The sequence below is a fragment of the Phyllobates terribilis genome, unplaced genomic scaffold (assembly GCF_046119375.1).
Source record: "Phyllobates terribilis strain yellow unplaced genomic scaffold, ASM4611937v1 Scaffold_5__5_contigs__length_657084704, whole genome shotgun sequence".
NCBI classification, from domain to species: domain Eukaryota; kingdom Metazoa; phylum Chordata; class Amphibia; order Anura; family Dendrobatidae; genus Phyllobates; species Phyllobates terribilis.
The window spans coordinates 100598105-100670193 of NW_027362765.1; the positions used below are offsets into that span (position 1 = coordinate 100598105).

General features: G+C 44.9%; 3 non-coding genes and 2 pseudogenes across 3 annotated transcripts; all 5 read right to left on the reverse strand.

Annotated features, from left to right (window-relative positions):
* Nucleotides 1-6234: 6234 nt before the first annotated feature.
* On the reverse strand, nt 6235-6432 carry LOC141150640 (U2 spliceosomal RNA). The gene has a single exon (XR_012246785.1). It is a non-coding gene; the product is annotated as a U2 spliceosomal RNA (small nuclear RNA).
* A 2536-nt stretch (nt 6433-8968) lies between these two features.
* LOC141150838 (U2 spliceosomal RNA) lies at nt 8969-9144 on the reverse strand (annotated as a pseudogene).
* Nucleotides 9145-17543: 8399 nt separating this feature from the next.
* On the reverse strand, nt 17544-17731 carry LOC141150777 (U2 spliceosomal RNA). Its single transcript, XR_012246893.1, has one exon. It is a non-coding gene; the product is annotated as a U2 spliceosomal RNA (small nuclear RNA).
* A 13699-nt stretch (nt 17732-31430) lies between these two features.
* LOC141150801 (U2 spliceosomal RNA) lies at nt 31431-31626 on the reverse strand. Its single transcript, XR_012246912.1, has one exon. It is a non-coding gene; the product is annotated as a U2 spliceosomal RNA (small nuclear RNA).
* A 6233-nt stretch (nt 31627-37859) lies between these two features.
* On the reverse strand, nt 37860-38036 carry LOC141150297 (U2 spliceosomal RNA; annotated as a pseudogene).
* Between the last annotated feature and the right edge of the window lie 34053 nt (nt 38037-72089).

A 72089-nucleotide genomic window follows, 5' to 3' on the forward strand; every position in this document is an offset into this window, starting at 1 on the left:
GCTTCCTCCACTGCCTCGACGCACTGAGCTGCTTTGTAAAGCACTAGCAGCACTGCTCTCGGTTGGAATGGAGAACATGATGGAATGCACCAGTGCGTCTTGGTACTCCCGCATTTTACGCTCCCGGTTCAACGGTGTTATGAGGCTTGTAAGTTGTCCCGGTAGCGAGGATCTAGGAGGGTGGACACCCAATAATCAGCCGTGTTGAGAATGTGGGCGATGCGGCGGTCGTTTCTCAGGCACTGCAGCATGAAATCAACCATGTGCTGCAGACTGCCAACTGGCCAAGAAACGCTGTCCCCTGCTTGAAGCGTGATCTCTGCCTGCTCTGCATCACCCCACCCTCGCTCTAGATACTGACTACTAGAGCATTGTGTACCTCCCTCCTCTGGACAGATGTCTTGCTCATCCATTGACTCCTCCTCATCCTCCTCACAAAGTGTCCCCTGCCTAGGCCTTTGTGAGGAACCACGTTGCGCAGACTGTAGAGAAGCAGATGGCATTTGTGACTCCTCATCCTCCACCTCTTCCAAAACCTTGTCCCTTAGTGCTTGCAGTGTTTTTTCAAGCAGGCAGATAAGGGGGATAGTCATGCTGACTAGTGCATCATCTGCACTCGCCATCCGCGTGGAATAATCGAAGGCACGCAAAACGTGGCAAATGTCCTTCATAGAGGCCCACTCGGTGGTGAAGTGTGAACGGCGCGCACTGCGACTTCTTTGCGCCTGCTGCAGCTGGTACTCCATTACTGCTGCCTGCTGCTCACACAACCTCTCCAACATATGTAACGTTGAATTCCACCTGGTGGGTAGGTCACATATGATGCGATGTTCCGGAAGACGTAATCGGCGCTGCAGAGCTGCAATGCGTGATCTTGCATTGCTGGAACACCGCAAGTGAGCGCACTCTATGCGGACCTTGTGAAGCAGTGCATCAAGATCCGGATAGTCCCTCAAAAAACTCTGCACGACCAAGTTGAGCACATGTGCCAGACATGGGATGTGAGTGAGGTTGCCTAGGCCCAGAGCTGCCACCAGATTTCGGCCATTGTCACACACTACCATGCCTGGCTGGAGATTCACTGGCACAAACCACACGTCGCTCTGCTGCTTGATGGCATTCCAGAGCTCCTGCGCTGTGTGGCTTCGATTCCCCAAAGAAATTAATTTTAATACGGCCTGTTGACGTTTGGCCACGGCTGTGTTCATATTGGTCACCATAACAGGTAACCGTTCACGGGTCGATGTGGAGGTAGACCGTGACGGCTCCTGCAGCGCTGATTCAGAGGAACTGGAGTATGAGGAGTCAATGTGTACAGACTGGATTCCTGCAATCCTTGGAGTTGGCAGAACACGTACAGCGCCACTCTCAAGATCTGTACCCGGCTCCACAACATTTACCCAATGGGCAGTGAGGGAAAGGTATCGTCCCTGTCCATGCTTACTGGTCCACGCATCGGTGGTCAGGTGGACCTTGCTACTGACGGCGTTTTGTAGCGCATGTTTAATTTTTCCCTCCACATGATGTTGCAGGGCAGGGACGGCTTGCCTGCTGAAATAAAATCGGCTGGGCACGTTGTATTGTGGGACTGCCAATGCCATAAAGTTACGGAATGTGTCAGTCTCCACCAGCCTGAATGATAGCATTTCAAGGGTCAGTAGTTTAGCAGTGCCAGCATTCAGAGCCTGTGCTCGGGGGTGGTTTGCCGAGTATGGGCGCCTTTTCTCCCATGCCTGTGCTAATGATGGCTGTAGACTGGCCTGGGAGTGTGAGGATGACTGGGAAAGTGGTGCTGTGGGTGGAATTACACTGTGTCTCTGTACAACAGTGCCAGAGATTCTTCCATGGCGATCCTGTGAGGAAGCCGAACCAGCTGTGTGTGAGCTAGAGGAAGAGGCTACAACACGAGCTGAAGAGGTGGTAGGTGGCGCTGTAGGTTGGCCTAGGTCTTCAGTGTGTTTTTGTAACTCCACCACGTGCTTGGTCCGCACATGTTTCCACATATTTGTGGTATTGAGGTTGCTGACACTTTTCCCTCTTTTCACCTTCTGATTACACAGCTTGCATTTGACAAAGCAAATGTCATCTGCAACTGTGTCAAAAAAGGACCAGGCACTGCAAGTCTTGGGAGCGCCCGCTTTGAATTTTGGAAGAGCCATGCTCCTAATGGGTGCCGAAGTGGAGGCTACAGGCAACCAAGTCTGCCCCCTCCCTCTCCCTCCTTTTTGGGCTGTTCGGGGAATCTCTTCCTCAGAGCTGCTCCCATCACCTTCTTGTCCCTCACGCCATGATGGGTCAAGGACCTCATCATCTACACCACCCTCTTCAAACAACTGCTTCTCCTGGGTAGTCTCGACAGCACAGTACGCACCAGAAAGTGGCACCTGAGTCTCATCATCAGATGCGTACTGAGGTGTGCTGCTGACCATAGGCACTGGCCCGCCCGCCTCTTCAGATTCAGAGAGACAAAACAGTTGCGCATCACTGCATACTACCTCTTCTTCAAATTCTCGAATTCTGCTTGGCTGGTCCCCTCTTTCCAAGCCAAGAGATTCAGAGAGCAGAAGTAGAGATGGCTCCTGTCCAGGGCTCTCTGACTGCCTGGGCAATTTGGCAGGTGGTGAAGAGACAGATAGGTGCTCTTCAGTGCTCAGGACCTGAGAGGATCTGGAACTAATTGAAGTCGATGCGTTAGCTGCCATCCATCTGACAACGGCTTCAATTTGGTCCTCCCGCAGCAGTGGGGTACGGCTAGCTCCTACAAAGCTGCGCATAAAGGACTGTTCCCTGGTAAAACTGGGGGATGCTGAGTCACTGGTGCCCGCAGCAGGCACAGAATCCCCACGTCCTCTCCCTGCAGGCACAGAATCCTCACGTCCTCTCCCTGCAGAAACTCCACGCCCACGACCACATGCCTTACTCCCTGCCTTCTTCATCTTGGTAGACTGATAAAGATAGGCAGAAAAGTACTAAGGGCTTAGTGTGCTTATTCCTGAACAGCTGCTAACAGGTATAAGAAACACTAATTTTATAAAGTGTGGACTAGACTTTAATATGAGCTAATGTGGCCTACACAACTGTAAAGTGGAGTGTTTGGTGAACTTTATTTAGTTTTTTTTTGTCACAAAAAGACACTGGATGTGCCTAAAGATGTAATAACGATAGTATCACAAACTTTTTGTAGCTATTACAATGTAGGAAGGTAACCTACAATGCAATAGATGAGGCTGCAAAAAATAGGCTAATACTAATCTGGCTGGGGCTGCAGGGCCCAATGCTGCAGAAAGGCTCCTCTAACTACTCCTATATAGTGTGTTTGGAACCAATTTAGCTGAATACGGATGGAACCACCACACTAATAGGAGAAATCAGGAAAAATTATGAATTGGCAAAAAAGGACAATGTATGAGGCAGTGACACACACTGAGTGCACTACAACCAGACGTGGTTGAAGCACACACTACAGGGTGAGCTGCACTCACACACCAGACCTTGCAGACAGCGGTGAACAGTACAGATGCAGAGCACTGTGCACTAGCGCTGAAAGACCAAAAAAATTTCTCTTATCTACTCCTATATAGTGTGTTTGGAACAAATTTAGCTGAATACGGATGGAACCACCACACTAATAGGAGATATCAGGAAAAATTATGAATTGGCAAAAAAGGACAATGTATGAGGCAGTGACACAAACTGAGTGCACTATAACCAGACGTGGCTGAAGCACACACTACAGGGTGAGCTGCACTCACACACAGAGACCTTGCAGAAAGCGGTGAACAGCACAGAGAACTGTGCACTAGCACTGCAAGGCACAGTGATTTATAAAGTAGCTTGGGTAAAGCAGAATAGACCAAATAGGTAGCTAAAACTGTCCCTCAGAACAACAGCATCCTATCCCTAACTGAATTCACAGCAGAGTGAGCTCAAAATGGCGGCGACGGCTTTTATAGTGCATCATGACATCATTTCAGCAGCCAATCACAGCCATGCCATTAGTTAAGATGCCTACATGCCTAACAGGATGTGCCCACACTTCCTAGGATCCTCATTGGCTGAATAAAATGAAAATGGCTCATTGCATTATGGGAACTTCCGATTCCGGTATACGATATTGCAAAAGTATCGGAATTCCGATACCGCGAATATCGGCCGATACCCGATATTTCAGTATCGGAATGCTCAACACTAGTCACCACTTTTCCAACTTTATAGGTCTCAAAAACACTTTCTCTATTTGACTTCACACTAGCCACCACTTTTGTATAATACTTCTCAAATTCCACACCACTTTGCTTCATCTCCAAAACACCTTTCTTGACCTTCTCCTTCTCTTTCTCCCTTCTTTGTTCCTTCTGAACATCTACTGTTTTCTCTTCTTCATCCGTCTAAGTTCTTCCCATTTTTTCCTTATTATACTTACTCTTTGGACACTCTTTAAATCTGTGCCCAATCTCCATACACAAATTACACTTCATCCTCTCTTCTGGACATGATCTAGACATATGACCTTCTTCAATACATTTCCTACACCTTTCTTCAGTACATTCTTCACACTTGTGACCATATATTTCAAACTTTAAAAAATAGCTTACCACTTACTTTTCCAATGGGATGGATTCTTTTTGTCCAATTTTAAACCTCTCAGGAGGATAGGAGAACTTCCCAACCTCCAACTCCTTAAACTCAAAAAAAATTCCCACTTTCCTGTCCATAATCCGAACTCATTCATTATTTTCCCTTTTGACGTCACAGATTTGGCAAAGCCACTCAAAAACATCAGGCTGTCCTCCTCTGGAACAAGCGGTGAGGACATCTTGACTGTCACCATCTTCTCACAATGAAATATGTGAGGCTGAATCTTAATATAATTAAACTTATCATCCTTCACACTTTGAAAAAAATCCATATACGTTTCCAAAATACTCCTTGTCTCAAAAAAAACATCATAAACCCCTTTTTGGGAATAATCCATAACCGCCACAATGTCTTCCTTTTTTACCTTAAAAAGGCCAAAAACGATCTCCTTCATTACAAACTAGAAATCCATTGTCTTCTGACAATCCTTTCGAACATAAAATCCGCAAAGCGCTCTCTACTTGGGCATATACCGGAATTTCTAACTTAGGCCATAACTCCGCCTTTGTAGCCATGGTTCACCAACAGAATCAGCTATAACCCGAATTGGTTTCGGTCTAGTGTGGCATCCTCGCATCCTGAAAACTCCCTTTGTGGAGATGGCACCAGGACTCCCGTTAAGAAGACATGTTGTCAACCTCTAGATTCCTTACATGACTCCACTTTTCTGCTTGTTGCTGCTGCAATCCACGTGTTTTATATCTGCATAACTCCACCTATTTGAACATACCACCCTCACCTCCCTGCTGTTCCCAAGGGCATCAACACCAGGGGGAGGGAGGAGAACCAATTAACGAAAAAAACGAGCAGCTGTCTCCCCTTAGCACTAGTGTTGCTGATTACTTACCTGCTGCTGTTGGTTGTTCAGCAGACTGAACATGGCTGCTCCTACACAGCCAGATAAAAGTCAGGGGCCCATAGTGACACGCGTAGCGTGCCATTGGCACATTCCATCTACTGCATGGAGACCACCTGGCTGACTCAACAACAATAGGAAGCTCACAGAGACAGACATAGGGAACACGTTAAAAGAATGCCACAGACCAAACTTTTTTTGATATTTTTTATAATCCTCAGGCATAAAATTAAAGAAGTCAATGCTCCACCAGAGGGAGACAACATTTCAGAAAATAACTTGTAGCAGGCCAAAAAAATAATTTTAAGCGCATGGTAATCAGCAACACCTACCTGTTGGGCCAGGTGAATTAAAACCGCTGCAGTTGATAACAAGGGCATTTGCTAACTAGATGGTGTGTGTGCAACAATATACCAAAGGACAGATATATTGTTGCTGCTTATCACACCACCTGTAGGTAGGAAAAAAGGGATAGATAGATAGATAGTATTACATTACATTACAGTACAATGTATTACATTACATTGGTAAAAGCAATGCACTTATAGTAAATGTAACAGAGTTGCACAAGTTGAACCGAAAAGAGTTTGTCATCTGGCTTCTGGAACTTTTAACGTGAAAAAGCAAATGAGGGGAAAAAAGAGCAAAGCCAAAAAATCACCCCAAAACACCGACAAACAAGCAAAAGAAACAAGATGCATTGAATTAAATTCTTTCTGATATTGGAAACTGCATTAGGAAGGGGGTGCACCGGTCCTGGAGGTACTGCAATACCAGGTCAATGCGTGGAGTGGACAGAGCAAGCTCTTTTTCCATCTCCCTTTTCTAAAAATCCATTTAATATATGGTCCCCAGATAGGGGACGTATCAGATATTAAACTGATAAGAACAGATCAGGTTTCATCACAATATCAAACACTCAATAACATAAAACGTATTATTAAGGCTGATAATCATAATATCGAAACCAAAAAAACGTAAAAAAGCAAATACAACATAAAAATTCACATTACAATAAAACACCACACCAAAAACGAATCACCGATAAGCAGTCCAAAGAGAATTGGCCTCCACCAACTCCCTAGCTTTTACATTTCTTCACCTCTGCCTTCATCTTTCACTTTCTCCACAGTTCCATCTGAATCACCCCCCCCAATCACTAAAACAAATCATATCTTCTATATTTGATGCTACCTCTTCCTGATCAGTTGTACTTGCCTTCGCCACACTCTTTTCCGCAACCACTTTCACTTTCTGTGCATTGTTTGTTTCTTCCACCTCAGGGACCTTACCACTCTTCTTCTGCACAACCTCTACTACGTCATGCGATTTTCTCTTAGTCTCCTTCCCATCCTTCCCGGCCTCTTTACCCACGTCAGGTTTCTTCTCACTCTCTGTCTCAGATTTCTTCCTTTTGGGACAGTTCTTAAATTTATGAGCCGGATCACCACACAAATTGCACCTTTTAGGCTGGGGACAGTCTTTAGAAGCGTGATTCCTACTCTTGCAGAAACCACAAACATCTCCCGGGCATGTCTCCTTCTTGTGCCCATATCGCCAACAAATTCAGCAAAAAACAGGCATTCCATCAAAAAAAAAATCACTGTTTACGTTCCCCAATTTAAACCTTGCTGGGGGCGCAGTCATGGCACCATGACTATCCTCTTTAAGCTGAACTAAGAATCTCCACTTACAAGTCCAAAACCCTAATTCACTCAGGATTTTCCCTTTCGATATCACCGAATCACAAAAACGCAACAAAAAAAGTCACAATATCCTCCTCCTCAACAAAGGGGGAGTATATCTTAACCACTACCCATTTTTCCTTTGGAGGGAAGTGCGGGATAACCTTTATCCCCTCTATCCTTTTGTACTTAATATTCCTCATTTTCTTATAAAATGCATACCAGCGATTTTTATCCTGAAAAACTGTCAGACACTCCTCTTGGGGTAATCCATGATAGCAACAACATCTTCCTTTTTTACCTCAAAACGGTTCAAGATAATCTCCCGCATCATATACCGGAAGTCCTTAACCTCACGAAAGTCCTGTCGTACCAATAGACGAATAGTATTCTGGACCTTGGCAAACTGTGTAACTTGATCCATATCTCCATCATGCGATAAAGCAGCCATCCTCCTCTCCAGCAAAAAACACTCCTTCAACAAAAAGGAACCCTTCAACACCGAGGTGTCAGGTAGGTGATCGCCTCTCATTGTTTGGGGACTAATTCGCCTGCCCACAGCAGCAAGGGAGTGAAGTCCCTCGCAAACAGGACAATCCCCCAAGGCCAACAGGACGGGTACCCCAGAAACCTCCAGCCAAAACCAAGGCAGCAACTGTCAGATCACTGCACTTGATCTTAGCCAAAAGGCTGAGAAGTGATAACCCGAATTGGTTTCGGCCTAGTGTGGCATCATCGCATCCTGAAAACTCCCTTTGTGGAGATGGGCACCAGGACTCCCATTAAGAAGACATGTTGTCAACCTCTAGATCCCTTACATGCTTCCACTTTTCTGCTTGTTGCTGCTGCAATCCACTCGTTTTAGATCTGCATAACTCCACCTATTCTAACACACCACCCTCACCTCCCTGCTGTTCCCATGCTTCTCAACACCAGGTGGAGGGAGGAGAACCAATTAACGAAAAAAACTAGCAGCTATCTCCCCTTAGCACTAGTGTTGCTGATTACTTACCTGCTGCTGGTTGTTCATCAGACTGAACATAGCTGCTCCTACACAGCCAGATAAAAGTCAGGGGCCCATAGTAACACGCGCAGTGTTTCATTGGCACATTCCATCTACTGCAAGCAGACCACCTGGCTGACTGAACACCAATAGGAAGCTCACAGAGACAGACATAGGCAGCACTTTAAAAGAACGCCACAGACCAAACTTATTTGATATTTTTTATAATCCACAGACAGAAAATTAAAGAAGTTAATGCTCCACCAGAGGGAGACAACATTTCAGAAAAAACATTGTAGCAAACCAAAAAACTAATTTTAAGCGCATGGTAATCAGCAACACCTACCTCTTGGGTCAGGTGAATTAAAAGAGCTGCATTTGATAACAACGGCATTAGCTAACTAGATGATGTATGTGCAACAATATACTGAAAGGTCAATTATATTGTGCAGCTTATCTCACCACCTGTAGGTAGGAAAAAACACCTAAATCCTTGTCTGATCTGACTGTTTTTCCAAAAGGAAGCAAAGAAGGGATAGAAAGATAGATAGATAGATAGCATTACATTGGTAAAAGCAATGCACATATAGTAAATGTAACAATGTAACAGAGTTGCACAAGTTCAACCGAAACGAGTTTGTCATCTGGCTTCTGCAACTTTTAATGTGAAAAATCTTAAATGAGGGGATAAAAAGCAAAGCCAAAAAATCCCCCAAAAAAACCGACAAACAAGCAAAATAAAACGCATTGAATTCAATTCTTTCTGATGTTAGAAACTGCATTAGGAAGGGGTGCACCGGTCCTGGAGGTACTGCAATACCAGGTCAATGCGTGGAGTGGACAGAGCAAGCTCTTTTTCCATCTCCCTGTTCTAAAAATCCATTTAATATATGGTCCCCAGATAGGGGACGTATCAGATATTAAACTGATGAACAGATTTTTTTTTTTTTTTTTTTAAACATTCAGGTTGTTTTGTAAACAACAGTATGAAAGTCCGCCAAAACCCTCAACTTAGTTGCTTAACTATAACTCATCATCATGGTTAATCTTTAGTCTTTTTATAAATTTATAATGTTTCCAAAAACAGAATTAGTAAATTTTGTACTATATTGCTCTCATGAAGGTGCATAAAATTACTGGTACTTTACCAGATAGTGCCATTTCAGGACCTTCCAAATGCCTTCAGCATTCAATCCACCACCTCTACTCTTGTCCCATTTGTATATAAGGTACAACCTAGATAGAATTAACCGTATACAGTCATTTACGGGAAAAGTTTTAGTTTTGAAAAATCACAGGTTTCTCACATCCCAAAGGCTTTCCATGACGCACACCATTATTAACCACAAAATTCTTTAATTCACCTTACCACATGCACCAATACCTAACATAGCCACTCTCCAGTTGATATAACTCACACCTGCTAATTCCTTACACAAACCACCCACACCTTTCCACACACTATACACATACTCACAATCCCACATCACATGTCTCACAGTCTCCCTCGTACCACACCCTTCTCTTGGACATACAGGTGCATCTCACTAAATTAGAATATCATCAAAAAGTTAATTTATTTCAGTTCTTCAATACAAAAAGTGAAACTCATATTATATAGAGTCATTACAAACAGAGTTATCTATTTCAAGTGTTTATTTCTATTAATGATTATGGCTTACAGCCAATGAAAACACAAAAGTCATTATCTCAATAAATTAGAATAATTAACAAAAAACACCTGCAAAGGCTTCCTGCGTGTTTAAAAAGGTCCTTTAGTTCTGTTATGGTTAATTTTTTATATCTAGATTCATTATTTAATTTAGGAAAAAAATTATATTTTTGATATGTCTGAAGTCTCTGCTTAAGACTTACATTGTGGAATGTCTGACTAAGATACTGGTTTCCTGTGAATTCCCTGATAAGAAGGTTTTACGTTGGGCCAAGGGAAGTGTGTTATTATTGATTGTCTATTTCGGTTTACTGTTCAGTTGTATGTAAGAAATGTAGTTCCGCTTTTTGTCTAGCTAATATATGTGTTTGTCGCCACACCTGAAGACTCTACCTGCTGACAAGGCTATGTCGCATGTATTCTCTCTCTCTGCCTTCATCAATGAAGTATTTTAATTTGAATCTCACTGGCAATGTGAAGACCCTTTGCTGTCTATTCCAAAGTTCTCCTTAATAACAAAGAGGTTCTCCATAACAGTTTGTTTCAGTAGGCTCCACAATCATGGGGAAGACTGCTGACTTTACTGATGTCCAGAAGCCAGTCATTGACACACTAAGTAAATTCAAAGTAAATTTTGCATTTCATTTGGAAATCAAGGTCCCAGAGTCTGGAGGAAGAGTGGAGAGGCACACAATCCAACCTGCTTGAGGTCTAGTGTGAACTTTCCACAATCAGTGATGGTTTGGGGAGCCATGTCATCTGCTGGTGTAGGTCCACTGTGTTTTATCAAGATCAAAGTCAGCGCAGCCGTCCACCAGGAAATTTTAGAGCTCTTCATGCTTCCCTCTGCTGAAAAGCTTTTTGGAGATGGAAATTTCATTCTCCAGCAGGACTTGGCACCTGTCCACACTGCCAAAAGTACCAATACCTGGTTTAAAAACAATTTTATCACTGTGCTTGATTGGACAGCAAACTCGCCTAACCTTAACCGCACAGAGAATCTATGGGGGATTGTCAAGAGGAAGATGAGAGACACCAGACCCAACAATGCAGACGAGCTGAAGGCTGCTATCAAAGCAACCTGGGCTTCCATAACACCTCAGCAGTGCCACAGGCTGATCGCCTCCATGCCATGCCGCATTGATGCAGTAATTGATGTAAAAGGAGCCCCGACCAAGTATTGAGTGCATTTACTGAACATACATTTCAGTAGGCCAACATTTTGGATTTTTCAAACTGGTGTTGTAAAGTATTCTAATTTACTGAGATAATGACTTTTGTGTTTTCACAGAAATAAACACTTGAAATAGATCACTCTGTTTGTAAGGACTTTATAGAATATATGAGTTTCACTTTTTGTATTGAAGAACTGAAATAAATAAACTTTTTGTTGATATTCTAATTTAGTGAGATGCACCTGTACATTCGTTCTGATCAAATCTCTTCTCTTTTGCACATCTCTCACAGGCATTATATCATGTAAAGCCATCCATACCACATCCTTCTGTTTATTCGACATATCACATGTACCCAACTTTTCCCATGCATCCGCTACTTCACTAAATCTTAAATCATTAATATTACATTCAATCTCATTCGCTCTCATTTTTTTCATCACCGCTTTTGGTTTCTTAAACTTACACATAGACACAGCCAACAAATCATTCTTTCTAATAAACCTCTCAATCACCTCATACCACACAGGACATTTAAAAGCCACTGGCACACTTCCATCTCTTTTCACTCATCACAACCCATGCAACATCCATCCAGCCATATATTGCATCATATACGCACCTTTGTTCTTTTTTTCCATTAGTACCCTTTAGATACTCATTCAGCAATACATCCAATACTTCAATCGGCCCTTCCATACATGTCACACCATCCATCCTAATCTTACTATCACCAAAGCATTTAAAACAACATTTATCCCAGTTTACCCTAAAAACAGACGAACCACAAAAAAAATCCAATAATAACTTCACTCTACTCATAGACGCAATACTCTCACTCACAATCACCACATCATCCATATATCCCAGCACCTTGACATTCATTCCTTTACTCCCAGGTATTAGCATTCCTCTTATCGCTTTCTCTCTCCTAATCATACATAACAAAGGTTCAATCACACTAACAAACAAAACAGGGGAAAGAGGGCACCCCTGTCTGACACCTGATTTAATCAGGAATTTATCACACAACCATCCATTCACTAAAACTTCACTCGTCCCGTCATCATACAAACATCTCACACCATCCAGGAACTTCTTGGGGAAACCCATTTTTTCTAGCATTTCAAACATAAACACATGCGACACTCTATCAAACGCCTTCTCAAAATCTAAAGCCAACAACATACACTTCTGCTTTCTATCTCTACAGTCTCCCAGCACATCTCTCAACAATAACAGATTATCACTTATACATCTCCCAGGCACAGCACACACTTGATCATCTTTCACAACCTTCCCAATCACTTCACGCATACGGTTTGCTAAAATCTTGCTATGCACCTTGTAGTCGGAATTTAGAAGCGTTATTGGCCTCCAATTCCCCAGTTTTTTCTTTTCACCTTTTTAATAGATTAACACAACCACACCTTCTTTCATAGATTCACACAGTTCTCCATTCTCCCACATATACTTACATACTTCCGTCAGATCCGCACCCATGCACTCCGACGCTTCCACATACAACTCTACAGGTATACCATCTTTTCCCGGTGTTTTGTTTTTCTGAGCACTAAACACCACCTTTCTCACTTCTTCCAGAATCCTCACACAGGTTCTCACATTCATCATTATCCAATTTATCTTCCAAGCTACCTAACACTTCACCCATCAAACCAGAATCAATCCATTTATCCCCATACAGTCTACTATAGAAACCATTCACCTCCTCAATCACACCCTCTCCAGTTATACTCGCGTCACTCTCATCCAACAATTCATCCATATCCGTTTTTTTCCCTTTCATTTTTTTTAAAAAGTATCTGGTACATTTATCATTTTTTTCCAGGTGTTCTATTTTGGTTCTGTACATTATTTCTTTCCCCTTTTTCTCAATCACACGTTTTAACTCATTCTTCACTTCCACTAACAAATCACTCACATCAATCCCAGACATACTGCATTTTTTCAACCATTCAATCCTCATATTTAATTCTTTGAATTTATTTCTATATATGGCGGCTTTCTTGTAGTCCCATTTTCTGAAAATTTTTGGATTTCTTGTTTCACCCAATCCCACCATTCTAACACACATGCAAACCTGTTTTTATAGTATCCCCACCTTTCATACTTCTTTTTAAACTCACTCATCACTCTTTCATCCTCTAGCAACCTCACATTCAGCTTCCATACACCCTTCCGATGCACAAAGCTCCCTTTCTGTCTGAACATACCCCTCAAACACTCGTGGTCCGAGAAGGGGACCGCACACTGCTTAAAACTAATGCACTCCAGATTTTTGGAGAAAAGCATCCTGTCAATACGTGATTCGATCCCCCCTCTGTCCGCCCTATATGTAGGTGGTGGATTGTCCGACCTTAAAGTAGCGGCATCTGAAAAAGAAAAATCCGAAATTAAATGGGATAATTTTTTTCCGGTTACATCACCGTTCTCATCTGTAACACAATTAAAATCTCCAACAAAAATGGTAGGAATCTTTCCTGGCTAAAATAACTGAACCTTTTCCAAGAGAGCATGACGCTCCTCTTTTCCGGTAGGACTATAGATGTTAACCACTCTTACCCGCCACCCCCTATATTTTACTATGGCAATAATGCCCCTCCCCACATGTAGCACTCTGCGTTTCCCAGCAGGATCCCCACACCATCGTTTTTATTTACATTAGAACCAGACCATATGTGCTGTCCATGAGGCCAGTCCTGATCGTTCGGAACTTCCGATAGTCCGCACTCTTGCAAGCAGTAAATGTCTGCTCCCAATGATCTTATATGCCTGAGCACAGTACACCTGCGTCCTTGAGATTTAATTTGCCTTACGTTTAAGGATAAGGCAAATTGCCCACGATGCAGAAATGCTCTGGGTTTCTCCTGAGCGTGTCTACATCTCCCTGGCAGATAAAACGCATGCGGATTTTACATGCATTTTTCCTGCCAGGTAGAAGCGTAAGTAAAGCGTTCTTCACATGCATTTCTGCATGCGGGTTATCAAGCGCTTTTCCAAGCGATTTTAGCATCAATTGGAAAAGTGCTTGACAAGTTGGTCACTCTATATAAATCCATGCAACCGGCATGGATTTTATATAGTGTGACCAAGTTAGTTAAAAAAAAGAATAAAAATGGTAAAAACTAAAAAAAAAAAGATTATATTTACTTTATGATGGCCCCTGGTCTCCTTCTCCGGTCTCCCCGGCGGCTTGAGGTGGTCTAAAAGGACCTTCCATGACGTCATTTAGTCATGTGACAGGTCACGCGACCGCCGACGTCAGCGGTCGCGTGACCCATCACATGACTAAATGACGTCATGGCAGGTGCTATTAGACCATCACGAGCTGCCGGGGAGCAAGTATGCATCGCTATGGAGACTGGGGGCCATCAGAAGGTGAGTATAATGTTTTCTTTTTTATTTTAAATTCTTTTTTTTTTACAGGTACTATGGTACCCGGGTCTGGAGGAGGGTCTCCTCTTCTCGAGACTCGGTTACCATCCACACATTGAATCGCTTAATATCCTCATGTGCACATGTAGTCATGCGGATATTAAGCGATTCAATGCAAGTCAATGGTGGCAATTACACTGGTTGTCCACAAAATTAATGGACATGCTGCATATTTTTCAGCAATGATAATCTGCAGCTGAAATTTACGCAGCATGTGCATAGCACATGCGGATCATCATTGGGGACCATGGGGCACGTATTGCCAAGCGTTTTTTAAGTGAACGTTTTCGCTGCGGAAATTCCGCGGCAAAAACGCTTGAAAAACGCATAGTGGGCACGCAGCCTAAGACATTAACTGTAGCTTTGGAAGCCATATAAGAATTTTTTTATGGAGATTTATACATGTTCCCCATTTCTGTGTCAGTCTTGTCCTTCTGGGGGCTGGCAGCCGGACTGGTAACAGGTGAGGGCAGGAACCCCCTCTAAAAAATTACAATCGGGAGAAAATCAAGTCTGGATAAGTCCGCTCACTCATGGAACTTTCACTGCCCTCATCTGCATAATGATAAGCAAGGCGGGGTTTCTTCACAGCATTCCCCCTGGTCTCTTCAGAGGACCTTGCTGCTATTGTGAAATCCTCCTGCTCCGTTATTTTGCACTTAGTGCCACTGGCACTGACACTCTGCTCATCCTCTTCATCTGCCTGCAGCTTGTCCCAGGAGACATGGGGCGTTCTGCTCAGTGCCTCCTCCACATCTCCTTCACCACAGGCAGACACAAGTACTGGGAGCTGCTCGCTGAGCTCCATGTCTAGCTCCGCCCCCTCCGACGTCACTGGCTCCATAGCTCCGCCTCCCACTCTCACTGCAGATACAGAGGCTGCTGCTGGAGCGCTCTGAGTCACAGGGACGGCAGCACTCACAGGTGTGAGATCCAGCAGCTGATTGCCTGAGGGCAGCTGATTACCTGCAGCTGAGGAGGCAAGTAACTCTTCGCTGACAATGGAGTCAGCTCCATGAGGTCGGCTCTGCTGCAGTTCATTGCTACCAGGGATTACAGGGCTGGCAGAGGCAACCTGGGCATACAGACTGGCTCCACCAGTGCGTGCCCTGCAATCCCTGTACATATGTCCAAACTCCCCACAGCCATTACATACAACAGGGTTGGGGCAGTCCTTTGCACAGTGCCCAGGTAGATTACACCTTCTGCAGAGCATTGCTTCGGGGCAGTTCTCCTGCATGTGGCCATAGGAGTTACATTTGCGGCAGTAAAAGGGGGCTTCAGGGAAAAATAAGTATCCATTATTTCTGCCAATGCTGAAGTTTAAAGGGGGATTGTGGATACCCCCAGGGCCCTGAGGGTCTATCCCAAAATGGACAAAGAATTTGTGCTTCCCATTCCAGAGTCCAGACTCCATGCTAATTGCCCTGTGGGCATACTGTACATAGGCACAATGTCTTTTAAGGAAGTCCACTATTTCCCCCAGGGGGACAAAGGGATTGTGAAGGAAAACCACTAAGGGTATGTCCCCTCTGGAATAAAGGACTGTGAAAGTAAGTCCTGAAAGCAAGTCATTCTCGGCATTATCCCTGAGGGCTCTGTACAGGTTCTGACATGCTCCAACAGTAGAAAAAATAAGCACATACCGTCCGTCTCTCCTGAATTCCTGCAGGCATACGGTCTCCTCCTTCTTCACCTTCAATATGTCATAAAGCACCATATTAACCAGGTATCCCAGCAAAAAATGCATCCTCTTCTCCTGCGCGACCTCGATCCTGAAACCATTACGGACCCGGGCATCCCCGGTCCCTGCGAAGTGGACTACTACTCCCATCCTTTCCTGGTTCGCCTTCTCTCTCCACCACTTTCAGTACAGCATACCTGTACTAGCTTTTAAATGACCAGACCAGGCATACTGCACTTGATCTTAGCCAAAAGGTCGAGAATCGATAACTCGAATTGGTTTCGGCCTAGTGTGGCACCCTCGCATCCTGACAACTCCATTTGTGGAGATGGGCACCAGGACTCCCGTTAAGAAAACATGTTGTCAACCTGTAGATCCCTTACATGCCTCCACTTTTCAGATTGCTGCTGCTGCAATCCACGCGTTTTAGATCTGCATAACTCCTGCACACCACCCTCACTCCCTGCTGTTCCCACGCACCTCAACACCAGGGGGAGGGAGGGCGGTGAACCAATTAATGAAAAAAATGAGCAGCTGTCTCTCTTTAGCACTAGTGTTGCTGATTACTTACCTGCTGCTGGTTGTTCAGCAAACAGAACATGGCTGCTGTACACAATCAGATAAGGGTCAGAGCCTATTGTGACATGTGCAGTGTTCCATTGCCACACTCCATCTACTGTGGCAGGACACCTGGCTGGCTGAACACCAATAGGAAGCTCACACAGACCGCCATAGGCAGCACTTTAAAAGAACGCCACAGACCAAACTTTTTTGGATAATTTTTATAATCCACAGACAGAAAATTAAACAAGTCAATGCTCCACCAGAGGGAGACAACATCTCAGAAAATAAATTGTAGCAAGCCAAAAAACGAATTTTAAGAGCATGGTAATCAGCAACACCTACCTGTTGGGCCAGGTGAATTATAACAGCTGCAGTTGATAACAAGGGCATTTGCTAACTATATGGTGTGTGTACAACAATATACCAAAGGACAAATATATTGTTGCAACTTATCACACCACCTGTAGGTAGGAAAAAACACCAAAATCCTTGTCTGATCTGACTGCTTGTCCAAAAGGAAGGAAATAAGAGATAGATAGATAGCATTACATTACATTGCATTGCAATACAATACAATACAATACAATACATTACATTGGTAAAAGCAATGCACATATAGTAAATGTAACAGAGTTGCACAAGTTCAACCGAAACGAGTTTGTCATCTGGCTTCTGCAACTTTTAACATGAAAAAGCAAATGAGGGGAAAAAAGAGCAAAGCCAAAAAATTACCCCCAAAAAATGACAAGCATGCAAAATAAACAAGATGCATTAAATTCAATTCTTTCTGATTTTGGAAACTGCATTAGGAAGGGGTGCACCGGTCCTGGAAATACTGCAATACCAGATCAATGCGTGGAGTGGACAGAGCAAGCTCTTTTTCCATCTCCCTGTTCTAAAAATCCATTTAATATATGGTCCCCAGATAGGGGACGTATCAGATATTAAACTGATAAGAACAGATTTTTTTTTTTGCTTTTCATTCCTGGAAACCCCAGGTACCATTTATTTATTCATATAAACCAACAAAACAAACATGACAAACATCAATTTACATTTTCACAGATTGCCATAAATGTAAACACCATTTGCTCAATAACTCAACATTTCTTTGCCTATCCACAAGAACATATAAATACATATCATTCAATATCAACTAAAACATCATTTACAGACAAAACTTCATCTTTAAACAAGATGTTCCTCGCTTTCCAAATAGCCAATTTAACAGAATTAATAATTTTCCATGCCATCATTTTCCCACCCAAACTGGAACCTTCCAATAGACCAAACAAAATCACCTCATAATTCAAGTCCGTTATATTTGATATCTGGCGTATAAGGGGAAACATCTTCCTCCAAATTTCTTTTGAAAAAGGACAGGTCCCAAGTGCACCTTGCTTCATCTGACAATATGTCACAAGGTAATTACAATATCTCATTGCGGGTCTAAGTCTTGGATTAGGACCAGGACACAGAGATAGGACTAGCCGGCACCTACTTTATTCACGATGAATTTGTGATATGTATCTAATTGTTATATCTCAGGCTAGTAATACGCTTATTAGTGCACTCTAAGGTCCAGCACAACTATCAGGATATCTTATTAATTGTTAATCTGCCTGGGACCCTGTGTCTCCCCCTTTCCTTCACTATGGTGGATCCTCCACAATCTTTTCCATAGTGTTGTTGCAGCATTTCTCACCCCATTTTATATGATCTCTTTCTGTTCTGTATATTTATATAATATTGAATAAAATTTATTATTGTTTCATAAAACCGTTCCCCCGTTTTTTTTTATTTCCTGTCTGCTTCTAATGATATGCTATGATGATTTATAATTTTTAGTCAAGATACACATAACAGGGAATGCCTTTTTGGTATTCTATTGCGTTTGGGACTGATTTCACTTTATTAAGTGTCATGGTTATAGGTTTATAGGTCCGTAATAAGTGTCTAACAGATTCATCATCTTGGCAGGTTCCTCTAGGGCATTTTGCAGATCGAACCAAGCCTCTGTGATGTTGAAAAGATCGGCACGGTAGGCAATCATGTACACAATTCCAAGCAAAATCCTTCTGCTTATTAAAAAGAAAAGGACAATTTATCATTTGCCAGATTTGTTTACATTTATTATCACTGTATCCCTGTATATCACATATACTTTCTTCCATTTTAAATTGACACAATAAAGCTCTACTATCCCTTAAAACTAACAATGAAAACTTATCTAACCCAAAATTAACAATGCTTTTCTCTAAGATAACATAATTTTTTGGAAAATTAAAATTATAAGGATGCTGCAAGGATATCTTAAATCATCCATACTTCCGAAAAAGAAACCCTAAATTAAAACGGATAATTTAAGACCAATCATGCTCTTTAAAAGCTGCATGTAAACAAAAGCAAAAAAATTTAACACATAAAAATCTCTTAAAATTAGGAAAATCTTCACCACCTACTTCTTTACTCTTGCATACTTTTTCTCTCCTTAATTTTTCCATTTTAGAAGACCAAAAGTAAAACAGGCCTTATTAATTTTAATCAACATTCTCTCTTTTGGGGGAAAAACTTAACTCAAATATAGCAGCATTGGCAAAATTACCATTTTAATTATTAAAACCTTACCTTCCATTGTAAGTTTTCTTAATCTCCACATACACAATTTTTGATTCATTTTCTGAGCTACAATATCCCAACTATTTAATCCGTCATTCTTAAAATTAAATCTTATTCCTAAAATATCGATCATTTCCACTACAGGTATTGCTGTATCCTCCAAATCAAACTCCCCCACTTTTAAAATATTACATTTATTACAATTTACTTTAAAACCCGAAGCTTCACAAAAATAACATATCTCCCTTAAAACCCGCCTAAGTGAAAGTGCATCCGTACAAAATATTGCAATATCATCCATATAGCTTATAACTTTAGAATATATTCCTCCTCCACCTGGCAATGCAACTCCCCTTACCTGCTTATTTTTCCGAATTGCACAATGTAATGGCTCCAAAGCACATACAAATAACATTGGGGAAAGATGACATCCTTGTTTAACCCCAGAATTCAAAGATATTTCTTTTGTTTTAAACCCATTAATTAAAACTCTACTAGTGCAATGAAGATAAAACGCCTGTAAGGACAATAAAAACTCTTCAGGTAGACCCATCTTCTTGAGAACCTTAAAAAGAAATGTATGTGAAATTCTGTCAAAAGTTTTCTCAAAATCAACTGTAAGGATTGCTAATTTAAGTTTCCTTTCTTTTGTATAATTAATCACGTCTCTAACCAGATTCAAATTATCCCAGCTACTTCGGCCAGGAATCCCACATACTTGATTCCTATGTACAATCTGACTTACCACACCTTTTAATCTATTAGCACTAGTGATGAGCGAGTACCGTAATATTCTTAATCGCTATACTCGTAACGAGTACTTTGTATTAATTGCGTATTCGTTCCGAATAGCGAGTACAATGTAAGTCAATGGGAAATGCGAGTAATTTTCTGCTGGACCCTACAAAGGGGTCTGTGGGCCTGCGGAAAAGCCTGAAATGGATGGGAAAGTGATGAAACAGAATGGGAAGAGCCTGGAGAATGGGCCTGCATGCATTTCTGACTCGCATATGGTTTCTGGGAATAAGTTTGTCGCAGTGTTACGCCACTTTTACAGACACACAATAACAACTACCAAGCCTAGCCTAAATTGCATTTAACAGGCCAAAAAATGCAATATCAAGTATATCACTTGTGCAAGTCAAAGGACAAAGGATATATGGTGCCCCCCTCCAGGATGGGTTGGAAAAGCTTCTCCAAATGGCTCAGAGATTTTGATTGTACATATTCCACCAATTACATAAGAAGAGAAGACTTATTGATACTGTACTACTTGGTCCAGTGCAGAATGTGCAGCATCGTATTTCCAAAAATTACTCCTGGGGCTGTGTCATAGGTGCAGGGAGATTCCATGACAAGGGCCTCCCTTGTCAAACATTATGTACGATAGAGTACTGTAGTAATTGTGGCCCTCAATTAAAGTTTTCAGAGGGCCATCAGTCAGTCATCAACAGTTAGGGGATACATATTCAATAGAAATTTACACTATCTCAGTCACATTGTGGTACAACCCGTAACAAGGGTCTCCAATGACAAATATTAGTTTGGTAGGACCACTGTACATTTCAGATTTGTCCACTGCACAGTGTGCATAGGGTTTCTAAAAATCAGCCCTCTGGGCTGAGTCATGGTTGAAGCAGGAAGGGCCTCCAATCACAAATAGTAGTTAGGCTGGAGTAGGAATACTGTCCTGGTTTGTCCACTGCACAATCTGCATAAGGTTTCTAAAAATTAGCCCTCTGGGCTGAGTTATGGTTGAAGCAGGAAGCCATCATCACAAGGGCCTCCAATCACAAATAGTAGTTAGGCTGGAGTAGAAATACTGTCCTGGACTGGTTTGTCCACTGCACAATGTGCATAGGGTTTCTAAAAATTAGCCCTCTGGGCTGAGTCATGGTTGAAGCAGGAAGCCATCATCACAAGGGCCTCCAATCACAAATAGTAGTTAGGCTGGAGTAGGAATACTGTCCTGGTTTGTCCACTGCACAATGTGCATAGGGCTTCTAAAAATTAGCCCTCTGGGCTGAGTCATGGTTGACGAAGGAAGGAAACTTTTTTTATGGGAGGGGGTGATGTTAACACCTGTAGCATGAATCTGCATTTTTGGTGAATTTAGGTTGGCTTGGTGTCATCTGTAGGGATTACAAACTGTGGAGATATCCAGTCCTTGTTGAATTTAGTTAGAGTAAGTCTGTCTGCATTTTCCGTGGAGAGGCGTGTGCGCTTATCAGTGATGATTGCCCCAGTGGATCTGAAAACACGTGTTCAGCTTAGACACAAAATAATTAAAGGGAACTGAAGCATCAGAAAGGATGCACGTATGGTCACTTAAGCACCCCTTGACCATGTTCTGCAACTTATCCCTCCTTGGCATTGTTACAGGCACAGATAGCACTTGCTGTTGTGCTGGTTTATTGAAAATTGCCCAATTTGTGCACATTTTCCCCCCCAGTCTGTTGGAGCTGGTGTTCGTGTCGCTCCCCATTATCCCTTGGTGTTGAAAAGAGCCGATACCTCTGCCACCAGCATTGTCCAAGGGTGATGTTTTCATCAACTGATCTACCACAGTCCTCTTGAACGATTCCATTGTAAAACTCTTTGATGACTCCAAAAGGAGATAATTAAATTTCTCCTTGTACCGTGGATCGAGAAAGGTGGCCTACCAGTATAGGTTGTTGGATAAAATGTGTATCACGCGAAGGTCTTGCCACAGACGCTTACACTGAACTGTGCCATGTGGGCCAAGCTGCAAAAAGGCAAATGTTCTGTGTCCCCAACAGTAGAAACATTACATATCCTCTCCTCATGCTGACTGGCCTCCTTCTCCTTCACCTCCTTCTCTCCAGGCCATCCAGGCTATCCAGGCTGGGAAGACATGTTGGGTGTCCCCTCTGTAGCATTACGAGTCCCCTCGGTAGCACAGAAAAACAAGTCTTCTCCCTCCTCATCATCCTCACCATCACCCAATGTTGCCTGAGAATATTGGCTAGGCTGGGTAGTATCACCCATTGGGAAATCTGGCTCCATACCAACATGCTGGGCACTCAAAGCTTCCTCTTTGAGATTCTGCAGTGATTGCTTCAAGAGATACAGCAGAGGGATGGTTACTCTGATAATAGCCTGATCACCGCTCACGAGGTTGGTGCAGTACTCAAAGTTCTCAAGAACCTCAAAAATGTCAGCGATCCACACCCACCCGACAGTTATGTGTGGTGGCTGACTTTCAGTCTGACAGGCATGCTAAAGCTGGTATTCAGCTACTGCCCTCTGCTGTTCACTAATCCTCGCCAACATATGATAGGTGGAGTTCCACCACTTGGGCAGGTCACAAATGAGTCAGTGACTTGGCAAATTCAAGCGCTTTTGCAGTGCTATAAGAGCTGCAAAAGCGGTATAGGAATGGTGGAAATGGGCGCTATTACGACGCAACTTCTCAAGTAGGTATGGCAAGTCACGGTAAGTTTTCAGAAATTTCTGAACAACTAGGTTCAGCATGTGAGCCATTCATGGCACGTGTAGCAGCTTTCCGACCTTTAAAGCCGCCACCAGGTTACGCCCATTATCGCAGATGACCAGACTGGGTTGGAGGTGCCACGGGGAGAGCCACTGATCGGTCTGTTGTTTTTAAGCTTGCCACAGCTTTGCTGCAGTGTGTGCTTTCTGACCTAAACAGATCAGCTTCAGCAGAGCGTGTTGCCGCTTTGCCAATGCGCTGCTGCACAGGTCCCAGCTTGGCAGTGATGGGGAGGGTAATTCAGCAGAGGATGAGGAGCAGGAGGAGGGGAGAGAGGAAGTGAAATATGAAGAAATGTATCATCCCTGTCCACAACAACTTGTCCAGGTGTCTGTTGTTTGGTGGACCTTCCCTGTTACGGCGTTGGTGAGAGCACGGTTCAGATTACACAGATTACGTGCTTGTGTAATACAGGGACGGCACAATGGGCAAAATAGTGGCGGCTGGGAACACTACACTGTGTTCCAAATTATTATGCAAATAATATTTTCTCAGATTTTCCCAAATTACCTATATGAATTGCAGTCATTGTAATTTTCCAGTCAAATAACTATTAGAGTACAATTGAAAGGTTTTTGTACAAACTGCCTATAACAGTATATTTTAAAAAAAAATAAACTCAAACTGCACTCAAAATGCATGTTCCAAATTATTATGCACAGCAGAGTTTTCAACCTTTTCATTTTAATAAAGAACAAAAAAAATGTCATTTTTGAAATTATAAGCATTAGCAGGTTATTACAGACTGAAATCAAACAGTTTTCAACTCAAAACTTTATTCTAGGTGATGTTACATTTGCACATAGGACGGCTTGTTCGAAAGGAGCTTCTGATCTCTCTCGTCCATTGAATTTGTCAGGTTTTGGATGGTTTCTGCTTCAATTGTTTTGCATGAGGACAGAATACCCTCCCAGAGCTGTTGCTTAGATGTGAACTGCCTCCCGCCATCATAGACACTCCTTTTGATGATGCTCCAGAGGTTCTCAATGGGGTTGAGGTCAGGGGAGCATGGGGGCCACACCATAAGTTTGTCCCCTTTTATGCCCATAGCAGCCAGAGATGCCGATGTGTTATGTGCAGCATGAGACGGGGCATTATCATGCATGAAAATGATCTTGCTGCTTAATGCACGGTTCTTCTTCTTGAACCATGGAAGGAAGTGCTGTTTGAGAAACTCAACATACATTATGGAGTTCATCTTTACCCCTTCAGGGATCCTAAAAGGGCCTACAATCTCTCTCCCCATGATTCCAACCCAAAACATTACTCCACCTCCTCCTTGTTAGCACCTAGCCGTGTTTGCATGGGGTGTCCATCAACCAGCCATCCTCCACTCCATCCATCTGGACCATCAAGATCATTTCATGCATGATAATGCCCCTTCAAGATTGGATGGGCCAGCCTTCTGTGCATCCACAGTAGACTGTGTGGTCGTGGAAGATTTGTTGCTGCTTGACAAATGCGTAGAGGCTTTGTCTGCTATCCAAGACAGAATCTGCTCTTGATCTTCTGGCTTCCACACACTTTTACGTTCCAGACCGGGAATTTTTTCCAGGAACATAGTGGATGCATCAAGCTTCTTCTGACCTGACACAGACTGAGTGCCTTCTTGCACACCACGGACACCACCACGTCCACGTCCCCTAACAACAGGCTTTTTTGACATTTTGAGTTTGTTGACAGATTTTCAGATGTTGATGACACAAGCCAAGCTAGCTGCCAAAATAGTGGTTAAAATAGGCTGGTGCGTGCTTTGTAGCAGGCAGCAGGAAATGTTTGGACTACTGCTTTGTGCAGGGCTATCAAAGGTTTTTTAAATGGACTAATACGGACAGAAGGCAGGCTGACACCCCAAAATAGTGGTTAAAATGGGCTGGTGCGTGCTTTATAGCAGGCAGTAGGAAATGTTTGGACTACTGCTTTGCGCAGGGCAATCAAAGATTTATTATGTAGACTAATATAGACAGAAGGCAGGCTGACACCCCAAAATAGTGGTTAAAATGGCCTGGTGCTTGTTTGTAGCAGGCAGTAGGAAATGTTTGGTCTACTGCTTTGTGCAGGGCAATCAAAGATTTTTTAAGAGGACTAATACAGACACAAGGCAGGCTGACACCCCAAAATAGTGGTTAAAATGGGCTGGTGCGTGCTTTGTAGCAGGCAGTAGGAAATGTTAATTCTGTGTGTGCAGGAAACATATTGCTTTGCTCTGACAAGAGCTGTTTTAAGATGGACACAGGAAGAATACTTTATCCTCTCCCTACCTAATACACAAGCTATCCCCTGTACTCTGACTTTGTTGTGAGTCTGCGGCTCCTTTAAGCACAGAACTAGTATACACTGCAGGTAGCCCTTACAAGGGCTTTTGTTTTATCAAGAGGCTTAAACACTCTCCCTAGCAACTCAGTGATCTCTCCCTATTCTTATAGAACGAAGGCTGCAGATGCCATGTGCACAAAATGGCGGCAGCTGGGATTAAATAGACCCTATGACGCTGGGCGGCCAGCCAATCACAGTAATGCCACAACCAAGATGTCTGCGGCATTACTGTGATTGGTTAAGATGCCCAGCATGTTTAGTGGCTACAAAGAAGGCGCCAAAACTGCAGGGCGGGACATCCGAATATAGCGAGGCGAGTACACAAATACTGGCAGAATAGCGAGTAACCTGAATACCGTACTGTTCGTGCGAATAGTAACAAATACACTCGCTCATCACTAATTAGCACTTATCTTAGTCATGATTTTAAAGTAATGGGCCTCCAATTTCTAAGGTCCTTTTTGTCTCCCTTCTTATGAATTAGGGAGACCTCTCCTTTCCTCCAAGACCCAGGTAAAACTTAGGACATAAAAACCTCAGAAAAAAGCTGCAATAAATAATTTCTCAATGTATTATAAAAAGTTACATAAAATTCCTCTGGAATCCCATCAGGTCCTGGCACCTTCCCCTTTCTAAAACTCTTTATTGTACAGTACAGACCAAAAGTTTGGACACACCTTTTTATTGATAGATTTTTCTGTATTTTCTTGACTATGAAAATTGTACATTTACACTGAAGGCATCGAAACTATAAATTAACACATGTGGAATTATATACTTAACAAAAAAAGTGTGAAACAACTGAAAATATGTCTTATATTCTAGGTTCTTCAAAGTAGCCACCTTTTGCTTTGATGACTGCTTTGCACACTCTTGGCATTCTCTTGATGAGCTTCAAGAGGTAGTCACCGGAAATGGTCTTCCAACAATCTTGAAGGAGTTCCCAGAGATGCTTAGCACTTGTTGGCCCTTTTGCCTTCACTCTGCGGTCCAGCTCACCCCAAACCATCTCGATTGGGTTCAGGTCTGGTGACTGTGGAGGCCAGGTCATCTGGCATAGCACCCCATCACTCTCCTTCTTGGTCAAACAGCCCTTACACAGCCTGAAGGTGTGTTTGGGGTCATTGTCCTGTTGAAAAATAAATGATGATCCAACTAAACGCAAACCGGATGGAATAGCATGCCGCTGCAAGATGCTGTGGTAGCCATGCTCGTTCAGTATGCCTTCAATTTTGAATAAATCCCCAACAGCGTCACCAGCAAAGCACCCCCACACCATCACACCTCCTCCTCCATGCTTCACGGTGGGAACCAGGCATGTAGAGTCCATCCGTTCACCTTTTCTGCGTCGCACAAAGACACGGTGGTTGGAACCAAAGATCTCAAATTTGGACTCATCAGACCAAAGCACAGATTTCCACTGGTCTAATGTCCATTCCTTGCATTCTTTAGCCCAAACAAATCTCTTCTGCTTCTTGCCTGTCCTTAGCAGTGGTTTCCTAGCAGCTATTTTACCATGAAGGCCTGCTGCACAAAGTCTCCTCTTAACAGTTGTTGAAGAGATGTGTCTGCTGCTAGAACTGTGTGTGGCATTGACCTGGTCTCTAATCTGAGCTGCTGTTAACCTGCAATTTCTGAGGCTGGTGACTCGGATAAACTTATCCTCAGAAGCAGAGGTGACTCTTGGTCTTCCTTTCCTGGGGCTGTCCTCATGTGAGGCAGTTTCTTTGTAGCGCTTGATGGTTTTTGCAACTGCACTTGGGGACACTTTCAAAGTTTTCCCAATTTTTCGGACTGACTGACCTTCATTTCTTAAAGTAATGATGGCCACTCGTTTTTCTTTACTTATCTGCTTTTTTCTTGCCATAATACAAATTCTAACAGTCTATTCAGTAGGGCTTTCAGCTGTGTATCAACCAGACTTATGCACAACACAACTGATGGTCCCAACCCCATTTATAAGGCAAGAAATCCCACTTATTAAACCTGACAGGGCACACCTATGAAGTGAAAACCATTTCCAGTGACTTCCTCTTGAAGCTCATCAAGAGAATGCCAAGAGTGTGCAAAGCAGTCATCAAAGCAAAAGGTGTCTACTTTGAAGAACCTAGAATATAAGACATATTTTCAGTTGTTTCACACTTTTTTGTTAAGTATATAATTCCACATGTGTTAATTCATAGTTTTGATGCCTTCAGTGTGAATGTACAATTTTCATAGTCATGAAAATACAGAAAAATCTTTAAATGAGAAGGTGTGTCCAAACTTTTGGTCTGTACTGTATATAAAATTTCTTCTTCAGAAAGATCCTGCTTCAAAGCCTGCTGGGAATCAAAACTCAAACTATTAGGAATAGCATTTAAAACATCCTTTGTAAAATGTAAATCAATTCGCTTATCACTAAACAAGTCTGCATAAAATGCATATACTTTGATCTAAAATCTTATCAATCTTCTTTTCCCCCTCCATTTCATCAATGCAAACATGATTACTAGTTCTCTTCTTAAAAAAATACCTTGTACACTTTTCATTATTTTCAATATGTTTAACCCTTGCATTAAAAATAAATTCCTTACCTTTCTGCTCTAAAACAACTCTTATCCTTTACCTCCTCAATATTCTTATTTACCTCAATACCAACACTCCGTAATTTATATAAAACTTGCAACCTACAATTCAATAAATCAAAAAGAACCCTCCTTTCTTTAGCTTTTTGAACACCCATTGAAATAAAGTTTTTAATTTTCCTCTTCATCTCTCCCCACCATACAATCATTGGAAACCTATGGACTCTTATTATTATTCGTACATTTAGTATATTACTCCCTAAATCTCCTCACAACCTCCTGATCATCCAAAGAAGAAGTATTCAACTTCCATGAAGCCCTTGCCCGACCTAATCCACTTACAACCGAACCCTTAAAGTAAAAGTTTATGATCAGAAAAAACATTAGAACACAAACAACATTCCCTTAGATTGAAAGTCTCAGATAAAATGGAGTCTACCCTGGAGCAGGTATTCTTGTTATTCCATGTCATACCATTCTCTTCTGGTGACCCTGCATTACATTTCTTATAAATATCTAACAAATTAAAATCTAAAATTAAGTTCTTCAGCAGGACAGAAGATTTATCATAACCACAGGGACCAGCTTGAGATAGATGTCTTTCTCCTTTAAGGATACAGTTAAAGTCTCCTGCAAGTATTAACGGCAAGGCATCATTAATATACAGAGGTAAAACCTCTAACATCTCATTCCTTGTTTTTCTGTCCATAGCACCATAAAAGTTTATTAAATGAAACAATACCCCATTAATAGCAGCTTTCACAAACAAAATTCGTCCAGGGATAATCTCCTGCATACAGTCTATCCTAGCATTACCTTTAAAGAGTATACCAACCCCGGCTGATTTGACTTCGTTAGACCCTTACCATACCGAAGGGTCATAAGTCCAATCCATAGCAAATTCAGAATAGTCCATGTGATGGGGAATTCCACACTCTTGGAGGAAGAAAACTGAAGCAGAAAACAATGATAAGTAATTAAATAACATCACTTTCCTTGCCCTGGTTTTGATCCCCCTTACATTAAGGGAGTCTCCTTCCAAGACTTGAGACATAACAAACTCATAAGTCACTATCTGAACTGTTATCCAAACCAGCCAGGCTCATAGAGCGGCTGTCGATGCCCTCTTCCTCCACAATATCCCTGGGGAACTGTCAAAGGCCCCAATCTCCATGGAGACACCTTCAGGCACATCAATTGGAAGATTAGATACATACGCCTCTGGAGGCGAGGCTAACGATCCGGAAATATCAGGATCCTCCGGTCTCTCCACCGATGGACCCACAATGCTTATCTGAGTTTCTTTAGACCTTGAAGTCAGGGACACCATTACTGCCACCACCTCCGCTCCTTTCCTTCCTCCTATCTGAACCTGGGAAGAAACTTTCCTCTGGGGTTTCCCTGTGCTCCCAGAATATCTCCGAACTTTCTTTTGGGTTACCTCCATCCAGGTTTCATCTGAACTCTCATCCGAATCCAGGCGGGCTGGTCTGGCGTTTTTTGGTTTCCCTGCTTCAGGGGGTACTCCCATCTGCCCACCGCTGGCCCTGCTCCCGGCCTGTGTAGAGTTCTGAATACCTGTTTCCTTGGAACTTCCCTTTCTCCCATTCCAGCGGTAGTCCCAGTATATATCTCTTGGCGAATGTCCGTCTGTGGTCTAAAATCTCTAGATTTCTTAAGAGGACAAGAAGCAGTTAAATGACCTGTGCAGTAACAGAGGAGACATTTCCTCTCCGTACTGCATTTGGTACAGTCATGATTAGAACTCCCATACTTATGACAAGTAGCTTTGCACTCAGATTTCTCATGTCCGTATTACTTACAGAACCGACAGAACTCAGGCATCCTGGAAAAAACAAGTCCCCGTTTACCTTCCCGATTTTGAATCTTCCCGGGGCAAAAGCATTCCTTCAGGGCTCTCGGGATCCAGAATCAGCATAACGGTAAAATGTCACTTCACAGTCCAAATTTTCCACTCATTATAGACCTTCCCCTCACATTTGACATCATTGAAAAAGGAGGAAAGAAAAATACAAATATCATCTTCAGACACATAAGGGGAGTACATTTTTACTGTAACAAGTTTTCTGTCATCCGGAACATGTTAAGTAATCATAACTCCCTTCTGGAGTAAAGTACCTTCCAAGTCCTTGGATTTCTTCACAAAATCCTTAAAGATTCCAGCAGAAGAAAAGGTAACATCATAAATGCCTCTTTTTGGTTAGTCCTTAAGGCCCAGGATTTCATGTACCTGAATTCTGAAGACTTTGAACAGGACTTCCTCCACAACAAACTTGAGATGGCGCTTCTCCTCGACTCCCCCGACCAGGGTATTCCGGACCGTATTCTTTAGCCTGGCATAGGCTGGAATGGAATTAGGACCTTCATACATCTTTCACAACAGCTGTCTCCAATGGCCGCAAGGCCAAAGAGACTAGGGGGATCGCACATCAATGTGAGAGATTATCCTCCTCTCCTATAGCAGCATGAAATTTAAGCCCAATGAAGGGCGATGTCCCGAGGCCGAAGAGGTGGGGTCTCAACACACTTCCTGCAAGCAGAAACCTTTCAAGCCAAACCAATCTCTTGATCTAGCCAAAAGGCCGAGAAGCGATAACCCAAATTGGTTTTGGCCTAGTGTGGCACTCTCGTATCCTGAAATCTCCCTTTTTGGAGATGGGCACCAGGACTCCCGTTAGGAAGACATGTTGTCAAACTCTAGACCCCTTACATGCCTCCAGTTTTCTGCTTTTTGCTGCTGTAATCCACACGTTTTAGTTCTGCATAACTCCACCTATTTTAACACACCACCTTCACCCCCCTGCTGTTCCCACACGCCTCAACACCAGGGGGAGGGAGGAGACGCTATTAACGAAAAAAAATGAGCAGCTGTCTCCCCTTAGCACTAGTGTTGCCGATTAATTACCTGCTGTTGCTGTTGTTCAGCAGACTGAACATGGCTGCTCCTACACAGCCAGATAAAGGTCAAGGGCCTATTGTGAAATGCGCAGTGTTCCATTGCCACATTCCATCTACTGCAAGCCGACCACCTGGCTGACTGAACACCAAGAGGAAGCTCACAGAGACTGCCATAGGCAGCATTTTAAAAGAACGCCACAGACGGAAAAGTAAAGAAGTCAATTCTCCACAAGAGGGAGACAACATTTCAGAAAAGACATTGTAGTAGGGCAAAAAACTAATTTTAAGCGCATGGTAATCAGCAACACCTACCTCTTGGGTCAGGTGAATTAAAAGAGCTGCAGTTGATAACAACGGCATTAGCTAACTAGATGGTGTGTGTGCAACAATATACCAAAGGACAAATATATTGTTGCAGCTTATCACACCACCTGTAGGTAGGAAAAAACTCCAAAGTCCTTGTCTGATCTGACTGTTTGTCCAAAAGGAAGGAAATAAGGGATAGATAGATAACATTGCATTGCATTACAATACAATACATTACATTGGTAAAAGCAATGCAAATATAGTAAATGTAACAGAGTTGCACAAGTTCAACCAAAACGAGTTTGTCATCTGGCTTCTGCAACTTTTAATGTTAAAAAGCAAATGAGGGGAAAAAAGAGCAAAGGCAAAAAATCACCCCAAAAAAACTGACAAACAAGCAAAATAAACAAGATGCATTGAATTCAATTCTTTCTGATTTTGGAAACTGCATTAAAGAAGGAGTGCACCGTTCCCGGAAATACTGCAATACCAGGTCAATGCGTGGAGTGGACAGAGCAAGCTCTTTTTCCATCTCCCTGTTCTAAAAATCCATTTAATATATGGTCCCCAGATAGGGGACGTATCAGATATTGAACTGATAAGAACAGATCAGGTTTCAACATAATTTTATTGACACATAATAAAAAACACAAATTTAAAAAGATTACATACGCAGAACATCTAAAATCTACGCATAACTAATACAAAATTGTGTTCCACATATAAAAAGACCATCAAAGGCTCGCCACTCTCCTCCAACCGTCTTTAACATCCTTTAAGTAATAAATATACAACTCACTAAAAGCCATCTTAATACAGTACATTCATTTACACAAATAGAATCCCTTTTGAACAATAAAATATTTCTTGCCTTCCATATTGCACTTTTCACACAGTTTATTGCACACCAGCAGATCTTGAATTGCTGTGAGGTTGGGCAGTTAAAAAGTCCATATAAAACAGTTACACTGAAAGTCTTTTAGACCACACAATCATTTTAGCAATATCCCCACCTTTTTCCTTAACTCCTGGGCAAAAACACAGTTCCAAAAAAGGTGCAGAACAGTCTCATCATTTGCACATGAGCCTCTTGGGCATTTTGCCCTGCGCACCAAGCCCCTCCTATGTTAGAAGTCTCTGGTTGGGAGGCACTGGTGAGCGGTCATCCAAACAAGATCTTTGTGGATGTTCGCAAGAAATGTTTGTTTTGATCTGTTGTAGGAAAAATTCACCACTTGTGTTACACCTTCCTCCCTTCACAAATGGATGGTCAGGCATTTGTGATTCTGTAATGTATCCACCTTCAAATTTTCCAAATTTTAATTCCTGATGACTTTCTCCAGAATCGCAAGATGTTTTGGCGGACAAAGTAAAACCGGCGAAGACCATACTGGCCTAAACCATCTTTTAAATATCATACCACATGTATATTTTAAAAATAGACCAAAAACACTGTTAGAACTAAAAGCTTTAAAACAGAAATAAAAAAAAAATAATATACAGATATAAACATAAGTCAGATACATCTCTACTCCCATTCTGTCTCCTTTTATGCATTTCTATTCTCCTCAATTTTTCCGTCTTTGAACCCCATATAAACCAAAAAATACATCGGGTCAGTTTCCTTACCATTAGCTCAAAGGTGGGGCATACCATAGCTACATAAAACATCATTGGTAATAAGATGGCTTTTATAATCAAAATCTTTCCTTCGATTGAAAGGTCCCTAAGACACCAAAAAGAAAGTTTTTTTATCAGTTTTTCCTGTACCTCTTTCCAACTTTCTTCTCCACTGTTGTCTTTATTAAATCTAATCCCTAATATCTTAACACTACCTAGCTTCACTTTTACTGCTGGCAACTCGGGAACCTCCCAGCAACCTATTACCATCCATTCCGATTTATTAAGGTTTAGTTTAAATCCAGAGGCTTGGCTAAAAAAGTTAGTGCACCTCTCTGCCCTTCAAAGTGAAGCGGGGTCTGTTCAAATCACTGTGATGTCATCCATGTAACCAAAGACCTTGATTTGGCTCCCTCCACCCCCTGGGACAGGGATCCCGCGTATCACCTTATCCCTCCTAATCTGGCACAATAGTGGTTCCATGGCACAGATGAACAGGATTGGGGACAGTGGGCATCCCTGCTTCACTCCAGATTTCAACTGCATTTCACTTGTCAAAAAAACATTAAGAGAAATTTGAGAAAAGGCATTGTTATATAAGAGCTTAATACAATTTAAAAGATAATCAGGAACTGTCGTTTTTTTTTAAACGCTGAATAAATATTTATGTGAAACTCTATCAAAGGGTTTCTCAAAATCTAACGCTAGCAGGGCCAACCTTTGGTTCCTGCTACCAGAGCTTCTCTTATAATGTTCAAAATTTAAGAAATACACATCCCTGGAACCCCCACACTTGCTCTGGCTGGATTAGCTTCCCAATCACAGCTAAAATAATTGCATGTAGATTAAAAGCAAACACTTTGTAGTCCATGTTAAGGAGTGTGATAGGTCTCCAGTTGGCAAGATCATCCCTATCCCCTTTCTTTTTAAAGATAAGAGACACAATACCCCTCCTCCATCACCTAGGAAGTTGATCACATTTAAAACTTTCTCTAAAAAGTGCTAAAAGATCTTCTTTTAAAACGTCCCAAAAGGTTAGATAAAATTCTACTGGTAGGCCATCGGCCCCTGGAGCCTTCCCCTTTGAGAAACTTTTAAAAACACTAAAAAGCTCCTCTAAAAAAATATCCTGCGATAAAAGCTCCTGATCTGTAGAATTCAGACTAAAATCTAGAACATTAAGAGCCTCCTGTAAAAAAAGAATCGTCAACACTTTTATCACTAAAAAGAAGCTGATAAAAATTAAAAGCCGCATTCTTCATACTTTGTATTGTGGTTTCTCCATCCAAACTAGCAATAATCTCCCTTTTCTCCATTACTTTTTGGAAAAAAAAACGCGTACACTTCTCACCTTCTTCCAAGTGTTGCACCTTGGAGTTAAAAATAATCTCCCTCCCTTTCTACATGAACAACCTTTGTATTTCTGCTTTGATGTAATCAATATCCTCCTCCACCTCTAGCCCTAAGTCTTTAAATTTATATAGCGTTTGTAGCATTGTATTTAGATTATAATAGGTTAGTTTCTTCTGTCTAGCTCTACTTAACCCTACCTTAATGAAGAAAGTCTTAATTTTATTTTTGACACCTTCCCACCAAGCCAACATCTCAGAGCCAAGAGGCCTACATTCTCTCCATCCTCGATAGGCCTTACAAAACTCCATCTGTATCTGGGGGTCTTCCAGAAGGTGCATGCCCAGCCGCCACAACCCCTTGTCCACTATCTTCTCTCCATTGTACTCGAGGTACAACATTAAAATTGTGTGGTCAGAAAATAAGTTAAATATATAAAAAAACTGCACAGGTGTAAAATCATCAGATAAAAATATAAAGTTGATCCTGGAGGCCACTCCCCGACAAGACCAAGTAAAACCGGGGTCAGACGATGAGAGCGACCTCCAGGCATCACGTAATTTAAAATCAGTCATAATATTTTTCAACAGGTAACATGATTTGTCTAACTTACGGATCGGGTCACCTCCTCCCCGTCGCGCATCCACACTGAGGCAATTAAAATCTCCTCCGACCAGAAGAGGAGAAGGCCCTACAAAAAAAACTGGTAATAATTCAAATAGATGAATTCTCTCCTGCTTGTCAGGAGGAGCATACACATTAATTAATCTAAAAACAAAGTTATTAATACATATGTTCCCTAGGATTGCCCTGCCTGGCACTAACTTTATTACTGAGTGGATGCTAATGTTACGACCTTTGCAGAGCAAACCTACACCTGCTGCCTTATTACTGTTTGTGCCAGACCACACAGAAGGCCCTTGCTTCCAGTCTTTCTTAAGGTCTTCATATTTTATTGCATACTGCAGGCCGCACTCATACATACATCAAAATCCAAGGTTTCCAAATAATCAAAAAGAGCAGCTCTGCGAACAGAGGCCTTCAGAGATCTCACATTAAGAGATATACATTTTATTAATGGCATTAGGACTATGGTGGGGGTGTGTCCTCCATAATCATCCCCTCTTGCGAGAGGCTCCGTTCCACAAACTGCTCCAAGAAGTCAGGGTTTGTGGAGTTAAAAGTTCCAATATTCTGCGAGTATGAAGATGGAATTCCTTTGTACATCACTTGATTCAACCATATCTCCTTGTCAGCGTCTACTTCAAATCTTGGGGAATCTGGACCAGCTCCAGGGACCATCTCTGCTCGAGCTCTCTTCCCAGCTGGCTCAAGTAGGTCACTGGTGCAGTCCTACTCCGCCACTGCAAGATGGTCTCTCTCCTCCTCTTGTCCATCCAATCCCATCAGCAAAGAGGCATCAACCAGGTCACCTAGAGTAGAAAATACCACATCCTGCTGGCTTGCCTCCCTAGGGGTAACTGGGGTCTTCGCCACAGGGCCCTCCAATGCCAACATATTGACGGCGCCCTGCTCCAACTCAACAGAATCAGTATGGGGGGCCTTTGACACAGGGGCACCCCCCCCGGGACCCCCTGCTCCGGCCCACGGGTGGTCTGCTCCGATTTAAGTGACTTCGATGCAGGGACCGCTTTACAAAGAGGGCCAGCTCCCTGCTCCATCCCAATCTTTGCACCCTTTAAGATGTCCTTAGGTTTCTCCCGAGATTCCAGAGACTGCCTGACTTTGGTCACTACCGGCCGAATTGGCTCACCTACGGCCGGGGAAACGGCAGCTTCCGCATAATTCCGGGCTTTTGCTTGGTTAGGGAAATTGCAAAACATATGCCCCTCACCACCACACAGGTTACATCTTCTACCTAAGGGGCAGTCCATCATTTGGTGTCCATAAGAGCTGCAGTTGTTACATCTGTCCACCTTCCTGTGTTTGCAGGATGCCTGAGTGTGACCCATCTTTCTGCAATTCCTGCAAGATACTGGCATACCAGGGTAGAACAAGTATCCTCTGCTCTTACCAATCATGAAGGTCGACTGAGGATGCCACATTCCTCCTGGCCCACTTGGGTCTCTCTTCAGTCGGACGAGAAATTTCCTTTTACCTCACCAAAAGCCAACAGGATTCCTCACCATACCTTGGTAGTTCAGGTCATCACAATACCGGCGAAGGTAGGTGACAATATCGTCTATTTCTACATAAGGGTTCGGAAAATATACCACCACAGGGATCTTGTCATAGGCAAAATGGAGACAAAAGGTTAGTCCATCAAATTCATCCAAATGGGCATTTTTGTTTACCTTTTGCACACGTTGGCAGCAACCCTGGGTCTGAAATGTGATGGTGTAGGTCCCCTTGAATTTGTTATCCTGGAAACAAAAGATATCCCCTCTTTGAAATTCCAAGACTCCTAGCAGGATCTTGTGACAAACAAACATCAAGTCCTTCTCCTTCCTCCAGGCCTCCTGGACTTCAATACGGACTGTATTCTTCATCCGGGCATCACCCTATGAATATGAAAGGGTTGCCGGCATTCTTCAAGAAAAAGGGGAGTCGACTAATCGCAAGTAAGGCGCAAGCCTTCAAAGGATATCCTCTCATTCCCAGATTAATCCTCTACCCCAAAAGCAGCAGGGGGGTCTAGTCCCTCTGAAGAGGAATGATCCCCCCATGCCAAGGGAAAGGGTAGCAGAAGCACTTTACACAGCCAGACCAAGGAGGCAAGACCACTTAATGTAGGCTAAAAGGCCGAGAAGCGATAACCCAAATTGGTTCCGGCCTAGTGTGGCACCCTCGTATCCTGAAATCTCCCTTTGTGGAGATGGGCAACAGGACTCCTGTTAAGAAGACATGTTGTCAAACTCTAGATCCCTTACATGCCTCCACTTTTCTGCTTGTTGCTGCTGCAATCCACGTGTTTTAGATCTGCATAGCTCCACCTATTTTAACACACCACCCTCACCCCCCTGCTGTTCCTACCAGCCTCAACACTGGGGGGGGGGGGGGAGAACCAATTAACGAAAAAAATGAGCAGCTGTTTCCCCTTAACATTAGTGTTGCTGATTACTTACCTGCTGCTGCTGGTTGTTCAGCAGACTGAACATGGCTGCTCCTACACAGTCAGATAAAGGTCAGGGGCCCCAAGTGACACAGTGTTCCATTGCCACATTCCATCTACTGCAAGCAGATCACCTGGCTGATTGAACACCAATAGGAAGCTCACAGAGACAGACATAGGCAGCACTTTAAAAGAACGCCACAGACCAAACTTTTTTGGATATTTTGATATTTTTTATAATCCACAGACAGAAAATTAAAGAAGTCAATGCTCCACCAGAGGGAGACAACATTTCAGAAAATACATTGTAGCAAGCCAAAAAACTAATTTTAAGCGCAGAGTAATCAGCAATACCTACCTGTTGGGTCAGGTGAATTAAAACAGCTGCAGTTGATAACAAGGGCATTTGCTAACTAGATGGTGTGTGTGCAACAATATACCAAAGGACAAATATATTGTTACAGCTTATCACACCACCTGTAGGTAGGAAAAAACTCCAAAATCCTTGCCTGATCTGACTGTTTGTCCAAAAGGAAGGAAATAAGAAATAGATAGATAAATAGAATTATATATATTATATATTATTATATAACATTACATTACAGTACAATACAATACATTACATTACATTGGTAAAAGCAATGCACATATAGTAAATGTAACAAATGTTGCAGAAGCCAGATGACAAACTCGTTTCGGTTGAACTTGTGCAACTCTAACGTTAAAAAGCAAATGAGGGGAAAAAAGAGCAAAGCCAAAAAAATCCCCCCAAAAAACTGACAAGCAAAATAAACAAAATGCGTTGAATTCAATTCTTTCTGATTTTAGAAACTGCATTAGGGAGGGGGTGCACCGGTCCTGGAGGTACTGCAATACCAGGTCAATGCGTGGAGTGGACAGAGCAAGCTCTTTTTCCATCTCCCTATTCTAAAAATCCATTTAATATATGGTCCCCAGATAGGGGACGTATCAGATATTAAACTGATAAGAACAGATTTTTTTGATTGAATAAAATCTTTTATTAGCAGTCGAAAAATAAGTTAACAAACAGTGTACAGTGCAGCAGCCCAGTATACACAGATTCTACATCATATGTACATGACCTACAAAAGACAAAAAATATATCACATACCCTACCATCATAATATATAAATGTAAAGCAAAGTTGCATATGAAATATAGGGTACTTAGTGAACTATTTTTGATCAAAAAAAGTATACAAGCCGTCCCACCAGCGACAAGGTGACCCTAATCGGGACGGTCCTACACTGTCTTTATTAAAAACCTTACTGTATATTAAAGTTGAAGTAATGCATATAAAAGGGTACACAAATAGAACCAGGTCCCAACATCAGACCACCTAAGCCCGTGGTAAGCTACATATATACTGACCAGCTCAACAAGGGGGATGCCACACCCCTAATTTGCACAGAATGCAAACAAGACAAAAAACCAAGCAATGTGAACTGAGGTCTAAGATGGTACACATGCAGGAAATAAGAGCATGTTCACACTAGCAAAAAGATACAAAACCTACAAAAGACAAAAAATATATCACATACCCTACCATCATAATATATAAATGTAAAGAAAAGTTGCATATGAAATATAGGGTACTTAGTGAACTATTTTTGATCAAAAAAAGTATACAAGCCGTTCCACCAGCGACAAGGTGACCCTAATTGGGGCGGTCCTACACTGTCTATATTAAAAACCTTACTGTATATCAAAGTTGAAGTAATGCATATAAAATGGTAGACAAATAGAACCGGGTCCCAACATCAGACCACCTAAGCCCGTGGTAAGCTACATATAGGGAGGGGAAAATCACAGGCCCGAAGCTTTATTGAAAGACGAGACACATAAGGGGAAAGGGGAGGAGGAAAAGGGGTTTATTCTTCTTCCTCATCCTCCTTCACAATGGAATGGTCTCTGAGCAGGCTGTGGATCAGCCTGCGGCAGTCCTGGATGGACATCCTCTCCCTCCTCCAGATGAGCAGGTTCCTAGTGACCCAAACTGTGTCCTTGAAGCAGTTCATAAGGCGCCAAGCCTCCTGGATGGCTCCGATGGTATGAACCCCATGGAGGAGTACGTAAAGCACAGAATGGTGTGATAGGCTCTCCCTATGGACAGAGTTCCTAAATGGCAGTCAACAGGCGCTGTGCAAATCGGCAGTCCCAAAAAGTGCTTCCTCCACGAAGGGGCACCTTGGGCCATACCGGGTCTTGCACAGGTTCCAGGCATGCATGAATGACCGGACGGGCAGTCCGCCCTGAATCGCCATCCATGAAAAGTCCTTATGCCCATTGGTCAGCCTGTCAGATGACACATTTGTCCACACAGTCTCCAGCGAGTCCTGGTGAAGTCCTATGATGTTCTCGATGTCGTCCTTGGCTCTGATGAGCTTGTGGATAGTTTTGGGCTTCCACAAGTTGGGCTTGAGTCCCTCCAGTTGGTGTTCCCCATGAATAGAACGACGTCTCCGTAGAACCATGGCGTCATCCAGTTGTAGTGGAAGGAGCTGTCCCACTTGTCCCAGCTGAGTTGCCTCTAAAGAGGAAGCAGGAAGAAGTGAGACATGGACCTGCCAGTGGAGCCGTTCTTAACTTGCAAAGTCCGGCGGACACAATCACACACAAAAGAGGACCGCAGGAGGGTGGGCATATCTGGCACACCCTTCCCACCCTTGCGAGGCTCCTTGCACATGACTGCCCACCTGATTCTGTCCATCTTGGATCCCCAGACAAAGTGAAACACCGTCCTGGTAATGGCCCTGTACACGGTGATGTGTGGGGGCAAGGCCTGCGCCGTGTACTGCAACAAGGGCAGAACCTCATTATGCAGGACGAGTTCCTTACCCTCACAGGTGAGGTGTCTGAGGCTCCAGAGTCCGATCCGTTATTTCACCTTGACCAAGCCTTCTTGCCAGGACTTGAGGGCCGCTCCTTCATTCCCGAACCAGGCTCCCAGCACCTTGAGGAAATCCGATTGGATGTTGAAGGGGAAGGGGGTGGAGGAGGCCAGCTGGCAATCCCCAAAGAGCATGGCTTCCAACTTCCCACATTTAACTTTGGCCTCTGAAGCCCGGCCGAACCTCTCACACGTCTGGACGAGGGCGTCGACTGAACCACGATCAGCGTAGAAGACGGTGATGTTGTAACACAAGCAAAAAGAAAAGGTGATAGAGGGTAGCGTTGTCTGACCCCAGAGAGAACAGGAAAGGGGTTAGTCTTCCGGCCGTTCACCAACACCGAGCTGAGGATGTCAAAATACCTCGGACGGACATACGAACAAAACATGTTACCCAAACCTAAGCGGTGTAGAGCTGGACCCATGAACTCGTAGGAAACCCGGTCAAAGGCCTTCTCCTGATCCTAGGAGACCAGGGCCGCGTGTGCGTGGCATACCTTGATGTACTCGACCGTGTCCCACCCGAGAGCGAGGCTGTCTGCGATGCGACGTCCAGGGATGCTGTAGGTCTGGTCCGGGTGAATGATTTGTCCGATGACTGTCTTCAGTCTTGTCGCCATCGTCTTGCCAGGATCTTGTAGTCCACGTTGAGCAGAGTGATGGGACGCCAATTCCTCAGTTCGCATCTCTCTCCCTTCTACTTGTACAGGATCGAGACCATTCCTTTCCTCAATGACGGAGGCATTCTACCCTCCAGCATCATCTCCTCATACAGATCCAACAGGTCTGGATAGATGAGGTCTCCCAGCGCTACATAGAGCTCTGCTGGAAGCCAATCATTACCCGGGGTCCTGCCGGTCAGAGGTTTGTCCAAGGCTGCCATGCCTGCAGGATCAAGATGGTTAGTGATACCTGACAGGAACTTATCAGCAGCATTGGGGTCGTAGTCTTGTGGGAGTAGAGGTTACTGAAGAAGTCGCTGACGACCCTCATCACGTCGTCCTTCCCACGTCGCATGTTTCTGCTCTCGTCTAGCAGCTCGTTCAGGGGAATGTGGCCGGCGTGGAGTTTCCTGAAAAAGAATGAGTTACATTTCGCACCCTTCTCTAGATTCTCCATCTTGGAATGGAAGATGATTCGCTTGAACTCCTCCTCAAAGTTCCTTTCAGGCTCTTCTTGGTCACCTCCAGCTCCTCCCTCACGTCCCAGCCGCAGTGAAGAAGGTCCTGCAGCGATCGCAGCTCGCGCAGCCCTCTGAAGTCCCTCCTCTTCTCCCATGCCTGTTGTTGACTCTTGGACTGAAAGAAACAACGAAACTCAAGTTTAACATACTCCCACCAATTAAAGACTGTTTGGAAGCTACCCTTGTAGGACTGCCACGTTTTGAAGGCTGCTCTCAGCTCTTCCTGGACTTTGGCCTGGGCCAGCAGAGCACAATTCAGCTTTCAGGAGCCAGGGCCAGACGGAAAGCCGTTGCCGAGGACACCTTGTAAGTAAATGGCTCTGTGGTCGGAGAAGAAGCAGGGGACCATTGAGTGCCTACTCTGCCTGACTGCCCCAGAGTTGAAAACAAAGTCAATCCTGGAGCGGAGCGAGCCATCAGGTCGGCTCCACAAATAGTTCATGTAGCCTCTCCAAATGGAGCCCACCACGTCCTAAAGAGAGGCCTTGGCTACCATCTCGATGAGCAGCTTGGACGTTATGTCCAACTTGGCAGACGTGCCGGAACTGCAACCGCCCTTTTCCATGGGGCAGTTGATATCGTCAGCCATCACTAAGGTCCTGGTGGTGTCAAGCTGAAGTCGCAGGGTCTGGAAAAGCTCCGAGTGCTCATTCTTCAGTGGGGACGCATACACGTTGATGAACCTGACAGGTTCCCCCGCCCAGTTGACGTCTACGACAAGAGCCCTGACGCAGACGAGCTCCTGGACGTACTCAAGCGTAAATGCGCCCCCCCTGATCAGAATTGCGACCCCCACAGACTTGCAGTCACCTTCACCAGACCAGTAAGACAGACCGTCGGACCAGATGTTTGAAGGACCTAGAGGAGGGAAGAGAACATTCCTGCAACATATAAACATCACACAACTGAGCAGTAAGAAAAGCGTAAATGGTCTGATGTCTGGACTTATCCCTGATGCTCCTAACATTAATGGAAAATAAGTCAATATTAGCCATCATGTAGGGAAAAAGGAAAAAGTTAGCGCAGGCAATACACCTTAGTTACCACTCCAGTCGGGTCGTCCCTCGTCAATTTTGACTGCTGGTGACAGGATCTCCAGCAGGCCCTCTTCCTCCATATGATCGAGCAACGAGGCCTCGATCTCGGCAACCACCAGTTCCTCCTCTTCTGGCTCGGCCACCAGGGTCTCAACCATGTGTTCCATCTCCTCAGATTCGACAGGTGGAGGAAAGGTTAATTCCACCTCTACCATGGTCTGCGGAGGGAAAGTGGCTGCCAGGGCAGGAAAAAGGACACCTGCTGAGGAGTAGGGGAAGGAGGAGGAGGTGGAATCCTCAGCAGAGTGGCCGGGGTGGGCGAGGGTTGGACGAGGGTGGCGGGGTCAGGGATCAGGATAGGGGCAACAGAACTCTTACCCTCCTTTGGCTTACTCTTCTTCTCCTTGGGCTTCAGGTTTGCTGGGACGACCGCTGGGGCTTTGGCTGTCAACTCCTTTCCTGGTTTGGCTTTGTTCTTCTCGGCCTTGGCCGCTGGGGCCTTGGTCTTCACAGTCCTGGTCGCCGGGGCCTTGTCATCCGGAGGTGGGTTCACCGCAACCACCGATGCCCAGGATCTCTCTTGTTTGAGGCAATCCTTGTAGAGATGAGCCGCCAGCCCACACAGGTTGCAGGACGTCTTCTTCGGACAGTCCTTCGAGCTGTGTCCCGTCACTCGACAAATCCTGCAGGCGTCCTTGCAGTCCTTCATCTCATGACTGTTCCTGCCGCATCTCCTGCAGTTCCGCGGCATGTCCGGGAATTAGATGAGGCCATAGGAGTTGCCCAGGGAGAATGTTCGGGGCAGGTTATGAAGTCCGTCCGAGTAAGCCAGGCCCCTGTGGAGTCTAACGGTCACCGACCACTTACCTGTCCAGAAGCCGAGTCCATTCAGAATGTGAGAGGGTTCCTACACAACCCAACAGAAGTGTCTCAGGAAGGTGCATATTTCTTTGCTTGGGGTGTGCATGGAGACCGTGATCCTCCTCTCGTTCCTCTGGATAGGGCAGCTACCTGTGAAGGCTGCGAAAGAGTTATCGGGTCCTTTTGCACATACCATTTCCCAAAACCTCCTGCAGGTATTCACCGTGGCAAAGGTGACAAAGAAGATCCCTGTCGAGAAGGTCTGGATGCTGAGGGTATCTGACCTGGAGAAGCCTCGATCCAGCAGCATCTTCTGGCAGAACACGTCTGAGGTCATGTCCGGCACCCTCCCATCCACTTCCTTGATCTTCAAGGCCACCGTCTGCCTTATCCAGGGCTCCAGGGCTTGAGCTTCCTGGCAAGGCTTCTGGGGTCCCTTCTGATGGCTGGTCGTGGAGGCAGAGTCCTTGGGGGCAGAAGTCGCTCCTGGCTTGGCCTTCCTGGCGGTCCCCTGCTCCGAACTCTTTCTTTGGGCCTTCTTCCCAGAGCTTGCCGTGGCTTTCTTCCTCAGGACAGCCCGATTCTTTTCCGAGTCTTCGTCTTCTTCTGGCTTCTGTAGAGCTTCTTCCTCCGACTGATCTCCGCCTTCCTTCTCCGATGTCAGCTGGGCTCCGAAGCTCTTCTCCTTCCGAGTTTGATCACTCTCGTCAAGTGTAGATCGTAGCTCTTGTGTTCTTAAAAGAAGATTTTTTTTTTTAAAAAAACCCTCAGGTTTAGATAAAAGCAAACAGTAACCAGACTTTGTCAAAAGTTATACTGCTACTTCATAAACATCATTGTGGTTACTTTATTAAAGTATTATTCAACAAAATACAACCAAGTAAACTTATACCAGAGAAAACTCCAGAAAAAAATCAACAGTATTTAACCATATCCTGCCACTTAAGGTATTTCCACACACCTTCAGAATCCGTTCCACCACCACCACCTTCTCTTGTGTCCCACAAATTGATCTTAGCAAAGGCTATATGTAATCTACCTAATACAATCATTAACTGTTAAATTTACCCTTTTAAACACACACAAATTTCTCACATCCCACAAGCTCTCCTGCTCCTACACACTATAATAAACCACATGATCCTTTCTAGGCCACGACAACTAGCACCAAACCCAAACATAGCCACTCTCCAATCAATAAACTTCACAACAGCAACCTCTTTACAGAGTTCACCCACACCTTTCCACACATCATACGTAAAATTACAATCCCACATAAGGTGCCTCACGGTCTCATTCGGTCCACAACCATCCCTTCACCATCCCTTGGACATAGTGCTGATCTTATGAGATCTCTTTTCTTCTGAACATCCCTCACTGGCAATATATTATGAAGGCCCATCCATACTATATCCCGCTGTCTATTGGACACATCTTGAATACTTAACTTCTTCCATATCCGCGCAACTTCCGTAGAACGCAATCCCACCACATTACTCTCACACTCATTCACACATATCTCCCCCATCACCTTTTTAACCAACTTAAAGTCTTTCATTGCAACTGCTAGGAAATAATTCTTCCTCACAAACTTCTCCCCTTTATTATTCTTCCCAATCAAAATGACCATAGTCTTAATAAAATGCAATGTTAGAAACACTTCAATATTCGGGAACTTCAGTCCCCCATGCAAATATTGCTTAAACAAAATCTCCCTCTTAAGTCTTTCCATCCTACTGCCCCAAGAAGATACAAAAATTAGTTTCTCCACTTTTTTAATTTTCCTATAAGGCACTGGAGAAATACAAGAAACGTAATGCAAAATAGGAGAATAGCAGCCTTAATAATAAGAACCTTCCCTACCAAAGACAAAGAATGTAACTTCCAAAAATTCATCTTCCGCACAATCCGCTCATGACATTCATCACAACTCTCATAACCTTTCAAATCATCATTAAAAACATCTCCCGACACTTTAATTGCACCATGCACACAAGCCACACCATCCATCTTAATCCTATTATCACCAAAACATTTAAACATGCATTTGTTCCAATTCACACGAAACGCTGACGCGCCAAAAAAAAATTCAACAACAATTTTACTCTCTCTATAGAGGCCACACTCTCACTCACCACTACCACATTATCCATATATCCTAAGACTTTCACAGTCATTCCACCACTCCCAGGCACTAACAAACCACGCACCACTTTCTCTTTCTGAATCATACATAGCAGTGGCTTAATCAGGCACACAAATAATACCGGTGACATGGTGCAACCTTGCCTCACGCCAGACCTAATACACACTTTCTCACTTAAAAACCCATTCACCAGAAATTCACCCACCACCTCCCCATACAATCCACTCATGGCACGCATCAATTTCTCTGGAAAACCCATTCTATGCAAAACCTCAAATAGAAACACATGAGACACATGATCAAATGCCTTTTCAACATCAACAGCCATCACCATACACTTCTGCTTTCTTACTTTACAATCCCACAATACATCTTTTAAAAGACACAGATTATCCGTCATACATCTACCAGGCACTGCACACACTTGATCTTTGCCAACCACATCAGCTATAACCACACGCATCCGACGCGCCAAAATTTTACTGAATACCTTATAATCTGAGTAATTGGAGGCCAATTACCCTTCTGAACTCCAACACCTTTTATCCCCTTTCTTATGGATTAAGAACACCACTCCCTCCTTCATTGAACTCGCAAGCATCCCATTCTCCCACATAAACTGACACACCTCCACTAAATCCATACCCATCACTTCCCACATCATAACGTATATTTCCACAGGCAAACCATCCTTCCCAGGCATCACATTCTTCTGTGCACCAAACACCGCTTTCTTAACTTCTTCCTCAATCACTGCCTCACATAGACCAGAACATCCATCCTCATCCACCTTACAATCCAAGGTCTTAAGCTCTTCTTCTTTCAAACTCTCATCCACCCACTTCCTACGAAACAACTCAGCATAAAACGCGACCACTTCCATCATCACATCCTTCCCACTCACACAAACACCATCCACAACAACAATCTCCTCCTTCTTTCAAACTCTCATCCACCCACTTCCTGCCAAACAACTCAGCATAAAACGCGACCACTTCCTTCATTACATCCTTCCCACTCACACAAACACCATCCACAACAAAAATCTCCTCCATACCTTCCTTCTTACCGTATATTTTTTTAAAGAAATATCTTGAACACTTTTCATCTTTATCAAATGGACCACCTTGGACCTAAAAATTATTTCCCTTCCTTCCTCTCCAAAGTCCTCTTCAAATCCTCTCTCGCACTTCTTAACAAATCATCCACACCACACATCCTCATTTTATCCAGCCATTCCACCCTCATCATTAAATCTTTATATTTACTCCTTACCATGGCAGCCTTTTTATACAACCCCTGGCAAAAATTATGGCATCACCGGGCTCGGAGGATGTTCATTCAGTTGTTTAATGTTGTTGAAAAAAAGCAGATCACTGACATGGCACAAAACTAAAGTCATTTCAAATGGCAACTATAGGGCTTCAAGAAACACTAAAAGAAATCAAGATTAAAAATATGGTACTCAGTAAGGGTAATTTTTTTCAGACCAAGCAGAGCGAAAAAAATATGAAATCACTCAATTCTGAGGAAAAAATTATGGAATCACCCTGTAAATTTTCATTTCCAAAACTAACACCTGCATCAAATTAGATCTGCTCGTTAATCTGATTCTAAAAAGGAGTGATCACACATTGGAGACCTGTTGCACCAAGTGGACTGATATGAATCATGGCTCCAACACAAGAGATGTCAATTGAAACAAAGGAGAGGATTATCAAACTCTTAAAAGAAGGTAAATCATCATGCAATGTTGGCAAAAAGATGTTGGTTGTTCACAGTCAGCTGTGTCTAAAATCTGGACCAAATACAAACAACATGGGAAGGTTGTTTAAGGCAAACATACTGGTAGACCAAGAAAGACATCAAAGCGTCAAGACCGTAAACTTAAAGCAATATGTCTCCAAAACAGGAAATGCACAACAAAACAAATGAGGAACGAATGTTAGGAAAGTGGAGTCAAAGTCTGTGACCGAACTGTAAGAAACCGCCTAAAGGAAATGGGATTTACATACAGAAAAGCTAAACATAAGCCATCATTAACACCTAAACAGAAAAAAACAAGGGGCAAGGGGCTTTATGAAAAGCAATCGTGGACTGTGGATGACAGGATGGAAGTCATATTCAGTGATGAATCGCGAATCTGCATTGGGAAGGTGATGATGCTGGAACTTTTGTTTGGTGCCTTTCCAATGAGATTTATAAAGATGACTGCATGAAGAGAACATGCAAATTTCTACTGTCATTGATGATATGGGGCTGCATGTCAGGTAAAGGCACTGAGGAGATGGCTGTCATTACATCTTCAATAAATGCCCAAGTTTACATTGATATTTTGGACAGTTTTCTTATCCCATCAATTGAAAGGATGTTTGGGGATGATGACATTATTTTTCAAGATGATAATGCATCCTGTCATAGAGCAAAAACTGTGAAAACATTCCCTGAAAGAAGACACATAAGGTCAATGTCATGGCCTTCAAATAGTCCGGATCTCAATACAATTGAAAATCTTTGCTGGAAGTTGAAGAAAATGGTCCATGACAAGGCTCCAACCTGCAAAGCTGATCTGGCAACAGCAATCAGAGAAAGTTGGAGCCAGATTGATGAAGAGTACTGTTTGTCACTCATTAAGTCCGTGCCTCAGAGACTGCAAGCTGTTATTAAAGCCAGAGGTGGTGCAACAAAATACTAGTGATGTATTGGAGTGTTCTTTTGTGTGTTTGTTTTTCATGATTCCATAATTTTTTCCTCAGAATTGAGTGATTCCATAATTTTTTCCCTCTGCTTGGTCTGAAAAAAAATTACCTTTACTGAGTACCACATTTTTAATCTTGATTTCTTTTAGTGTTTCTTAAAGCCCTAAAGTTGTCATTTGAAATGATTTTAATGTTGTTGAAAAAAAGCAGATCACAGACATGGCACAAAACTAAACAACTGAATGAACATCCTCCGAGCCCGGTGATTCCATAATTTTTGCCAGGGGTTGTAGCCCCATCGACGAAAATTCTTTTTTACCTCATAATTCATCCAAACCCACCACACCAACACACTTTCAAACTTACTCTTTTGAGATTTACACCAACTATATTTTTTCTTAAAATCATTAACAACTTTCTCATCCTCAAGCAAACTCACATTCAATTTCCACACACCTCTCCCATGCACCCACCTTAAATCCCCTCTAAACTCACCTTTCAGGCACACATGGTCCGAAAAAGTTGAGAAAAACAATCACATATTATATTTTTAGAAAAAAACATCCTATCAATCCTAGTTGTTATCCCACCCCTGTCAGCTTTATAGGTTGGTGGTGGCGGCTTCCCCAAAAAAACCTCAGCAGCATCAAAAAAGAAAAAATCAGAAATAATATTTGCCAATTTTTTTCCTGAGGCATCAACATTCCCCTCAGTTACACAGTTAAAATCACCTGTTACTATCACAGGGATCCTACCAGGTAATTCTAAACATAATTTATCTAATAAACTTAACCTGTCTTCTTTTTTTGTAGGACCATAAATACACTGCTCAAAAAAATAAAGGTTACACTCAAATAACACATCCTAGATCTGAATGAATGAAATATTCTCATTGCATACATTGTTCTGTACAAAGTTGAATGTGCTGACAACAAAATCACACAAAAATCATCAATGGAAATCAAATTTATTAACCAATGAAGGCCTGGATTTGGAGTCACCCCCAAAATTAAAGTGAAAAAACACACCACAGGCTGATCCAACTTTGATGTAATGTCCTTAAAACAAGTCAAAATGAGGCTCAGTATTGTGTGTGGCCTCCACGTGCCTGTATGACCTCCCAACAACGCCTGGGCATGCTCCTGATGAGGTTGCGGATGGTCTCCTGTGGGATCTCCTCCCAGACCTGGACTAAAGCATCCGCCAACTCCTGGACAGTCTGTGGTGCAACATGACACATTGGTGGATGGAGCGAGAAATGATGTCCCAGATGTGCTCAATCGGATTCAGGTCCGGGGAACGGACGGGCCAGTCCATAGTTTCAATGCCTTCATCTTGCAGGAACTGCTGACACACTCCAGCCACATGAGGTCTGGCATTGTCCTGCATTAGGAGGAACCCAGGGCCAGCCGCACCAGCATATGGTCTCACAAGGGGTCTGATGATCTCATCTCGGTACCTAATGGCAGTCAGGCTACCTCTGGCAAGCAAATGGAGGGCTGTGCGGCCCTCCAAAGAAATGCCACCCACACCATTACTGACCCACTGCCAAACCGGTCATGCTGAAGGAAGTTGCAGTGTAATGCACACGCCCGGGCTGAGTGGCGTGTGCGTGTATATGTAGTGATTCCACTGGACCGTGCCGGAGAGTGAATGCCTGGAGGGGCGTAACTAAGTATCCACCCGATCCGACCAGGGTCGCACGACAGCATACGACGTCAGTGCACCAAGGAGGAACCGAGCAGAGGGACCAGGTGCTACTCCAGGACAGACCCCGGACACGGCTGTTGACCCACACAGGGGAATACAGGAACAGGCAGGTTAGGCTGGCACACAGACTGCTGGGTATAGGCAGACACGGCTGGTATGCAGACTGGCGGATGCTGGAAAGCACGACTGGTATGCAGGCAGGGAGGTACTGGCAGGTACGACAGGTTGGAGCACCGAGTGGATAGGACCCAGTACAGACTGGGACTCAGGAACAGAACCGCAGATGCGGTGGACAAACAGCAGAATGAGGCCGCCCAGAGCGGCGAGCAAGAGCAGAACAAGACGAGACCGCCTGGAGCGGTGAGGGAGAGAAGAGCAGGACAAGGCCACCTGGAGCGGTGAGCGAGAGAGGAGCAGGACGAGACTGCCGAAGCAGCGAGCAAAGGGTCAGAGCAGAGCGAGACTGCCGAAGCAGCGAGCAAAGGGTCAGAGCAGAGCGAGACTGCCGAAGCAGCGAGCAAAGGGTCAGAGCAGAGCGAGACTGCCGGAGCAGCGAGCAAAGGGTCAGAGCAGAGCGAGACTGCCAAAGCAGCGAGCAAAGGGACAGAGCAGAGCGAGACTGCCGGAGCAGCGAGCAAAGGGTCAGAGCAGAGCGAGACTGCCGGAACAGCGAGCAAAGGGTCAGAGCAGAGCGAGACTGCCGGAGCAGCGAGCAAAGGGTCAGAGCAGAGCGAGACTGCCGGAGCAGCGAGCAAATGGTCAGAGCAGAGCGAGACTGCCAGAGCAGCGAGAAAAGGGTCAGAGCAGAGCGAGACTGCCGGAGCAGCGAGCAAAGGGTCAGAGTAGAGGGAGACTGCCGGAGCAGCGAGCAAAGGGTCAGAGCAGAGCGAGACTGCCGGAGCAGCGAGCAAAGGGTCAGAGCAGAGCGGAAACCGCAGGAGCGGTGAGCAAGGCAGAGCAGAGCGGAAACCGCAGGAGCGGTGAGCAAGGCAGAGCAGGCAAGAACCGCCGGCGCGGTGAGCAAGGCAGAGCAGAGGGGACCGGGCTCTGTTCAAATGGAACAGACTGGAAGGGAAAGGCAGAACCAGGTACACACAGGATACTTGCAATGAAGTAGCGAGTGGACTCTAAACTCACAAACGGGAGTACAGGGACAACGAGTAGGAGTTAGGTACGGGATCAGATTCTGCAGGAAAAGGGAAGGTACGGACATAGATAAAAACAGGTAACAGGCTAGGAGAGTATTCAGACAAGAACAGACACAGCAGCAAGATACAGGAGCGGGTCTAGATATGCGGCCCCTAGAAGGCGGAACGGAAAGGCTAGGAGCGTGTTCAGACAGGAACAGGCAAGATACAGGAACTGGTCTAGGTATTCGGCCCCCAGAAGGCGGAAAGAACAGGCTAGGAGCGTGTTCACACTGGCCTGGAAATACAGCCTCCAGGATAGGCAGAAGACAACAGGCTAGAAGATAGTTCAGACAGGACACAGTTCAGACACGGGAACTGATACCGCAAGGCAGGAAGCATAGACAGGACCTGGCACATCAGTGACTGGAAGCCAACTGACAGAACACAATGCTCAGGCATGGATTCCAGGGAGGAGCTGGGTTAAATACCAGGTGACAGACAGCAATAGGCTGAGGACGCACAAGGGGTGTGTCTGCAGCAGGTACAAGAAGCAGGAAGTGATCGGGCGCCGCCCTTAAGCAGCAGAAACAGGCAAGCAGACAGCATGGAGGGAAGCCAGGCTAGCAGACTTGGCTGGAGATCAAGTGTGCGCTCTAGCACAGTGGAAGATGGACCACTATGCAAGGACGCCGCCAGGTATGTTACATGCAGGCAGCAGATCGCTCTCCACAGCGTCTCCAGACTCCGTCACATGTGCTCAGTGTGAACCAGCTTTCAACTGTGAAGGGCACAGGGCGCCAGTGGCGACTTTGCCAATCCTGGTGTTCTGTGGCAAATGCCAAGCATCCTGCACGGTGTTGAGCTGTGAGCATAACCCCCATCTGTGGACGTCGGGCCCTCATACCACCCTCATGGAGTCGGTTTCTAACTGTTTGTGCAGACACATGCACATTTGTGGCCTGTTGGACGTCATTTTGTAGGGCTCTGGCAGTGCTCCTCCTGTTCCTCCTTGCACAAAGGCGGAGGTAGCAGTCCTGCTGCTGGGTTGTTGCCCTCCTACGGCCCTCTCCACGTCTCCTGGTGTACTGGCCTGTCTCCTGGTAGCGCCTCCAGCCTCTGGACACTACGCTGACAGACACAGCAAACCTTCTTGCCACAGCTCGCATTGATGTGCCATCCTGGATGAGCTGCACTACCTGAGCAACTTCTGTGAGTTGTATAGTCCGTCTCATGCTATCACGAGTGTGAAAGCACAACCAACATTCAAAAGTGACCAAAACATCAGCCAGAAAGTATTGGTATTGAGATGTGGTCTGTGGTCCCCACCTGCAGAACCACTCCTTTATTGAGGGTGTCTTGATAATTGCCAATAATTTCCATCTCTTGTCCATTCCATTTGCTCCACAGCATGTGAAATTGATTGTCAATCAGTGTTGCTTCCTAAGTGGACTTTAAGTGTTCCCTTTATTTTTTTGAGCAGTGTATTTATAATTTTAACTTTCCACCCCCTCCCACACACAACTGCCGAGATGCAACGACCCACCTCTATTACCTTATAACATTCAAAAACAAAATTTATATTATTTAATACTATCCCAACGCCATCATTTTTATTCCCACTAGAGCCAGACCAGATGTGCTGGCCGTATGGCCAACCAGCGTCTTCCAGGGGTTCTTCTATACCACACTCCTGTAGACACATAATATCAAAGGAATGGTTATGTAAGAAGTCCAGAATCACAAATCTTCTAACTCTAGACTTTAGAAGTCTTACATTAAGGGACGTGATGTCCCAATTTGTTTTAGAGACCATTCATTGGCTGAACAAACCACAAACTCAGTCTTGGAAAAAAACATGCCTTCCTTATCCTTTCTCATCCGGTGAACTCCCACTTAGCTGAAAGATAGTGGACTCCAAATTCTCCTCCAGGTAAGCCGTTGACGTAGGAGAACAAGAACCCGCTGGGTAATCTCGCTCACTCACCAGACTTGCCACGCATTGGTTCAGACATCCGGGCCCTTTTATTCTTAGCGCGGTCTGGTCAGAAGACTTCACCCCAGTCTCAGTGAAGTCTCCATGACCTCCAACTCCCTCTTCATCCATACTTTCAATGCTCCAACTGAGAGCCGGGTCCCTTGGTGTTTCCAAGGCTACCTTACGTTCTTCACAAAAGGAGTCGATGAAACCCCCCTGATAGGAAGAAACATCCATATCAGCCACCAGAAACTCTTCCACTCTCCCGGGCTCTATCAGTAGGTCAGCAGACGCCCCCACTGGAGTAGTCTTCACACGCTGTTCCACTACTTTCACCCTGGAAGAGACTGCGGCCTCAGGTGCCACACTCTTGGCCTCGGAAAATTCGTGACCGCCTCAGAGAATGCCCATGTCTTGCCCTCGTTCGCACGATGAGTACAATCCTTAACCCTAGAACGCATACCTGGGGCCTCGCAGGCCCGCCCTGTTAATTGTTTTCAATTTTCTGCAAGATTACTTTAGTTAGAATTTTGAAACTCTAGGTATTCCTCAGGTATACAGTTGTTTGTCATTTTTGTTTGAGGAGTTATTCCATGTTATTTGCACACGGGCCTAAAAGGCCCCAGGTATGTGAAAAAGTAGATTTTTATGGTCATGCGTTCTAGGGTTAAAGGCATGCCCCTCCATACCACAAGCAATGCAAACAATCGGATTGGTACAGTCCTTAGCAACATACCCACTTTGGTTGCACTTGGAGTAAACAGGCACAGCAGTACAAACCTCTTGTTAGTGGCCGTACTTCTTACATTTCCTGCAAAAATCTTAGGCCTCAGGAAAGAAGAGAATACCCCTATCTCTCCTGATGGAGAAACTTTGGGGAGGGTAATGAACACCTCCAGGCTCTGGAGAACTTTCCCCAAATCTGACAAAATATCTGTTTTTGCCAGTCCATAAGTTCTCCTCGTTCATGATTTTGTGACTGTTGCTCACAAAGTCACAATGCCTCCTAAGAAAAGCTGCAATGTCATGTTCATGCACAAAGGGATTATACATAAATATGACTAGGGGAACATCACCTTTGGAGTACAAGATTGTAAAGGTGAAACCATCCAAGGTTGGATCTTCTCCTGCTCCTTCAACTTCTTGTACAGGTTCCAGCAAGATGCCATAGATTGCAGCACCAGGACATACCGTCCTTCTTTCCGGGATTCCTGCAGGCAGACGATGTTTTCTCTTGTCACTTTCAGGATTTTGAAGATCACCTCGTGGATCATATACGACAGATTGAAATGCTCTCTGACAGCAGCATCAACTTCAATGTGGAATGCATTGCGAACCCAATTGTCATCGGTCCCAGCATAGTGTATCTTCACACCCATTATCATCACTCCTTCCTCCTCGCTCTCCCCCTAAAGCAGCAACCGGCTTAAGCTATCAAGATGGCGATGCCAGAAGGCCAAGGGAAAACACTCAAGGACCCCAGACAAGACACGTGGTCTTAGCCAAAAGGCGATAACCCGAATTGGTTTCGGCCTAGTATGGCACCCTCGTATCCTGAAATCTCCGTTTGTGGAGATGGGCATCAGGACTCCTCTTAGAAAGACATGTTGTCAAACTCTAGATCCCTTACATGCCTCCACTTTTCGGCTTGTTGCTGCTGCAATCCACGCGTTTTAGATCTGCATAACTCCACCTATTTTAACACACCACCCTCACCCCCTGCTGTTCCTACACGCCTTAACACCAGGGGGAGGGAGGAGAACCAATTAACGAAAAAAACGAGCAGCAGTCTCCCCTTAACACTAGTGTTGCTGATTACTTACCTCCTGCTGCTGGTTGTTCAGCAGACTGAACATTAGTGTTGAGCCACCCCCGTAGTGTTCGAGTTCGGTTCGGTTCGTCGAACACCCGTGTGTTCGCCGAACTGTTCGTCGAACACCTTCGAACACCGTTAAAACCAATGGCAGGCAAACAAACACATAGAAACACATAGAAAACACCTTCAAAGGTGTCCAAAAGCTGACAAACTGCTCAGAAGACACAACTAACACATGGAAAAGTGACAAGTACATATAGTCATGCGAAAAGAAAAGAGGTGGAGGAGTAAAAGGAGGGGGAGACACAGATATAGGCATGTCATGCCCTTCTAAAATCCAAAAAGTGAGAAGCCGACACGGCCAGTCCGTTCCTGCCCGTGCCACCTCTGTGTCACCGGGTTTGTGCCAGAGCCGCGGTGGACCCTGACGGCCAGCCCCCCTATCCCAATACTGGTGCCTGTCCGCCGGTGGGTCGAGACCCCCACGGTGGGGGGGGAGTAACATCTGCAGAAGAAAGACCATCTTCCAGCCAAACTAAGATGTCGACTTCTTTTCGTGGACAATGTGATACGATCCCATTCTTACGGACACGCCCATCGCTACAAATTCTAGATGAGGCACAAAAACAGCAGGTGCTTCTACGGATATCAAGTGCTCCTTCAAGTGGGCTCTCCATCACCTCAATTTCAACATCACAAATACTCCAGTCCTCAGAGGTGTCACCCCAATCGCACTTGCTTCCTCACAGCTCCCAAGTCTCCAGCTGCCCGTCTGAGTATGGGGTAACACAGATGGTTGAGTCTGCACACCTGTTTACTCATACTATAGCCTGGGAAACGGAGGTCTGCTCCAGAGCTTCTGTTAATCCAGATGAGGAAATGATCTGATCTGATGCCCAGAATCTTTATAAGTCGGATCCAGGACCAGATGAAGACGGTTCTGAGCATAATGTAGACCCTTGTTCCCAAACTGTAACTCCTGTTGGTGGAGACAATGATGAAGACGATGATGAGACTCAAATACCTGATTGGAGCGACAACTTGACTTTTCGGTCAGGGCAGGAAGAGGTTGGCTCTGAGGACGACGGGTGTGATAACACACAGGGTGATGATAACGAGGTTGGAGATCCCACTTACTGTCAACCCACAGTCAGCCAGTCGATGAGGTCAGCAGAGGAGGTGGGGGAAGATGTGATTAGCCCTGGGGATGGGGATGACTCGGTACCCGGGCATTTGCCTGGCCTTGGGGATGTCGCGGTGGTCGGCTCCCTGGCCCGTACCCTGGGGTCTCTCTTTAAAAGGGTGGATAATTGTTAATTTTATAAGAGTTCATGACGCCACCTGTGGTATCTGGTGACAAGCACCAGCGCTGCAGCAGTCCACTGAGGCCGGTGATAAGGCAGCTCGATGGTATAGCTCCCCACAGGTGGAGCTAGGTCTCAGGGCAGCGTATGCAGGTGGAATGCAGGACAGGCGAGACCCAGATGGGTCAGAGCAAGAACGGGAACGGACACGGTAGTCACTTCAGTACCTTTTACTGGTGGAAATTCAGGCACATCCCGGAGCACTGTAGGGTGAAGGGTGCATATCAGGATCCTCCCCAATGAGCGGGTGTAGGGCCTCCTGTTTCTTGCCTCTGCGTAGTAAGTTTCTGACCTGCCTGGAGCTAGGCCTAACTTTGTCTCTGTCCTGCGCTGGCTGACCTTGTGGTAGGGCCTTCTCTTGGAGTTCACGCTCCCAGTATGCGGGGCCTAAGCGTCTCCTGGCTCTGTTACATATCAGCACCTTAGCGATCCTGGGACTTGTAGTTCTCCAGGGATTCCGGTTATGCCTTACTGGGTCATAGAGATACCGGTAAGCTCGGATCCTGTGTCCGGTAAATGCTTCGGGGTGAGCTGGTTAAGCTCCTCTGCCCCTTATGTACTAACTTGCCACTCGCCTTCGGCCTACTCGGGCCCTCACTAGGCTACACACACTAACGGCAGCTTGCCGCGCTTCACTGATCTTACGGCACCGGCACACCTTAAGCTCTATCTGGGCTCCCTGAATCTAGCAAGCAGGAGCCTCGTGCTCCACTGCTGAACTATTAACTGCGTTCTCTAGACTAGACTGAGCTCCACTGCAGACTGACCTCTCTTAGGCTTCTCTACTGCAGGAACTCTTCAGAGGAACTGAACTGCCTAGCTCCACCTTCCCTATTTATATCCCTAACGGGCTCCCTCTGCTGGTCTGAGGTGGAAGGTGGAGATGTGTGAATGTTTATGGGGGCCTCTTGTGGAGGATTCCATCAATGCACTCTTCTATGATCTGTGATACCAAGCGCAGCGGGGCATCACAGATGCTATTGACGACGAGGTTAGGTTGCGCCTTACTGAACAGAGACGGAGTACTGGAAGCACGTCAACAACTGCATCCTCAACCACAACTCTGCCTCTGACCACAAGTCGTAGTGGCTCTTCAGGTCACATGGGCTCTAAGCCTTGCATAGCCTGGGCATTTATTCAGATCGATAAGGATGACCCAACTCGTGTTATCTGTAATATTTGTCAGCAAAAGCTAAGTAGAGGCCAAAAAATCCATAGTTTGAGTACTTCATGCATGTACCGTCACATGGATATGAAGCATAAGTTGCAGTGGGAAGCTCACTGTGCTACAATGTGGCCTAGCCGGCTGGGCCAACCACCGTCTGCCCCATCTTGTGCATCCGCAGCCTCTTCATCCTCTGTGACTGGGGGGACAGCAGTCACACATGTTTTTGGACGCAGACCTGCCACCTCTTTACCCGCAACAGCCAGTGTGATTGGCAGGTCATCAGTTCATTGGGAAGTGGAAACACCTGATAGTGTTGAGCGCTCTCCGACATCGAGAGCACCACCTTTGGATCAAGGCAACCTAACATGTCCGCCTGCATCTTCCTCACAGACCGGCAGTTTGCCGGGGACACCCTACTCAACACCGTCTAAGCACAACAGCCAGCCCTCGGTCCCTCAGATGTGGAAAAGTAAAAGACCATTTCCTCCTAGCCATGAGAAAGCTAAGAGGTTGAATTTCACCATCTGCAAGCTGTTGGCTACAGAAATGCTGCCTTTCCACCTGGAGGACACAGAGGATTTTCAAGACCTTATGTCCGTCACAGTGCCCCAGTACCAGATGCCCAGTCGGCACTACTTCTCAAAGAAAGGTGTGCCTGCGCTCCACTAGCATGTCGTACACAACATCACCGCTTCTTTGAGAAACTCTGTGTGTGACAGGGTGCACTTCACCACAGACACTTGGACGAGAAGGCATGGACAGGGGCATTACATGTCGCTGACTGGGCACTGGGTAACTATGGTGACAGCAGGACAAGGGGCTGCTGTCCAAGTCTTACCGTCCCCACGAGTTGTGTGTTAATCCTCTTTATCTCGAACTTCCTCCACTGCTTCTGCCTCCTCAACCTCCTCTCGGTCCTCCACCTGCACCCAAAGCCTGTCTGGTAATGCCACCTGCTTTCTAACTGCGCAGAAGGAATCCTGCACACCTCCTTACTATGCTGGCAGCAGGGCTCAACGCATCAGTGTTTACTTTGAAATGTCTGGGAAATGTGAGTCACACAGCTGAAGAGTTTTGGTCAGCTCTGGAGACCCAGTTTCATGAAAGGTTGTCTCCACTGGACCTGCAACCAGGGAGACCATGTGCGACAATGCTGCAAACCTGGGTGCGGCACTTCGCCGGGGCAATGTCACACACGTGCCTTGTATGGCTCACGTGTTGAACCTGGTTGTCCAGCAATTTTTAGCCCACTATCCCGGACTAGATGGCCTTCTGCAGAGTGCACGGTCGCTGTCTGCTCACTTCCGCCGTTCGCATCCCGCAGTTCAACGACTTACATCTCTACAGAAGTCGTTGGGCCTGCCAGTTCACCGGCTGAAATGCGATGTGCCGACACGGTGGAATTCAACTCTGCACATGTTGCAGCGACTGTGGCAGCACCGACAAGCCCTGGTGCAATACGTTCTGACGTATAGCCTGGGCCAACGAGATCCAGAGGTGGGGCAAATCACGCTGGAGGAGTGGTCTCAGATCAGGGACCTATGCACCCTTCTGCACAGTCTTGAAATGGCGACGAAGATGTTTAGTGCTGACGATGCCATTATCAGCATGACTATTACGGTGATTTACATGCTGGAGCACATGTTAAACAGAATTCAGAGTCAGGTGGTGGGACAAGAGGAGGTGGAGGAAGTAGAGGAGGAGTCGTATGCGGAAGGGATAACATCTCCAAGGTCCAGACGGTTGGCAGCACCAAGGCGGCAGGTATGGGAGGGTGGGGGAGAGGGATTAACCAGGGCACATGGTAGCAGCCAAACTGTTGAGGAAGGTGCAGGAGCCGAGGAAGAAGTGGAGGACGAACTGGCAATGGGCATGGAAGACTCATCAGATGAGGGAGACCTTGATCACATTTCTGTTGTGCGAGGTTGGAGGGAGAGGGCAGAGGAAGGAAGCATGATTCTTACCTCGCTACCAACACAACAAGGACTTGGTCCTTCTGGATGCGCAAGACACATGAGTGCCTTCTTGCTGCACTACCTGCAACATGACCCCCGGATTGTCAGAATTCGAAGTAATCCCGACTACTAGGTTGCCACACTCTTAGATCCCCGGTACAAAAGTATATTTGCCGAAATAATTCCTGCCATAAAAAGGTATTGACGAATGCAGGAGTATCTGTTGCAGAATCTTACATGTGCTTTTCCACAAAACACCAGTGGTGCACGTAGTGAATCTCACAGTTCTAACTTGCCAACGGTGGGACTGTCGAGTCTTCATCACTCAAACAGTAACAGTAACACAGTATCTGCTGGTAACAGCAATTTTGTGAAATCGTTTCACCACTTTTTTAGACCATCCTTTGCAAGGCCACAGGAGACAAGAAGTCTGACACATAGTCAATGCCTAGAGAGGATGGTACAGGAGAATCTCCAAGTGAACATCGAAGCCATGACTGTGTCACTGGACCCTTGCTCATTTTGGTATTCCAATCTTGAAAAATCGCCGGAGCTCGCCACTCACGCCTTGGAGATCTTGTCATGCCATGCAGCCAGCGTTCTCTCTGAACGTGTGTTCAGCACTGCTGGTGGTGTGCTGACAGATAAGCGCACGCGGCTGTCCACTGAGAATGTAGACAGACTCACGTTCATAAAGATGATCAAATCATGGATTCGCAAGGACATTTCTACCCCTGTGTCATCGTTGGGAGACTAAAAGCTTGGGGATTTGGTAAAATCACCTCACCAACCGTTTTAAGCAACAGTGGGGCAATTGATGCCACTTAACCCTAGAACGCATGACCATAAAAATCTACACTTTCACATACCTGGGGCCCTTTAGGCCCGTGTGCAAATAACATGGAATAACTCAAACTCAAATGACAAACAACTATATACATGAAGAATACCTAGAGTTTCAAAATTCTAACTAAAGCAATCTTGCAGAAAATAGAAAACAATTAACTGGGCGGGCCTGCAAGGCCACAGGTATGCGTTCTAGGGTTAAGTGGTGTCTGTGCCACAATTTTGGGAGTCCCCTTGCTGTGTCTTACGTGACGTTGGCATCGTCAATTCCAGGTGGGTTGGGTCGCACCCCCCCCTTTTAGCTGTAAGAAACTACATACACTATGGCTTGGGGTAACACAGATGGTTGAGTCTGAAGAGCTGTTTACTCAGAGGTCTGCTCCAAATCTTCAGTGTCTGCTAGTCAGTGTAGAATTTTTAACTGCATCTAGCCTAGGCAATACTTTGGGCGTAGTAGCCCAGCTGCGAAGCAAGCTGCACCGCCTGTGTATCTAATAAGAATTTTTAAATGAATCTAGCCTAGGCAGACTGTGGGGACCCCCAACCAAACCCAGATGCTCAGCCCCCCTACCGCCCCCCTTTCATGGACAATACAATAATGTAACTCTTACAACTGGATGGGTGAGGATCGGTCACAGCTTTATTAACTCTTTATACTCATTCCATTAGAAAGGCATCTTATTTCTAAAATAATTCAGCTTGTTGCAGCATGCCCTGGGTCCCCACTCCGGCAAGTTGGCCAACAAGTGTAACTCTCCAACATGTCCTTTCTATTTCCAGGCCATGGAGGATCCAGCGTACTCGTATGCAGGACTCTGACCCCCACCCATCACTCTTAACGCTTGTTCCACTCCGTCCTGGAGTCCTGACAGGAATATGTCCAGTCCATTATCTATTAAGTGAACACCGTCGGGCCGTATGAGGCCTGCTTTATCTCCTTCCAGTTGTCGGTGTCGTATCACTACACCGCCTCTGTCTCTTCTAAATTTTGCCATCCGAATATTTATTACCCGCCTTGTCCATTCGATGGCCGTGATGTCTCGCGCACCTTGCCATACCGCTATCGGCACAATCTCTGACCATACTATAGCTAATTTTGTGAAAAATTCTCTGAAGCGCTCAGTGTCTAGTTTCATTATTGCCATTAGTTATGCGCTCTTGTGATGACCTAGGTTGTTTCCCCCGGCCTGTATAACTAAGATGACCGGACCTCTTGCCTCTCTCCCTACCTTGATTACCTCCATTAGTACCTGTGGCCATAGCAGGCCTCTAATACCTCTCCAGTTGAAATATGTGTTATGAAACTCTAATTTCCTCCCGCCTGGGCGGACTTTTGCCCTTTTTTGAGCCCAATATATATACGAGTGGCCTATCACTCACACTGTTGGCTTAGCGTCACCTGTAAAAGAAACAAACCACGTTAGGATAACAAGTCCGGTCTTATGTATCTCGCCAAACACGTGGATCGCCATCTCCCTATCCTCTGAACTTCCGTTTCTGACAGTCCTGCTCTTGCTGCTTCCGTGGCCGCACCTATGCGGAATGAGTGTGTCCCGTAATCTTTGGGGTGGTTCCCTGCCGATGTTATGCATTTATTAAATATAGCTTGGAACAGGTATCTTGATAATGGCGTTCCATCAATGTGTGATACGAAGAAATTACTTTGTGATCTGATGGTTAGATATGTTTTTACTAATGTTACCCGACTCAGTGTACCGTTTGTGGGTTGTAGAAGTACCCAAGTACCCCTGCCCGCTGGAACCGTTTTCGATTGGTGTATGCGTACACGTATTGCATTATTGGCTATGACTACTTCCTGGTGTAATAAGCGTCCACTGGTGGTAATTTTGGATTGAGGGACTAATTCGCTTATACATAGCGCCCCGAAGAAGGCGATCACAAATGCAGTAGACATTAGTGTTGCTTCAAATTGTGAGTGTCATGTTAATGGTGTTAGGGATAAGATGTGAGAAATCAGTTTTAGTGACACGGGACGGGACGTCTACATTCCTGACTTGGCTGACCCCTTTTCCACCCTTTTATGGATTGTCTGATGATGAATCTTTGTCACATCTCCCCAATTCAGTAGTTTGAAGTGAAATGCTACTCCGGTCAGACACCGCTGCGCTGACGCCCCTGATATGCCCCTCATCATTAGCTGGTGGAGAAATTCTATGGTGACTTGTGATCTGGCTTGTTCACATTGGTCAACCCGTCTGCCTGCTACTAGTCGTGTCCACTCTTCCCATGCCTTACCGTATGCTTGCCACTTTGACGGGGCAACTGACGCTCTGATTAATGGCATCAACTATTCGCCACTAGATCCCATAGGGAGGGTGGGCAACTGTTGCCCGATGGGTGGGCGTTGTGGAAGAGCTCTGTGAAAATCTGCCAATTGAATTGTTATAAAGCGTTAGCAGCAGCTTTATACCCCTCAGCATAGTGGCTAGCGCGGACCCATACATTGTGTTTTAGGCACAGGAATACTAGCCTGCGTAGTAGGCCTAGCACTGGGAGAGACGATGATGCCATCTTATTAATGCAGTGCGCTAGGCTGGTGTTTTGTGTTATGAAGCGTATATTTTTGTTAGCCAGGCGCGCGCCCCATATTTCTATTGCTACCACTATTGGGAAAAATTATTTTCAGGGCTAGATGCAGCTAAAAATTATTATTAATTTCAAAGCTGGTGGAGCTTGGTATAGATGGCCTAATACAAAGAGTCCCACACACTGCTAGAAGCCCAAATATTTTTTCAGAGGTAGATGCAGATAAAAATTATTTTTAATTTGCAACCTGATGGAGGTCAGTATAGATGGACTAATAGAGAAAGTCCCACACACTGCTAGAAGGCCAAATATTTTTTCAGAGCTAGATGCAGATAAAAATTATATTCAATTTGCAACCTGATGGAGGTCAGTATAGATGGACTAATAGAGAAAGTCCCACACACTGCTAGAAGGCCAAATATTTTTTCAGAGCTAGATGCAGATAAAAATTATATTCAATTTGCAACCTGATGGAGGTCAGTATAGATGGACTAATAGAACAAGTCCCACACACAGCTAGAAGCCCAAATATTTTTTCAGAGGTACTGTAGATGCAGATAAAAATTATTTTTAATTTGCAACCTGATGGAGGTCAGTATAGATGGACTAATACAACAAGTCCCACACACATCTAGAAGCCCAATATTTTTTCAGAGCTAGATGCAGACAAAAAATTATTTTGAATTTGCAACCTGATGGAGGTCAGTATAGATGGACTAATACAACAAGTCCCACACACAGCTAGAAGCCCAATGTTTTTTCAGAGCTAGATGCAGACAAAAAATTATTTTGAATTTGCAACCTGATGGAGGTCAGTATAGATGGACTAATACAACAAGTCCCACACACTGCTAGAAGGCCCAATATTTTTTCAGAGGTAGATGCAGAAAAAAATATATTCAGTTTGCAACTTGATGGAGGTCAGTATAGATGGACTAATACAACAAGTCCCACACACAGCTAGAAGCCCAATATTTTTTCAGAGGTAGATGCAGAAAAAAATATATTCAGTTTGCAACCTGATGGAGGTCTGTATAGATGGATTAATAGAACAAGTCCCACACACAGCTAGAAGCCCAATATTTTTTCAGAGGTAGATGCAGAAAAAAATATATTCAGTTTGCAACCTGATGGAGGTCTGTATAGATGGATTAATAGAACAAGTCCCACACACAGCTAGAAGCCCAATATTTTTTCAGAGGTAGATGCAGAAAAAAATATATTCAGTTTGCAACCTGATGGAGGTCTGTATAGATGGATTAATAGAACAAGTCCCACACACAGCTAGAAGCCCAATATTTTTTCAGAGGTAGATGCAGAAAAAAATATATTCAGTTTGCAACCTGATGGAGGTCTGTATAGATGGATTAATAGAACAAGTCCCACACACAGCTAGAAGCCCAATATTTTTTCAGAGGTAGATGCAGAAAAAAATATATTCAGTTTGCAACCTGATGGAGGTCAGTATAGATGGACTAATACAACAAGTCCCACACAAAGCTAGAAGCCCAATATTTTTTCAGAGCTAGATGCAGACAAAAAATTATTTTGAATTTGCAACCTGATGGAGGTCAGTATAGATGGACTAATGGAGAAAGTCCCACACACTGCTAGAAGGCCACATATTTTTTCAGAGGTAGATGCAGAAAAAAATATATTCAGTTTGCAACCTGATGGAGGTCTGTATAGATGGATTAATAGAACAAGTCCCACACACAGCTAGAAGCCCAAATATTTTTTCAGAGGTACTGTAGATGCAGATAAAAATTATTTTTAATTTGCAACCTGATGGAGGTCAGTATAGATGGACTAATACAACAAGTCCCACACACAGCTAGAAGCCCAATATTTTTTCAGAGCTGTATGCAGACAAAAAATTATTTTGAATTTGCAACCTGATGGAGGTCAGTATAGATGGACTAATAGAGAAAGTCCCACACACTGCTAGAAGGCCCAATATTTTTTCAGAGGTAGATGCAGAAAAAAATATATTCAGTTTGCAACCTGATGGAGGTCAGTATAGATGGACTAATACAACAAGTCCCACACACAGCTAGAAGCCCAATATTTTTTCAGAGGTAGATGCAGAAAAAAATATATTCAGTTTGCAACTTGATGGAGGTCTGTATAGATGGATTAATGGAACAAGTCCCACACACAGCTAGAAGCCCAATATTTTTTCAGAGGTAGATGCAGAAATAAATATATTCAGTTTGCAACCTGATGGAGGTCTGTATAGATGGATTAATAGAACAAGTCCCACACACAGCTAGAAGCCCAATATTTTTTCAGAGGTAGATGCAGAAAAAAATATATTCAGTTTGCAACCTGATGGAGGTCTGTATAGATGGATTAATAGAACAAGTCCCACACACAGCTAGAAGCCCAATATTTTTTCAGAGGTAGATGCAGAAAAAAATATATTCAGTTTGCAACCTGATGGAGGTCTGTATAGATGGATTAATAGAACAAGTCCCACACACAGCTAGAAGCCCAATATTTTTTCAGAGGTAGATGCAGAAAAAAATATATTCAGTTTGCAACCTGATGGAGGTCAGTATAGATGGACTAATACAACAAGTCCCACACACAGCTAGAAGCCCAATATTTTTTCAGAGCTAGATGCAGACAAAAAATTATTTTGAATTTGCAACCTGATGGAGGTCAGTATAGATGGACTAATAGAGAAAGTCCCACATACTGCTAGAAGGCCAAATATTTTTTCAGAGCAAGATGCAGAAAAAAATTATATTCAGTTTGCAACCTGATGGAGGTCAGTATAGATGGACTAATAGAGAAAGTCCCACACACTGCTAGAAGGCCACATATTTTTTCAGAGGTAGATGCAGAAAAAAATATATTCAGTTTGCAACCTGATGGAGGTCTGTATAGATGGATTAATAGAACAAGTCCCACACACAGCTAGAAGCCCAATATTTTTTCAGAGGTAGATGCAGAAAAAAATATATTCAGTTTGCCACCTGATGGAGGTCAGTATAGATGGACTAATAAAACAAGTCCCACACACAGCTAGAAGCCCAAATATTTTTTCAGAGGTAGATGCAGATAAAAATTATTTTTAATTTGCAACCTGATGGAGGTCATTATAGATGGACTAATAGAGAAAGTCCCACACACTGCTAGAAGGCCAAATATTTTTTCAGAGCTAGATGCAGATAAAAATTATATTCAATTTGCAACCTGATGGAGGTCAGTATAGATGGACTAATAGAACAAGTCCCACACACAGCTAGAAGCCCAAATATTTTTTCAGAGGTACAGTAGATGCAGATAAAAATTATTTTTAATTTGAACCTGATGGAGGTCAGTATAGATGGACTAATACAACAAGTCCCACACACAGCTAGAAGCCCAATATTTTTTCAGAGGTAGATGCAGAAAAAAATATATTCAGTTTGCAACCTGATGGAGGTCTGTATAGATGGATTAATAGAACAAGTCCCACACACAGCTAGAAGCCCAATATTTTTTCAGAGGTAGATGCAGAAAAAAATATATTCAGTTTGCAACCTGATGGAGGTCAGTATAGATGGACTAATAGAATGATGCTATGCCCAAAAGATTTTACTTCACTAGGTGCAGTAAAAAAATTGGTATTCTATACACAGGTGGTATATCTTGCAACACAGATAGGCTACTCCACTGACTAACACACTCTGCAATAGGCCAAAAAGGATTAGCTTTGCTAGATTCAGCCAAATGCTGTGAAAAAAACTTGCACAGCACTGGCACAGACCTGCCTGGCAAAAACTGATAGGAACTGATGTAACCTAGTCCTGAAAAGGACTCCAATTACAATTAGTCTTTACTCCCACAACCTATCTATTTAAGAGCACAGACCTGCCTGATAAAAGTCATAGGAAATGCTGTAACTTAGTCCTTAAAAGGACTGCAATCACAACTATTCCCTACTCCCAAGCTATCTGTAGATTTGTGCGAAAATTGGCTTGAAATTAACAAGGTATAGCACACACAGCAACAGCGGTGCCGTCTAACACGCAGCTGCAGCAGTGAGAAAATGGTGGCGACGGGGAAAATGGCTTGGTCTTATAGGGCAAGGACATGTGACATACACTGCCAATGACACATGCCCTTGCTTGTGTGAAAAAAAGCACTTCGCTCCGTGTGTGCGCTGCTGATAGGCTGACAGATTGCACCTCCCCACTGTAAATGCGGGAAAGAGAAAAAAAAAATGGAGATCTTCATTGTTCCTGCAGAGATCCATCCCCTGCCCCTCCCCCCACCCCGCTGTACACTCAAACTGCGTATTAACATTAATTTTCATCATTACTGAGAAAAAATCCAGTTATGATTTTGGTGCACGAACAGTTATCGAACATAACCTCGAACAGCCGAATTTTTCTCAAATTGTTCGTGTTCGCCGAACGGCTCGAACACCGCCCAAAACAGCTCGAATTTGAAATTGGCGAACAGTTCGAGTAGAATAACGCTCATCTCTACTGCTGAACTATTAACTGCGTTCTCTAGACTAGACTGAGCTCCACTGCAGACTGACCTCTCTTAGGCTTCTCTACTGCAGGAACTCTTCAGAGGAACTGAACTGCCTAGCTCCACCTTCCCTATTTATATCCCTACCGGGCTCCCTCTGCTGGTCTGAGGTGGAAGGTGGAGATGTGTGAATGTTTATGGGGGCCTCTTGTGGAGGATTCCATCAATGCACTCTTCTAGGATCTGTGATACCAAGCGCAGCGGGGCATCACAGATGCTATTGACGACGAGGTTAGGTTGCGCCTTCCTGAACAGAGACGGAGTACTGGAAGCACGTCAACAACTGCATCCTCAACCACAACTCTGCCTCTGACCACAAGTCGTAGTGGCTCTTCAGGTCACATGGGCTCTAAGCCTTGCATAGCCTGGGCATTTATTCAGATCGATAAGGATGACCCAACTCGTGTTATCTGTAATATTTGTCAGCAAAAGCTAAGTAGAGGCCAAAAAATCCATAGTTTGAGTACTTCATGCATGTACCGTCACATGGATATGAAGCATAAGTTGCAGTGGGAAGCTCACTGTGCTACAATGCGGCCTAGCCGGCTGGGCCAACCACCGTCTGCCCCATCTTGTGCATCCGCAGCCTCTTCATCCTCTGTGACTGGGGGGACAGCAGTCACACATGTTTTTGGACGCAGACCTGCCACCTCTTTACCCGCAACAGCCAGTGTGATTGGCAGGTCGTCAGTTCATTGGGAAGTGGAAACACCTGCTAGTGTTGAGCGCTCTCCGACATCGAGAGCACCACCTTTGGATCAAGGCAACCTAACATGTCCGCCTGCATCTTCCTCACAGACCGGCAGTTTGCCGGGGACACCCTACTCAACACCGTCTAAGCACAACAGCCAGCCCTCGGTCCCTCAGATGTGGAAAAGTAAAAGACCATTTCCTCCTAGCCATGAGAAAGCTAAGAGGTTGAATTTCACCATCTGCAAGCTGTTGGCTACAGAAATGCTGCCTTTCCACCTGGAGGACACAGAGGATTTTCAAGACCTTATGTCCGTCACAGTGCCCCAGTACCAGATGCCCAGTCGGCACTACTTCTCAAAGAAAGGTGTGCCTGCACTCCACTAGCATGTCGCAAACAACATCACCGCTTCTTTGAGAAACTCTGTGTGTGACAGGGTGCACTTCACCACAGACACTTGGACGAGAAGGCATGGACAGGGGCGTTACATGTCGCTGACTGGGCACTGGGTAACTATGGTGACAGCAGGACAAGGGGCTGCTGTCCAAGTCTTACCGTCCCCACGAGTTGTGCGTCAATCCTCTTTATCTCGAAGTTCCTCCACTGCTTCTGCCTCCTCAACCTCCTCTCGGTCCGCCACCTGCACCCAAAGCCTGTCTGGTAATGCCACCTGCTTTCTAACTGCGCAGAAGGAATCCTGCACACCTCCTTACTATGCTGGCAGCAGGGCTCAACGGCATCAGTGTTTACTTTGAAATGTCTGGGAAATGTGAGTCACACAGCTGAGGAGTTGTGGTCAGCTCTGGAGACCCAGTTTCATGAAAGGTTGTCTCCACTGGACCTGCAACCAGGGAAGGCCATGTGCGACAATGCTGCAAACCTGGGTGCGGCACTTCGCCGGGGCAATGTCACACACGTGCCTTGTATGGCTCATGTGTTGAACCTGGTTGTCCAGCAATTTTTAGCCCACTATCGCGGACTAGATGGCAATCTGCAGAGGGCACGGTCGCTGTGTGCTCACTTCCGCAGTTTGCATCCCGCAGTTCAACGGCTTACATCTCTACAGAAGTCGTTGGGCCTGCCAGTTCACCGGCTGAAATGCGATGTGCCGACACGGTGGAATTCAACTCTGCACATGTTGCAGCGACTGTGGCAGCACCGACAAGCCCTGGTGCAATACGTTCTGACGCATAGCCTGGGCCAACGAGATCCAGAAGTGGGGCAAATCACGCTGCAGGAGTGGTCTCAGATCAGGGACCTATGAAGTTGACGCGCCCCCTGGACCATGGGGTACCCTGAGCCGGGCCGGTAGACGCTGGGGGTTGTAGTCACTGTGGCGGTGACCCAGTCCATGACCCAGGGCGGTCAATCCAAGGGTAATTTGTATATATGGATTTTATAATGTCTGACTACGCCACCTGTGGAGTGCGGCCAAAGGGGCCGCCGCTGCGGAACAGTCCTCTGAAGCTGGTGGTTTTGCAGCAACGGTATTATTACTCACCACAGGAAGAGTGTAGCTTCAGGGCAGTGTGGGTGGATTATGGTGGTTATAGTGCAGGGAGTCAGTAATGAACACAGAGTCCGTGTGATGCCGTCTCAAGATATTACTCACAGTTGTTGTAGTCCAGATTACAGGTACCAGAGCAATCTCCCCCGTCGTGCTGTGCATACTCAGTGAGGGGCTCAGTCCACCCCCAGATAGCTCCGGAGTACTTAGCAGGACCCCCTTCTGTGTGTCCTTTCTCTGGCCTTCTCCCTGCACCTCACACCCAGTGACACTTATATCCGGTATCCTCGGGTCTTGGCGGGTGACGTGTGTTCCGTCCCCTGGGTCCTATGTGGCTACCTTCTTAGTGAGACTGGTGTGGACTTTGGCCTGCAGTACATGAAATGCAGCAGCCTCCGGTTTCTAGTTGAGCCTTGCTGTTTCTCCGCTAGTTGAGGGACCGGTTCCCCTTATCTGGCCTGACCCCTCTACCTCCTGGTAGCAGCGGGAGTACGGGTGGCCTTCTGCACGGCCCGTAGCCGTAGGGTCCCTTCGGTTCCTGGAGCCTTCCAGCTCCCACTCCTCTCTTCTCTCCTTCAGTCCTGGGCCTCCCAGGCTAAGCCCGCCTCCGGAGCAGAGCTCATGCCTAGTCTCTGCTCCTGTCACTTTTCCTCCTCTGTCTGGCTTGCTCTTTCTAAGATGGCTTCCTATTTATACTCTCCTTGTCATGTGCTTCCCTAAGCTGCTCCCCTAAGCACCCACTACATAGGACCCTCCCACCAGCTAGGGACCTGGGACTGTGCTCTCCCTTAGGAGCAATCTCGCCCTACCCCCACTGCGGGTATGTGTTGGATGCAGGAGTTAGGGTCCCGAGCCATACGCCTTCCTTACCTGAGGGTGAGATACCACACCTCTGGGTGAGATGCAGTAACTCTGTGGCGACTGAACCCTCAGGGGCGCCACACACCCTTCTGCACAGTTTTGAAATGGCGACGAAGATGTTTAGTGCTGATGACGATGCCATTATCAGCATGACTATTCCGGTGATTTACATGCTGGAGCACACATTAAACAGAATTCAAATTCAGAGTCAGGTGGTGGGACAAGAGGAGGTGGAGGAAGTAGAGGAGGAGTCGTATGCGGAAGGGATAACATCTCTAAGGTCCAGACGGTTGGCAGCACCAAGGCGGCAGGCATGGGAGGGTGGGGGAGAGGGATTAACCAGGGCGCATGGTAGCAGCCAAACTGTTGAGGAAGGTGCAGGAGCCGAGGAAGAAGTGGAGGACGAACTGGCGATGGGCATGGAAGACTCATCAGATGAGGGAGACCTTGATCACATTTCTGTTGTGCGAGGTTGGGGGGAGAGGGCAGAGGAAGGAAGCATGATTCTTACCTCGCTACCAACACAACATGGACTTGGTCCTTCTGGATGCGCAGACACATGAGTGCCTTCTTGCTGCACTACCAGCAACATGACCCCCGGATTGTCAGAATTCGAAGTAATCCCGACTACTGGGTTGCCACACTCTTAGATCCCCGGTACAAAAGTATATTTGCCGAAATAATTCCTGCCATAAAAAGGTATTGACGAATGCAGGAGTATCTGCAGACGCTGTTGCAGAATCTTACATGTGCTTTTCCACAAAACACCAGTGGTGCACGTAGTGAATCTCACAGTTCTAACTTGCCAACGGTGGGACTGTCGAGTCTTCATCACTCAAACAGTAACAGTAACACAGTATCTGCTGGTAACAGCAATTTTGTGGAATCGTTTCACCACTTTTTTAGACCATCCTTTGCAAGGCCACAGGAGACAAGAAGTCTGACACATAGTCAATGCCTAGTGAGGATGGTACAGGAGAATCTCCAAGTGAACATCGAAGCCATGACTGTGTCACTGGACCCTTGCTTATTTTGGTATTCCAATCTGGAAAAATCGCCGGAGCTCGCCACTCACGCCTTGAAGATCTTGTCATGCCATGCAGCCAGCGTTCTCTCTGAACGTGTGTTCAGCGCTGCTGGTGGTGTGCTGACAGATAAGCGCACGCGGCTGTCCACTGAGAATGTAGACAGACTCACGTTCATAAAGATGAACAAATCATGGATTCGCAAGGACATTTCTACCCCTGTGTCATCCTTGGGAGACTAAAAGCTTGGGGATTTGGTAACATCACCTCACCAACCGTTTTAAGCAACAGTGGGGCAATTGATGCCACTTAACCCTAGAACGCATGACCATAAAAATCTACACTTTCACATACCTGGGCCTTTAGGCCCGTGTGCAAATAACATGGAATAACTCAAACTCAAATGACAAACAACTATATACATGAAGAATACCTAGAGTTTCAAAATTCTAACTAAAGTAATCTTGCAGAAAATAGAAAACAATTAACTGGGCGGGCCTGCAAGGCCACAGGTATGCGTTCTAGGGTTAAGTGGTGTCTGTGCCACAATTTTGGGAGTCCCCTTGCTGTGTCTTACGTGACGTTGGCATCGTCAATTCCAGGTGGGTTGGGTCGCATTTCCCCCCCCTTTTAACTGTAAGAAACTACATACACTATGGCTTGGGGTAACACAGATGGTTGAGTCTGAAGAGCTGTTTACTCAGAGGTCTGCTCCAAATCTTCAGTGTCTGCTAGTCAGTGTAGAATTTTTAACTGCATCTAGCCTAGGCAATACTTTGGGCGTAGTAGCCCAGCTGCGAAGCAAGCTGCACCGCCTGTGTATCTAATAAGAATTTTTAAATGAATCTAGCCTAGGCAGACTGTGGGGACCCCCAACCAAACCCAGACGCTCAGCCCCCCTACCGCCCCCCTTTCATGGACAATACAATAATGTAACTCTTACAACTGGATGGGTGAGGATCGGTCACAGCTTTATTAACTCTTTATACTCATTCCATTAGAAAGGCATCTTATTTCTAAAATAATTCATCTTGTTGCAGCATGCCCTGGGTCCCCACTCCGGCAAGTTGGCCAACAAGTGTAACTCTCCAACATGTCCTTTCTATTTCC